This window comes from Salvelinus fontinalis, chromosome 16 (assembly GCF_029448725.1).
Source record: "Salvelinus fontinalis isolate EN_2023a chromosome 16, ASM2944872v1, whole genome shotgun sequence".
Lineage (NCBI taxonomy): Eukaryota > Metazoa > Chordata > Actinopteri > Salmoniformes > Salmonidae > Salvelinus > Salvelinus fontinalis.
Window position 1 is genome coordinate 23,032,547 of NC_074680.1, and position 72,089 is coordinate 23,104,635.

The following is a 72,089-nucleotide window of genomic DNA, read 5'->3' on the forward strand; positions in this document are numbered from 1 at the left end:
GGTGTGTGTTCTCTACTCTACTGGGTGTGTGTTCTCTACTGTACTGGGTGTATGTTCTGTCCTCTACTGGGTGTGTGTTCTGTACTCTACTGGGTGTATGTTCTCTACTCTACTGGGTGTGTGTTCTGTACTCTACTGGATGTGTGTTCTCTACTCTACTGGATGTGTGTTCTCTGCTCTACTGGATGTGTGTTCTGTACTCTACTGGGTGTGTGATCTGTACTCTACTGGAAGTGTGTTCTCTACTCTACTGGGTGTGTGTTCTGTACTCTACTGGGTGTATGTTCTCTACTCTACTGGGTGTATGTTCTCTACTCTACTGGGTGTGTATGTTCTGTACTCTACTGGGTGTATGTTCTCTACTCTACTGGGTGTGTATGTTCTCTACTCTACTGGGTGTGTGATCTGTACTCTACTGGGTGTATGTTCTCTACTCTACTGGGGGTGTGATCTGTACTCTACTGGGTGTGTTCTCTACTCTACTGGGTGTATGTTCTCTACTCTACTGGGTGTGTATGTTCTCTACTCTACTGGGTGTGTGTTCTCTACTCTACTGGGTGTTTGTTCTCTACTGGGTGTATGTTCTCTACTCTACTGGGTGTGTGTTCTCTACTGTGCTGGGTGTATGTTCTCTACTCTACTGGGTGTGTGTTCTCTACTGTACTGGGTGTGTGTTCTCTACTGTACTGGGTGTATGTTCTGTCCTCTACTGGGTGTGTGTTCTGTGCTCTACTGGGTGTGTGTTCTGTGCTCTACTGGGTGTGTATGTTCTCTTCTCTACTGGGTGTTTGTTCTCTACTCTACTGGGTGTTTGTTCTCTACTCTACTGGGTGTGTGTTCTGTACTCTACTGGGTGTGTGATCTGTACTCTACTGGATGTGTGTTCTCTACTCTACTGGGTGTTTGTTCTGTACTTTACTGGATGTGTGTTCTGTACTCTACTGGGTGTGTGTTCTGTACTCTACTGGGTGTGTCTTCTGTACTCTACTGGGTGTGTATGTTCTCTACTCTACTGGGTGTGTGTTCTCTACTCTACTGGGTGTGTATGTTCTCTACTCTACTGGGTGTGTGTTCTCTACTCTACTGGGTGTTTGTTCTCTACTGGGTGTATGTTCTCTACTCTACTGGGTGTGTGTTCTCTACTGTACTGGGTGTGTGTTCTCTACTGTACTGGGTGTATGTTCTGTCCTCTACTGGGTGTGTGTTCTGTGCTCTACTGGGTGTGTGTTCTGTGCTCTACTGGGTGTGTATGTTCTCTTCTCTACTGGGTGTTTGTTCTCTACTCTACTGGGTGTTTTTTCTCTACTCTACTGGGTGTGTGTTCTCTACTCTACTGGGTGTATGTTCTCTACTCTACTGGGTGTGTGTTCTCTGCTCTACTGGGTGTGTGTTCTGTACTCTACTGGGTGTGTGTTCTGTACTCTACTGGGTGTTTGTTCTCTACTGGGTGTATGTTCTGTACTCTACTGGGTGTATGTTCTCTACTCTACTGGGTGTTTGTTCTCTACTGGGTGTGTGTTCTCTACTCTACTGGGTGTGTGTGTTCTCTACTCTACTGGGTGTGTGTTCTCTACTCTACTGGGTGTATGTTCTCTACTCTACTGGGTGTATGTTCTCTACTCTACTGGGTGTGTGTTCTGTACTCTACTGGGTGTGTATGTTCTCTACTCTACTGGGTGTGTGTTCTCTACTCTACTGGGTGTTTGCTCTCTACTCTACTGGGTGTACGTTCTCTACTCTACTGGTTGTGTGTTCTCTACTCTACTGGGTGTTTGCTCTCTACTCTACTGGATGTATGTTCTCTACTCTACTGGGTGTGTGTTCTCTACTCTACTGGGTGTCTGTTCTCTACTCTACTGGGTGTCTGTTCTCTACTCTACTGGGTGTGTGTTCTCTACTCTACTGGGTGTGTATGTTCTCTACTCTACTGGGTGTTTGCTCTCTACTCTACTGGGTGTGTGTTCTCTACTCTACTGGGTGTTTGTTCTCTACTCTACTGGGTGTGTGTTCTCTACTCTACTGGGTGTATGTTCTCTACTCTACTGGGTGTGTGTTCTCTACTCTACTGGGTGTATGTTCTCTACTCTACTGGATATGTGTTCTCTACTCTACTGGGTGTTTGCTCTCTACTCTACTGGGTGTTTGCTCTCTACTCTACTGGGTGTTTGTTCTCTACTCTACTGGGTGTGTGTTCTCTACTCTACTGGGTGTGTGTTCTCTACTCTACTGGGTGTATGTTCTCTACTCTACTGGGTGTGTGTTCTCTACTCTACTGGGTGTGTGTTCTCTACTCTACTGGGTGTGTATGTTGTCTTCTCTACTGGGTATATGTTCTCTACTCTACTGGGTGTGTATGTTGTCTTCTCTACTGGGTGTATGTTCTCTACTCTACTGGTTGTGTGTTCTCTACTCTACTGGGTGTGTATGTTGTCTTCTCTACTGGGTGTATGTTCTCTACTCTACTGGGTGTATGTTCTCTACTCTACTGGTTGTATGTTCTCTACTCTATTGGATGTGTGTTCTTTGCTGTACTGGGTGTGTGTGTACCCTGTGGATGCATGTACATGGCCAAAAGTATGCTCGTTGAACATCTCATTCCAAAATCTCGGCCATTAAAATGGAGTTAGACCCCTTTTGCTGCTATAACAACCTCCACTCTTTTGGGAAGGCTTTCCACTAGATGTTGGAACATTGCTACGAAGACTTGCTTCCATTTAACTACAACAGCATTAGTGAGGTCAGGCACTGATTTTGAGGCTCTGTGCAGTCAGTCAAGTTCTTCCACACCGATCTTGACAAACCATTTCTGTATGGATCTCGCTTTGTGCACAGGGGTATTGTCATGGAAAGGGCCTTCTCCATCGTCTAGAATGATAAGTCTTCCCTTCAGTGGAACTAAGGGGCCTAGCCCGAACCATGAAAAATAGCCCCAGACCATTATTCCTCATCCACCAAACTTTACAGTTGACACTATGTATTGGGGCAGGTAGCATTCTTTTGGCATCCGCCAAACCCAGATTCGTCCGTCGGACTGCCAGATGGTGAAGCGTGATTCATCACTCCAGAGAACGTGTTTCCACTGCTACAGAGTCCAATGGCGGCGAGCTTTACACCACTTCAACTTACGCTTGGCATTGATCATGATGATCTTAGGCTCGTGTGTGGCTGCTCGGGCATGGTAAGCCACTTCATGAAGCTCCCGACAAACAGTTCTTGTGCTGATGTTGCTTCCAGAGGCAGTTTGTAACTCGATAGTGAGTGTTGCAACCGAGGACAAACAATTTTTAAACGATATGTGCTTCAGCAGTCAGGGGTCTCGTTCTGTGAGCTTGTGTGGCCTACCACTTTGCCGTTGTTGCTTCTAGACGCTTCCACTTCACAATAACAGCATTTACAGTTGCCCGGGACAACTCGAGCAGGGCATACATTTGAAATGGACACTATAGCAGGGCCTGCATACTGACTTGTTAGAAGGGTGGCATCCTATGACGGTGTCACATTGAAAGTCAATTTTATACACCTGTCAGCAACGGGTGTGGCTGAAATAGCAGAATCCATACATTTGAAGGGTCTGGATACTACAGCAGAGCCTGGATACTACAACAGAGCCTGTAAACTACAAAAGAGCCTGGATACTACAGCAGGTTCTGGATACTACAGCAGGTTCTAGATACTACAGCAGAGCATGGATACTACAGCAGGTTCTAGATACTACAGCAGAGCCTGGATACTACAGCAGGTTCTAGATACTACAGCAGAGCCTGGATACTACAGCAGAGCCTGGATACTACAGCAGGTTCTGGATACTACAGCAGAGCGTGGATACTACAGCAGGTTCTAGATACTACAGCAGAGCATGGATACTACAGCAGGTTCTAGATACTACAGCAGAGCCTGGATACTACAGCAGGTTCTGGAAACTACATCAGAGCCTGGATACTACAGCACGGCATGGATACCACAGCAGAGCCTGGATACTACAGCAGGTTCTGGATACTACAGCAGGTTCTGGATACTACAGCAGGTCCTGGATACTACAGCAGAGCCTGGATATTACAGCAGAGCCTGGATACTACAGCAGAGCCTGGAAAGTACAGCAGAGCCTGGATACTACAGCAGGTTCTGGATACTACAGCAGGTTCTGGATACTACAGCAGGTTCTGGATACTACAGCATAGCCTGGATTCTACAGCAGGTTCTGGATACTACAGCAGAGCGTGGATACTACAGCAGGTTCTAGATACTACAGCAGAGCCTGGATACTAGAGCAGAGCCTGGATACTACAGCAGGTTCTGGATACTACAGCAGATCCTGGACACCACCGCAGAGCCTGGATACTACAGCAGAGCCTGGATACTACAGCAGAGCCTGGATACTACAGCAGAGCCTGGATACTACAGCAGGTTCTGGATACTACAGCAGAGCATGGATACTACTGCAGAGCCTGGATACTACAGCAGGTTCTGGATATTAAAGCAGAGCCTGGATACTACTGCAGAGCCTGGATACTACAGCAGGTTCTGGATACTACAGCAGAGGATGGATACTACTGCAGAGCCTGGATACTACAGGAGTTTCTGGAGACTACAGCATGGCATGGATACTACAGCAGGGCCTGGATACTACAGCAGGGCCTGAATACTACAGCAGGGCCTGGATACTACAGCAGGTTCTGGAAACTACAGCAGAGCCTGGCTACTACAGCAGGTTCTGGATACTACCGCAGAGCCTGGATACTACAGCAGGGATTGGATAATACAGCAGAGCCTGGATACTACAGAAGGTTCAGGATACTACAGCAGAGCCTGGATACTACAGCAGAGCCTGGATACTACAGCAGAGCCTGGATACTATAGAAGGTTCTGTATACTACAGCAAGGTCTGTATACTACAGCAGAGCCTGGATACTACAGCAAGGCCTGGATACTATAGAAGGTTCTGGATACTACAGCAGAGTCTGGATACTATAGAAGGTTCTGTATACTACAGCAGAGCCTGGATACTACAGCAGAGCCTGGATACTATAGAAGGTTCTGTATACTACAGCAGAGCCTGGATACTACAGCAGAGTCTGGATACTATAGAAGGTTCTGTATACTACAGCAGAGCCTGGATACTACAGCAGAGCCTGGATACTATAGAAGGTTCTGTATACTACAGCAGAGTCTGGATACTACAGCAAGGTCTGTATACTACAGCAAGGTCTGTATACTACAGCAAGGTCTGTATACTACAGCAGCGTCTGGATACTACAGCAAGTTCTGGATAGTACAGCAGGGCCTGGATACTACAGCAAGTTTTGGAAACTACAGCAAGTTCTGGATACTGCAGCAGGGCCTGGATACTACAGCAGAACCTGGATACTACAGCAGAGCCTGGACACTACAGCAGAGCCTGGATACTACAGCAGGTTCTGGATACTACAGCAGAACCTGGATACTACAGCAGAGCATGGATACTACAGCAGAACCTGGATACTACAGCAGAGCCTGGACACTACAGCAGAGCCTGGATACTACAGCAGGTTCTGGATACTACAGCAGAACCTGGATACTACAGCAGAGCATGGATACTACAGCAGAGCCTGGATACTACAGCAGAGCCTGGATACTACAGCAGAGCCTGGCTACTACTGCAGAGCCTGGAGATTACAGCAGGTTCTGGATAGTACAGCAGGTTCTGGATAGTACAGCAGGGCCTGGATAGTACAGCAGGGCCTGGATAGTACAGCAGGTTCTGGATACTACATCAGGTCCTGGATACTACAGCATGGCATGGATACTACAGCAGGTTCTGGATACTACAGCAGGGCCTTGCCTGGATACTACAGCAGAGCTCGGCATGGATACTACACCAGGTTCTGGAAACTACAGCAGAGCCTGGATACTACAGCATAGCTTGGATTCTACAGCAGGGCTTTGATACTACAGCATAGCTTGGATTCTACAGCAGGGCTTTGATACTACAGCAAAGCCTGGCAAATACAGCAGGTTCTGGATACTACCGCAGAGTCTGGATACTACAGCAGGGCCTGGATAGTACAGCAGGGCCTGGATACTACAGCAGGGATTGGATACTACAGCAGGTTCTGGATACTACAGCAGAGCCTGGATACTACAGAAGGTTCTGGATACTACAGCAAGGTCTGGATACTACAGCAGAGCATGGATACTACAGAAGGTTCTGGATACTACAGCTTGGCCTGGATACTACAGCAGGTTCTGGATACTACAGCAGAGCCTGGCCTGGATACTGCAGCAGGGCCTGGCCTGGATACTACAGCAGAGCCTGAACAGGATACTACAGCAGAGCCGGGCCTGGATTCTACAGCAGAGTCTGGCCTGGATACTACAGCAGAGCCTGGCCTGTATACTACAGCAGAGCTTGGCCTGGATACTACAGCAGGTTCTAGATACTACAGCAGGTTCTGGATACTACAGCAAGTTTTGGAAACTACAGCAAGTTCTGGATACTGCAGCAGGGCCTGGATATTACAGCAGAGCCTGGATACTACAGCAGAACCTGGATACTACAGCAGAGCCTGGACACTACAGCAGAGCCTGGATACTACAGCAGGTTCTGGATACTACAGCAGAACCTGGATACTATAGCAGAGCATGGATACTACAGCAGAGCCTGGATACTACAGCAGGTTCTGGATACTACAGCAGAGCATGGATACTACAGCAGGTTCTGGATACTACAGCAGAGCATGGATACTACAGCAGGTTCTAGATACTACAGCAGAGCATGGATACTACAGCAGGTTCTAGATACTACAGCAGAGCCTGGATACTACAGCAGGTTCTGGAAACTACATCAGAGCCTGGATACTACAGCACGGCATGGATACCACAACAGAGCCTGGATACTACAGCAGGTTCTGGATACTACAGCAGGTTCTGGATACTACAGCAGAGCCTGGAAAGTACAGCAGAGCCTGGATACTACAGCAGGTTCTGGATACTACAGCAGGTTCTGGATACTACAGCAGGTTCTGGATACTACAGCATAGCCTGGATTCTACAGCAGGTTCTGGATACTACAGCAGAGCGTGGATACTACAGCAGGTTCTAGATACTACAGCAGAGCCTGGATACTACAGCAGAGCCTGGATACTACAGCAGGTTCTGGATACTACAGCAGAGCCTGGACACTACAGCAGAGCCTGGATACTACAGCAGAGCCTGGATACTACAGCAGAGCCTGGATACTACAGCAGAGCCTGGATACTACAGCAGAGCATGGATACTACTGCAGAGCCTGGATACTACAGCAGGTTCTGGATATTAAAGCAGAGCCTGGATACTACTGCAGAGCCTGGATACTACAGCAGGTTCTGGATACTACAGCAGAGGATGGATACTACTGCAGAGCCTGGATACTACAGGAGTTTCTGGAGACTACAGCATGGCATGGATACTACAGCAGGGCCTGGATACTACAGCAGGGCCTGGATACTACAGCAGGGCCTGGATACTACAGCAGGTTCTGGAAACTACAGCAGAGCCTGGCTACTACAGCAGGTTCTGGATACTACCGCAGAGCCTGGATACTACAGCAGGGATTGGATAATACAGCAGAGCCTGGATACTACAGAAGGTTCAGGATACTACAGCAGAGCCTGGATACTACAGCAGAGCCTGGATACTACAGCAGAGCCTGGATACTATAGAAGGTTCTGTATACTACAGCAAGGTCTGTATACTACAGCAGAGGCTGGATACTACAGCAAGGCCTGGATACTATAGAAGGTTCTGGATACTACAGCAGAGTCTGGATACTATAGAAGGTTCTGTATACTACAGCAGAGCCTGGATACTACAGCAGAGCCTGGATACTATAGAAGGTTCTGTATACTACAGCAGCGTCTGGATACTACAGCAAGGTCTGGATACTACAGCAAGGTCTGGATACTACAGCAAGTTTTGGAAACTACAGCAAGTTCTGGATACTGCAGCAGGGCCTGGATATTACAGCAGAGCCTGGATAATACAGCAGAGCCTGGACACTACAGCAGAGCCTGGATACTACAGCAGGTTCTGGATACTACAGCAGAACCTGGATACTACAGCAGAGCATGGATACTACAGCAGAGCCTGGATACTACAGCAGAGCCTGGATACTACAGCAGAGCCTGGCTACTACTGCAGAGCCTGGAGATTACAGCAGGTTCTGGATAGTACAGCAGGTTCTGGATAGTACAGCAGGGCCTGGATAGTACAGCAGGGCCTGGATAGTACAGCAGGTTCTGGATACTACATCAGGGCCTGGATACTACAGCAGGTTCTGGATACTACAGCAGAGCCTGGCCTGGAAACTACAGCAGGGCCTTGCCTGGATACTACAGCAGAGCTCGGCATGGATACTACACCAGGTTCTGGAAACTACAGCAGAGCCTGGATACTACAGCATAGCTTGGATTCTACAGCAGGGCTTTGATACTACAGCATAGCTTGGATTCTACAGCAGGGCTTTGATACTACAGCAAAGCCTGGCAAATACAGCAGGTTCTGGATACTACCGCAGAGTCTGGATAGTACAGCAGGGCCTGGATACTACAGCAGGGATTGGATACTACAGCAGGTTCTGGATACTACAGCAGAGCCTGGATACTACAGAAGGTTCTGGATACTACAGCAAGGTCTGGATACTACAGAAGGTTCTGGATACTACAGCTTGGCCTGGATACTACAGCAGGTTCTGGATACTACAGCAGAGCCTGGCCTGGATACTGCAGCAGGGCCTGGCCTGGATACTACAGCAGAGCCTGGATACTACAGAAGGTTCTGGATACTACAGCAAGGTCTGGATACTACAGCAGAGGTTGGATACTACAGGAGGTTCTGGAAACTACAGCAGAGCCTGGATACTACAGCAGAGTCTGGCCTGGATACTACAGCAGAGCCTGGATATTACAGCAGGGCTTGGATACTAGAGCAGAGCCTGGATATTACGGCCGGTTCTGGATACTACAGCAGGGCCTGGATACTACAGCAGAGTCTGGATACTACAGGAGGTTCTGGATACTACGGCAGAGCCTGGAAACTACAGCAGAGCCTGGATACTACAGCAGAGCCTGGCCTGGATACTACAGCAGAGCCGGGCCTGGATTCTACAGCAGAGTCTGGCCTGGATACTACAGCAGAGCCTGGCCTGTATACTACAGCAGAGCCTGGCCTGGATACTACAGCAGAGCCTGGATACTACAGCAGAGCCTGGATACTACAGCAGAGTCTGGCCTGGATACTACAGCAGGGCCTGGATAATACAACAGAGTCTGGCCTGGATACTACAGCAGAGCCTGGATACTACAGCAGAGCCTGAACAGGATACTACAGCAGAGCCGGGCCTGGATTCTACAGCAGAGTCTGGCCTGGATACTACAGCAGAGCCTGGCCTGTATACTACAGCAGAGCTTGGCCTGGATAATACAGCAGGGCCTGGATAATACAACAGGGCCTGGATACTACAGCAGAGCCACGTTGCACACATCCAGCCTCACCAGACACACACTCTTCAGAGAGACAGACACACAGATCTCATCAGAGATAGGGGTAGAGAGAGTGAGAGAAAGAGAGAGAGAGTTAGAGGGGGAAAGGAGAGAGAGATAGAGGGCGGAGGGGAGAGAAAGAGCAAGAGATGGACAATTGATAGAGGGATAGAAAGCCAGATAAACTTGGAGGGGATTAGAGAACAGAGATGAACGGAAGGACAGGGTATGACAGCGGCAGAGAGAGAGAGGGGCGAAGATGCTGCTTTCGACTGGCCTTGGTACCTCACTTCTGATCAAACACTTCCAGAACCTGTCAGAAAAAGGAGAGATGGAGAGATGAGGAAGGGAGGGAGGGAGGGAGAGAGAGAGGCCTCGCTCACCTTCAAACACAAGAGGAGTAAGAGAGGAGAAATGCCAATAAGGCAAAACAACACTGACTGACAGAAACAGAGAGGTGGAGACAGATGGAGGGAGAGAGAGATGGATGGAGAGAGAGAGATGGAGGGAGAGAGGGATGGAGGGAGAGAGAGATGGAGGGAGAGAGAGATGGAGGGAGAGAGAGGGGGATGGAAAGAGAGATGAGGGTGAGAGAAGGCGATGGAGAGTGAGATGGAGGGAGAGAGAGAGATGGAGGGAGAGGGGGGGTGTAGAGAGAGATGGAGGGAGAGAGAGAGATGAATGGAGAGAGAGGGGTGGAATAGAGATGGATGAGAGAGAGATGAGGAGGAGATAGGGGGATGGAGAGAGATGGGTGGAGAGAGAGGGGGGTGGAGAGAGGGGGATGGAGAGAGAGATGGAGGGTGAGAGAGGGGGATGGAGAGAGATGGATGGATGAAGAGAGAGGGGGATGAAGAGAGAGATGGATGAGAGAGAGATGGATGAGAGAGAGGGGGATGGAGAGAGAGGGGGATGAAGAGAGAGATGGATGAGAGAGAGATGGATGGATGGAGAGACGGATGGATGGAGAGAGAGATGGATGAGAGAGAGATGGATGGATGGAGAGAGAGATGGAGGGTGAGAGAGGGGGATGGAGAGAGATGGATGGATGGAGAGAGAGGGGGATGAAGAGAGAGATGGATGAGAGAGAGATGGATGGAGAGAGAGGGGGATGGAGAGAGAGGGGGATGAAGAGAGAGATGGATGAGAGAGAGATGGATGGATGGAGAGACGGATGGATGGAGAGAGAGATGGATGAGAGAGAGATGGATGGATGGAGAGAGAGATGGGTGAGAGAGAGATGGATGGATGGAGAGAGAGATGGATGAAAGAAGGATGGAGAGAGAGATGGATGGATAGAGAGAGGGGGATGAAGAGAGAGATGGATGGATGGAGAGACGGATGGAAAGAGAGACGGATGGAGAGAGAGAGATGGATGGATGGAGAGAGAGAGAGATGGATGGAGAGAGAGAGTGGAGTGTGAAAGGAAGAGAGGAAAGCATTCCTGAGAGATGCAAGGAGAGTGGCAGGTCTGGGGGCCATTGTTAGTCTCCTTCCCTTCCTCCATCCCTCCCTCTGTCCGGTCGTCACATCAATGGTGTCCAGATGTTTTCTCTGCTGCCTTCTCCATCTCTCGCTCTAAACCGAGGTGATTTGGATTGATCTTGTGTAATACTGCATAAGAGCTGACTTTTGGTCTCACCCTTGAAGTCCATTTCACCATGAGGTAAAACCTCACTTCTCTTTCATCTTCTCTTTCATCTAAGAACGACCGCTAATTGAACAAACGTTGGAGTGAATTCACACTCTATCCAGATCTAGCACTCTGAAACTAAGGAAAGGTGAACTAAGGAAAGGTGATCTGGGCTTATTTTGTCCATTAGACCCAGTCTGTCAGCTATCCCCTCTCCTCAACCTCAGCCCTGGTAGGTAGGTAAGATGCCCGGGAAGGTTTTCCCAGCCTACCATGCACCCTGCTTGGGCCCTGAGAGGTTCTCACCCAAAAGGACCAAGCAGGCAGGCAGGCATGCATTGCGACAGGCAGACAGTCTGGGAGACAGATAGAAATGACATCTGGGATCTGCAGGATCATTTCTCCTGGCAAATCAGAGGCCCATGGTAATGAAGTCTGAGGCATTATGGACTTTATTTTGACCGCAACACTCACTGGTCTTACTCATTATTTCTAGAATACACACCTCTCTTCCTGAGACCAGCCTATTGTATATTTGTTCACTCTCTCACCCCTGGCCTAAATCCACACAGATTATACTGAACCACATGTACCAGCTTTATGAAATGATAGAGGGGCTTCCAACCAGATATCCCCATGCTGGTGTTGTCAGTGATGTCACATTCTTATCCACACATTCTTATCCAGCAATGAGGATGCTCCCTGGAAGAAATGAGGATGTTCCCTGGAAGAAATGAGGATGCTCCCTGGAAGAAATGAGGATGTTCCCTGGAAGAAATGAGGACGTTCCCTGGAAGAAATGAGGACGCTCCCTGGAAGAAATGAGGACGCTCCCTGGAAGAAATGAGGACGCTCCCTGGAAGAAATGAGGACGTTCCCTGGAAGAAATGAGGACGTTCCCTGGAAGAAATGAGGATGCTCCCTGGAAGAAATGAGGACGCTCCCTGGAAGAAATGAGGATGCTCCCTGGAAGAAATGAAGACGCTCCCTGGAAGAAATGAGGACGCTCCCTGGAAGAAATGAGGATGCTCCCTGGAAGAAATGAGGACGCTCCCTGGAAGAAATGAGGATGTTCCCTGGAAGAAAGAAAGATGAGAGGGAGCAAGGTTTACATTCAACAGAAACATAATAATGGAGTTTCCAGTTCCTCTGATGAGAGTAAAATCCAACACACAGGGACAGCTGAATACAAAACCCAAATGGAAAGTAAAAACGAAAACATTTTTGCACATACAACTATTTTTCCTGTAGCTCTGTAGTCGGAAGATTAATGAAATCAAAGCTCAGTGCTTTCAGTACGACTTCCAGAGCCTCACAGGAGCTGTGGTCTAATTGCTCACCTAAGTAGAGAAAGCAATCAAACAGAAGATAATTGGGACTGTTTGCTAACAGTCAGATTGCCATGTTCCCAGTTCCCATTCAGGAATCAATGTTATTTTGTGATTGGAAATGCAGGAAACTAGAAGCTAGAGCATACGAAACAACGTTCCCTTACCCCTACCCCTCTTTAGAAAAAGTACATCTCTTTATCCTTGCAATTTTTTAGTTTCTGAAATAAAGTTCTTAGTTCTGAGAGGAATAAAAAATATGATGTGACTGGTAGTTAGTGTGCACACAGTGTGATGTGACAACAGAGTTAAAAGGCGAAAGACATTCTCAAAGGGTGTCTGATTATTCACGATCAGATTACTTTTAAATAAAGTCTAGAGAAACACTTTGATGGCCACAGCATCAGTCTTTCTCTATTAGAGGCCCTAGTTCCTCCCCTTCTTCATTCCCCTTATAAACTGTTATCTCCATGACCGCGGAGGGGGAGCAAACAGCACATCACTGTCTCACAGCCACACACATCCTCATTTACTCCACATTAGCATAATCATTTTTCTTTTCTTTTTTTTTTAACAATAATCACTTAACTGTACCACAGGAACAAGGGGAACCGAAGGAAGGGGGAATTAAAATCTCTTCTATATTGGGGAAGATAACTAAAGCAGGGTGTTATCATGTTATCAGTGTGTGACAACAAAGCGATGGGAGAGAGATAGAGAGATGACCCTATGTTGGAACCACATAGCTGTCCTGTTTCACTTGTGGAAGGGGGCAGGGGTTCAACCCAAACGGAAGCTTCTCTGGGTTCACCCCAAACGGAAGCTTCTCGGGGTTCACCCCAAACGGAAGCTTCTCTGGGTTCAACCCAAACGGAAGCTTCTCGGGGTTCACCCCAAACGGAAGCTTCTCTGGGTTCACCCCAAACGGAAGCTTCTCTGGGTTCACCCTAAACGGAAGCTTCCGGGGTTCACCCCAAACGGAAGCTTCTCGGGGTTCACCCCAAACGGAAGCTTCTCTGGGTTCACCCCAAACGGAAGCTTCTCGGGGTTCAACCCAAACGGAAGCTTCTCGGGGTTCACCCTAAACGGAAGCTTCTCGGGGTTCACCCCAAACGGAAGCTTCTCGGGGTTCAACCCAAACGGAAGCTTCTCGGGGTTCACCCCAAACGGAAGCTTCTCGGGGTTCACCCCAAACGGAAGCTTCTCTGGGTTCAACCCAAACGGAAGCTTCTCGGGGTTCACCCCAAACGGAAGCTTCTCTGGGTTCACCCCAAACGGAAGCTTCTCTGGGTTCACCCTAAACGGAAGCTTCTCGGGGTTCACCCCAAACGGAAGCTTCTCTGGGTTCACCCCAAACGGAAGCTTCTCGGGGTTCAACCCAAACGGAAGCTTCTCGGGGTTCACCCTAAACGGAAGCTTCTCGGGGTTCACCCCAAACGGAAGCTTCTCGGGGTTCAACCCAAACGGAAGCTTCTCGGGGTTCACCCCAAACGGAAGCTTCTCGGGGTTCACCCCAAACGGAAGCTTCTCGGGATTCACCCCAAATGGAAGCTTCTCGGGGTTCAACCCAAACGGAAGCTTCTCGGGGTTCAACCCAAACGGAAGCTTCTCGGGGTTCAACCCAAACGGAAGCTTCTCTGGGTTCACCCCAAACTTCTCTGGGTTCACCCCAAACGGAAGCTTCTCGGGGTTCAACCCAAACGGAAGCTTCTCGGGGTTCAACCCAAACGGAAGCTTCTCGGGGTTCACCCCAAACTTCTCTGGGTTCACCCCAAACGGAAGCTTCTCGGGGTTCACCCCAAACTTCTCTGGGTTCACCCCAAACGGAAGCTTCTCGGGGTTCACCCCAAACGGAAGCTTCTCACATCAGAGTTGAACTCTCAATTTTAAATTCAGTTCACCTGCTGTTGTAGATTAATGTAATAGTAAACCAATGGCCACTTAGAAATTATATTGATCACTTACTGCAATATGATGTCTGTAGGGATACTAACTCTAGTGTTGTAATATTGTAATATTGCACTGTTGTCACGTAGTTTACGAAAGTTCAATCAGTAAGCCTGAATAGCTCGTCACTTTTACATTTATCTAGTAAGCACAATATAATTCTCATCGCGTCGTATCTCACAGGCATAGCAGGTATTCATATGGTAGCGTTTATAATTATATCTCATTACCATAGCAGGTATTTATAGGGTAGCGTTTATAATTCAACCTCATTAGAATAGCAGGTATTTATAGGGTTGTGTTTATAATTCTACCTCATTAGAATAGCAGGTATTTATAGGGTTGTGTTTATAATTCTACCTCATTAGAATAGCAGATATTCATATGGTACTGTTAGCAAGCGTGCGGAATGTCATTCAACTATTAACTTGAGCCTATGAGCATGGCACACTAAGGTAATTCCACCATGCTTCCTGAATAACCTATCGGTTCATTCGTGTAATAATCACTTTCCAATCTTTCAACCAATTGGCATAGATCTAGGGGATCCTTTTTTTGTTGTAATTATCTTTTTATTAGAATGTTATTGTCTTTTAACAGAGGTTACATAGACAACCAAACAAAATGAACCACACAGACGAAGTACAATACAAATAATAAGGATAAAGCAAAACTTTACACAAAATGGAGAGAAAAAAATATATATAAATGTCGCAATTATAACATGGGCATTTATGGGAGGTTTTCTACATAACACCACAATGGAGACCAGATTTTCCTAAATGTATCAGATGTCTGGTGTAAATCAAAGGTAAGTTTCTCTCGGGGTAGAATAGCAGAAGCTTGAGAAAGCCACATTCTTGTAGATGGTACATCAGGTGTGGATCAAAATGACAATATGCATTTTGTGTCTAAGTATACACGGGTACATCTCTCCATGGCTCTCTGCCTTGTTTATTCAAAGTTATAAGCTCCAGCTTCCGTCACCACCACCATGACATGACAGCAACATGAGAGTATGAATTATGGATTTCACACAGTTTACTGTTGATGGCAACACCACGTCCTAATTAACCAGTGTATATTAATTAGTAACAGCTGGTCATCTGTTGAGGCGTTCATTTGCTAAGCCACTGTTCCACATATATCTAATTTGAATACATCAATCTCCAAAGGTGACAAAATTGCGTGGTTAGTCGAAACGGTCATATTTTCTTCTCCTGACAACCAGAACAGAACATTCAAGGAATGAATGAACGAGAATCCCTTCTTCCATGCAAATAAAAAAAGCAATACCATACATCTCTTGCTCTCTCAATCTCTCACACTTTCTCTCTCTGTCTGTGTTGGGGACTCTCTTTCTCTGTCTGTCTGTGTTGGGGACTCTCGCTCTCTCTCTCTCTGTCTGTGTCGGGGACTCTCGCTCTCTGTCTGTCTGTGTTGGGGACTCTCGCTCTCTGTCTGTCTGTGTTGGGGACTCTCGCTCTCTCTCTGTCTGTGTTGGGGACTCTCGCTCTCTGTCTGTCTGTGTTGGGGACTCTCGCTCTCTGTCTGTCTGTGTTGGGGACTCTCGCTCTCTGTCTGTCTGTGTTGGGGACTCTCGCTCTCTCTCTGTCTGTGTTGGGGACTCTCGCTCTCTGTCTGTCTGTGTTGGGGACTCTCGCTCTCTGTCTGTCTGTGTTGGGGACTCTCGCTCTCTGTCTGTCTGTGTTGGGGACTCTCGCTCTCTGTCTGTCTGTGTTGGGGACTCTCGCTCTCTGTCTGTCTGTGTTGGGGACTCTCGCTCTCTGTCTGTCTGTGTCGGGGAATGAAGGAATGCAATCATGTCAACTGTTTCTCCCTCACATCAAGTGGAGCAACCAAACGCACGTCGTCTTCGTTTTGCCAAATCCCACTGTGGGAGGATGCCACCGGCTTATTTTACATACTGCCCGTTGTCTTTCATCCTTAAAAATGATTCATTGTTCAAAGGACATGAGAGTACAAAAGGACTTATCCTGTCTAGGAGTTGAAGAACAGACAATAGACCCACAAAAATGTTTTCAGTCAGAACATAAATTACACATTCTGTAAATACAAAATATCCTGGCGTGTAACTATTGAATTTCATTGGTAATTATCTGTGTACAGAGACACACCAAAACAAATCACATCATGACTGACTCCCTTATGCTATGAAGAAATGACATGGAACATTGTGCCAAAGACAACATTTGGGTTAGAGAAAGCTATGATAATAGACCGCATGTACGCACGCTCGCACCCACCCGCTCGCACGCACCCACACACACACACACACATTGTGTAGTCTAATAGGTTAGTGCATGGCATTAACATAATCAACATTATAGCAGTATGAGTTATGACATTGTTCTACTTTATAATATCTCTTCTGAGCACTTGGCAGAGTAACCTGGAAGGTAGGATTTTATTATATTAATTAGTATGAGACAAATACTATTCTACGGTGGTGGTTGGTTAATATATCCATTCTGTTTGGGTATAGTATAGTACAGAGATGTGGCACCTCTCTGTACAAACATTCTGTTTGGGTATAGTATAGTACAGCGATGTGGCAACTCTCTGTACAAACATTTTGAGGCAGTGCAACCCCAGCCCACCCCACCGATTACACACACAAGCAGACAAGTGCACACACACCGATCCCCCCTCACACACACACACACACACACAAATCCAGTAGTTGCTGTTTTTCATCTTAATGAATTTCTGAACTTGTGAGCCTCCTTCCTTTTCCCAGTGCTGTGCTGCTGAGATGGGCTGCGTAGCGTAGAGGAGAAGACGAAGGGACCGGCTGCCAAATCTTTTGATGTGTCAGGAGGGAGAGGGACAAAATGGAGGGATAAAAAGAAAAGCTTTCCCTCTCTAGGCAGTGAGGGATATGGTTTATAAACTTGACTTCTACAGAAGTTATCTCTGGTGCATTTGCCAATCTTCACTCCGTCTTGATCCAGGACTCCCAGTCCCAATCTCTGCCACTGTTCTCTCTCTCTGGGTGGCTTGGTATTATTTTTCTTTTTTTGTATTAACTCTGAATGTTTCACTGCATGTTTTTTCCCCTTACTCATTTAATTATAATTTAAAAAAATGTTTTTGCACTTTTCTACAGTTAAAGCCCTTAATGGTTAAAATCACCCACACATTTTCCTTTCAGCATATTTTCCGCAATAAATGATAAATGATTTAAAATAACACAACCTTTTATCTCACACCCTTTGAAGGCAGCAAATTAAAAATGTAAATTGGGAGCTAATTAATATGCAAATGTATTCATTCCCAGTTAACAATTAGCAATTAAACCTGCAGTGTCTAGAAAGAGCATAGAAAAGATGTGTAACTTAACTTATTATAAAAATTACGCACACAAAATTCTAATTGACTTCATAAATATTTCCCACTGTCTTTCTTTGTTTATGTGTAATGATTTTGAAATAATGATGCATTTTATCTGTGTAAAATACATTTTATCCCTAAATGCTAGATGTCAAATATAATGTTTATTTTCACCCCTGCATCTGAATGCTTCTTCCGCATGTGGACTGTGTGTGTGTCCAGAGCTGATGCACATTAACATTTAAAAGTCTGCATGGGAAGTTATTTAGACTGGATGGTGTTTAGATATGAATACGTCTGTATGGTATCGCTGGGCAGACAGACAGTTATTGCACATCAGAGACACTGGTTTTCTGATGGATGTTGAGGTACAGGAATCAGAGAGAGAGAGAGAGATGAAGAAAGGAGACGGAGGGGAGAGATGCCTGATCTGTCAGAGATTATCAAGATGGCACTGCTGCAACAGCAATACTACAACTACAATTACTAATAATACTGCTACTGCTGTTATTATACAAAAAAGGACTTATACCACATGCAAAACATTTTGTGTTACTCATACATTTTTATTCAACCTAAACCAACATGAACAATAGTAGGTCTCCTCTCAAAATAACATGTATATTAAGAGGTATATTAAGAGATCGTTTCACTTCTAAATAAAGGGTGTTTAGTGACCGTTTGTCTGCGTATTTACCAAATGACAATCTAGAGTGTGAGCATGTGTGTGTGTTCCCAATGGCCTCCAACTAAGCTAAGGAAAGGAAGCCCACTTCTCTTCAGGCTCTCACACTCCTCTATTCAGATAGCTGTGGTTATGGCATTTCAAATGCCCCAGTAATCATCCCCTGTTATCGCTGTCTGTGTTGTAACGAGCGAGGAGACATATGTCCGATTCCCCTGCTGTTTTTTTTATAAGCCTGCATTCAGTCCCAAACATTCAAATCTCTCTCCTCTCTCAGCTTGTATTTGCATCTGAAGCACTAACAGCCTAGGAAATAGTGCAGCACTTACTTAGTGCCATTTCTCTCTCGTCCGCCTATTCCGTACGCCCAGGGAGACACAATAACAATCAGCATGCATTTAATTTAAAAAATGTGTTCCCTTTAGAATTCCAACAGGGCGAAAAAGAGAGAGAGACATCTCAGTGTGCTGTGAAAGGCAGCCGAGTATCATGATGTAACACTACCGTACTGTAGGTAGGTAGGCTACCACTACAGCAGTGCAATATTTTTTTTTTTTTTTTTTTTTTTTTTTTTTTTTTTTTTTTTTAGGGGAGGATCAGCTTAGTATTGCGGAAAGAATGTTGCTTCCAATGTAATTGTCTGCATCATTTCCAATCCCCCATATTTTTTGGGGTAAATATATGTATCCATACACGTATGCATACATATACACATATATACATACACATACCTATATAGACATACATACTTTTTTAAAGAATATGCCTTTATTATTATTCCCCGCGACCCTACCACCAATCCCCCAATTGGAGTAAACTTATAAACACTTCTGCTTTTACCTTCAATTTCTACATCTTATACCTATCTTACAGACACAGTCCACTTTACAACAGTTCTCTCTTATTTGTTCTTAGTCCTTCCTCTATTTCTGTTGTCCATCCAATTTTATTTCCACTTGTAACTGTGCTATTTCACAAAAGCTCCGCACCTATACACATTTCACAGATCCCGTATGCCCTATATTGTTTATCTTGTTATTAGTCCCACCCTTCAGCTCCACCCAACCCCTCCCATCTATCTTCCAACATCATCCATTTCGGATTTCTATTTGCCATACATTTCTCAACTGTGCTGTGATGCTTCACAAAAGACCTGAACCTTCCTATTCTCATAGCTTCTACAGATTGTAAATTAAAAATAAACATCTTTGCCAAAATAATTATTATATTATTGATTGATTGACTATGGCTTTTCAAATCCCCCAGTATTGCTATCTGTAGCGTTAGTTTTAGGCAAATGTTGCAATTCTTCAGCCATTCCTGGACCTGTGACCAAAAACGAGCTACATATGGACAATACCAAAATAAATGATCTAATGACTCTGCCTCCTCACAACAGAATCTGCAGAGCTGGGAAGATTGTATACCCCATATATATAACATTCTATTAGTTGCAAGAATTTTGTATAATAATTTATATTGAAAAATTCGAAGTTTTGAATCCGGCGTTGTTTTGCGTATCAATTCATAAACCATGTGCCATGGAATGGGTACATCGAAAATCTCTTCCCAACTATTTTGCAATTTGTATGGCACAGCTGTTAGTTTTTTGGTCCTTAAATGAAATTGGTATATGTTTTTATTTATCACACTTTTCTTTAACCATTTTTGTTCTTTAATACAGGGCCGACATACAAGTTCCTTACTTTTTTCCCCTTCTACTTGCCTCTTCCATTTTTGTGGTAATGCTGCAATTAATTGGTTGTAATTTTGGGTAGAGCAGACATTTCCATATGTCTGTGTTAGCTGCATGTGTGACATAACTCCACCAGTCCTATTTATGATATCATTCACAAAAATTATACCTTTTTTAAACATTTCTTCGATAAATACAGTTTTTTTATCAATTATTATATTTGAATTTAACCACAATATTTGTTGTACTATTTGTTCCGTCCTTTCAGGTGGATTAAACTGAAATTGCAACCAACTTTCTAAGGCTTTGTAACAGTCCTGACCTATTTATGTTAGTTTTTATGTGTTTATGGTCAGGGCATGTGTTTTGGGTGGGCAGTCTATGTTACCTGTTTCTATGTTGGTTTCGGTTTGCCTGGTATGGCTCTTGATTAGAGGCAGGTGGTTTGCATTTTCCTCTAATCAAGAGTCATATTTAGGTAGGGCATGATCACTGTGTGTTTGTGGGTGATTGTCTCCTGTGTCTGTGTTATGTCTTACACCATACGGGATTGTTTCGGTTGTTCGTTTCGTTTTCGGTTTATGTAGTCTGTTCCTGTGTCAGCGTGCTTCGTGTATATGTAAGTTCGGTTGTTCAGGTCTGTCTACATCGTTTTGTTATTTTGTTAGTTATATCCAGTATAGTTCGTTTTCGTCTTTGTCTATTTTGTTTATTTAATAAATCATTATGTGTTCAAACTTCGCTGCGCCTTGGTTCCCTCAATACTCCTCCTTTTCCGAAAATGGAGAGGAGGAGGAACGCCTTAACAGAATCACCCACCAACCCAGAGCCAAGCAGCGGAGTCAAAGGAGAAAGGGACAGGAAAAGAAGGAGCAATGGACATGGGACGATGTTTTGGACGGAAAGGGTTGCTACACTTGGGAGGAGATCCTGGCTGGGAGGGATCGCCTCCCATGGGAACAGCTGGAGGCACTGAGGAGAGCGGAGGCTACCGGAGAGAGGAACCGGAGCTATGAGGGAACGCGTCTGGCACGGAAGCCGAAAAAGCCCGTGAGTAACTCCCAAAAATTTCTTGGGGGGGGGCTAAAGGGTAGTGGGCCAAGGGCAGGTAGGAGACCTGCGCCCACTTCCCAGGCTTACCGTGGAGAGCGGGAGTACGGGCAGGCGCCGTGTTACGCAGTAGAGCGCACGGTGTCTCCTGTACGAGTGCATAGCCCGGTGCGGGTTATTCCACCACCCCGCTCTGGGAGGGCTAGATTGGGTATTGAGCCAGGTGTCATGAGGCCGGCTCAACGTGTCTGGTCTCCAGTGCGTCTCCTCGGGCCGGCATACATGGCACCTGCCTTACGCATGGTTTCCCGGTTCGCCTACATAGGCCGGTGCGGGTTATTCCACCTCCCCGCACTGGTCGGGCAACCGGGAGTATTCAACCAGGTAAGGTTGGGCAAGCTCAATGCTCAAGAGTGCCAGTACGCCTGCACGGTCCGGTATTTCCGGCGCCACCTCCCCGCCCCAGCCTAGTACCTACAGTGTCTACACTACGCACTAGGCTACCGGTGCGTATCCTGAGCCCTGTTCCTCCTCCACGCACTCTCCCTGTAGTGCGTGCATCTAGCCCGGTGCCTCCAGTTCCGGCCCCACGCACTAAGCTACCAGTGCGTCTCCAGAGCCCTGTACACACTATATATTCTCCCCCTACTAATCCTGATGTGCTTGTCCTCAGCCCGGCGTCACCAGTGCCGGTACCACGCATCAGGGGTAGAGTAGGCTTTGAGGATACAGTGTGCCCTGTCCCTGCTCCCCGCACTAGTAGGAAGGTGCTTGTCATTAGCACGGTGCCTCCAGTTCCGGCACCACGCACCAGGTCTACAGTGCGCCATATCCGGCCAGAGCCATCCGTCTCCCCAGCGCCATCTGAGCCATCCGTCTCCCCAGCGCCATCTGAGCCATCCGTCTCTCCAGCGCCATCTGAGCCATCCGTCTCCCCAGCGCCATCTGAGCCATCCGTCTCCCCAGCGCCATCTGAGCCATCCGTCTCCCCAGCGCCATCTGAGCCATCCGTCTGCCAGGAGCCTGCAAAGCCGCCCGTCTGCCATGAGCCTGCAAAGCCGCCCGTCTGCCATGAGCCTACAGAGCCGTCAGCCAGACAGGAGCCGCTAGAGCCATCAGCCAGACAGGAGCCGCTAGAGCCGTCAGCCAGACAGGATCTGCCAGAGCCGCCAACCAGACAGGATCTGCCAGAGCCGCCAACCAGACAGGATCTGCCAGAGCCGCCAACCAGACAGGATCTGCCAGAGCCGCCAACCAGACAGGATCTGCCAGAGCCGCCAACCAGACAGGATCTGCCAGAGCCGCCAACCAGACAGGATCTGCCAGAGCCGCCAACCAGACAGGATCTGCCAGAGCCGCCAGCGAGCCATGAGCAGCCAGAGCCGCCAGCGAGCCATGAGCAGCCAGAGCCGTCAGAGAGCCATGAGCAGCCAGAGCCGTCAGAGAGCCATGAGCAGCCAGAGCCGTCAGAGAGCCATGAGCAGCCAGAGCCGTCAGTGAGCCATGAGCAGCCAGAGCCGTCAGAGAGCCATGAGCAGCCAGAGCCGTCAGAGCGCCATGAGCGTCGAGAGCCGTCAGCCTGCCATGAGCGTCGAGAGCCGTCAGCCTGCCATGAGCGTCGAGAGCCGTCAGCCTGCCATGAGCGTCGAGAGCCGTCAGCCTGCCATGAGCGTCGAGAGCCGTCAGCCTGCCATGAGCGTCGAGAGCCGTCAGCCTGCCATGAGCGTCGAGAGCCGTCAGCCTGCCATGAGCGTCGAGAGCCGTCAGCCTGCCATGAGCGTAGAGAGCCGTCAGTCTGCCATGAGCGTCGAGAGCCGTCAGCCAGCATGGACCTGCCAGAGCCGTCCAAACAGGACCTGCCAGAGTCCTTCAGCCGGGATCTGCCCCTTGTCCCGGTGCTGCCCCTTGTCCCGGTGCTGCCCCTTGTCCCGGTGCTGCCCCTTGTCCCGGTGCTGCCCCTTGTCCCGGTGCTGCCCCTTGTCCCGGTGCTGCCCCTTGTCCCGGTGCTGCCCCTTGTCCCGGTGCTGCCCCTTGTCCCGGTGCTGCCCCTTGTCCCGGTGCTGCCCCTTGTCCCGGTGCTGCCCCTTGTCCCGGTGCTGCCCCTTATTCCGGTGATGGTCCTTGTTCTGGTGCTGCCCCTTGTCCCGGTGCTACCCCTTGTCCCGGTGCTGCCCCTTGTCCTGGTGCTAGCTGTTTATTTAGGGGAAGGTAGTGTTAGGGTGGGCATTAGAAGGGGTAGAAAGAAGAGGGGAGTGACTATGGTGGTACGGGGACAGCGTCCTGAACCGGAACCACCACCGTGGTCAACTGCCCACCCGGACCCCCTCCTGGACTTTGTGCTGGTGCGCCCGGCGTTCGCACCTTGGGGGGGGGGTACTGTAACAGTCCTGACCTATTTATGTTAGTTTTTATGTGTTTATGGTCAGGGCATGTGTTTTGGGTGGGCAGTCTATGTTACCTGTTTCTATGTTGGTTTCGGTTTGCCTGGTATGGCTCTTGATTAGAGGCAGGTGGTTTGCATTTTCCTCTAATCAAGAGTCATATTTAGGTAGGGCATGATCACTGTGTGTTTGTGGGTGATTGTCTCCTGTGTCTGTGTTATGTCTTACACCATACGGGATTGTTTCGGTTGTTCGTTTCGTTTTCGGTTTATGTAGTCTGTTCCTGTGTCAGCGTGCTTCGTGTATATGTAAGTTCGGTTGTTCAGGTCTGTCTACATCGTTTTGTTATTTTGTTAGTTAATAAATCCAGTATAGTTCGTTTTCGTCTTTGTCTATTTTGTTTATTTAATAAATCATTATGTGTTCAAACTTCGCTGCGCCTTGGTTCCCTCAATACTCCTCCTTTTCCGAAAATGGAGAGGAGGAGGAACGCCTTAACAGGCTTGTTTAAAGAATAAGGATATTTTGGAGATCATTTCCTTTTCAAGCAACCGAAAGTGAGCAGGTGTAATCTGAATAAAGGGAAAAAGGCCCTTCTTGAACATAGGATGAGACATTCGTACCAGTTTACTAGAGAACCAGTTTGGATTTAAGTATAACTTTTGTATGACCGATGCCTTTAGTGAGAGGTCTAATGCTTTAATATTTAATAATTTCTGCCCTCCGAATTCATATTCGTTATATAAATAGGCCCTTTTAATTTTATCTGGCTTGCCGTTCCAAATAAAATTGAATATTTTTTGTTCATATAATTTAAAAAACAGGTCACTAGGTGTAGGCAAAACCATAAGCAAATAGGTAAACTGTGATATGACTAAAGAGTTAATTAGGGTGATTTTTCCACAAATAGACAGGTATTTTCCTTTCCATGGTAGCAAGATCTTATCTATTTTTGCTAACTTTCTATAAAAATTTATTGGAGTGAGATCATTTCTTTCTTTTGGGATTTTTATACCGAGTATGTCCACATCTCCGTCAGACCATTTAATTGGTAAACTACATGGCAATATAAAATGTGTATTTTTTAGTGATCCAATACGTAATATGGTACATTTATCATAATTTGGTTTTAATCCAGAGAGGATAGCAAAGGTATCTAGATCCTCTATGAGGCCCTGGAGAGACTCTAGTTGTGGTTTTAAAAGAAAACATGAATCATCAGCGTACAATGACACCTTAGTTTTTAAGCCATGGATTTCTAATCCTTTAATATTAATGTTTGATCTAATTTTAACAGCTAACATTTCGATGGCAATAATAAATAGATATGCCGATAGTGGACAACCTTGTTTTACTCCTCTAGATAGTTTAAAACTTTCTGAGATGTAGCCATTATTTACTATTTTACACCTAGGGTTACTATACATAATTTTAACCCATTTTTTGGTGCAGTGCAATATTAATGCTAATCAAAAGACAGTGAAACCAGCAGGGTTAGCATATAAAACACAAATATTTTCTTCTGTCTTAATTTCTTGGCAGGGATTTTTTCTTGGAGGGGATTTAGCCACACACACAAACACATTTCTGTGAATTTAATTGAACGAACCTTCTGAATTTAAGAACAGTAAAATGTCACGTTGGCAGCTTTGCACTGCGAGGGATAATTCACCCTTCAATAAATAGGGAAGTTGTCAAGGTAATTGATTTCTACTCAGTCCACTCAACTGAAAAATCTGCAAGAGGAATAACCAATATCTATTCATTAAACGATTCAACAACAAGCAACTAATTCCTAGCTTAGGCTACTCCACCTGGTGCCTACAACCCACAGAGAATACTAACTCCTATTTAGGTCAATGTGATTAGAGTCTTACAGTACTTTGTAATCATAAAACATTTCTGAATTTCACCCTTGTCAGTGAGAGCTCCAAAATGAATGCAGAGCACTTAAATCAAATTGGAAGTGCTTTTGAAATGAATGAATTTAAAAAGTAAACAAATTGTCTAAAAAAACAACACATACTTAGTAGCACATACTTTAAATGACAATAGTCATTCAAATAACCCTCCAAAATATGCCAACTGTGCTTCATGTCAAAGTCAAGTGTCTCAATTTGAATCTGAATGATTGCAGCATTTTGAGAAGTTAAAGGTCCAGTGCAGCCGTTTTTATCTGAATATCAAATCATTTCTGGGGAACAATTAAGTTCCTCACTGGGATTGTTTTCATTTTAAAATGGTCAAAAATAAACATAATAGCTTCTTAACAAAGAGCAATTTCTCAAGCAAGAATTTTTCTTGGAATGTCTGGGATTGGTCCGAGTGACGAGAGTAAAACTGAAAGCTAGTTGCTATTGGCCTAGAGGTTTGGAACTCTCTTATTGGTCTATTAACTAATTTACCACCCGGTGATGTCACCAAGCAGGCCAAAACTCCATCCCACCAAAGCTCTTAAACTAAAAGGACATTATCATAATTTTCACAATTTCACAATATTATTCCAACCTCATAGTGGCGAAATACAGTATATATAAAATACAGGAAATCTAATTTTTGACTGCACTGGGCCTTTAACCTCTCCCGTTTCCTATCTGGGCCTAATTATTTTGAAAGGACTTATTAGAATTATGTACCTAAGCACGGGATCTAACCCAGAAAATAAAGCTTCATGAAATTACAGACTTCAGAGGGAAATTAAATGAAGGAATAAGAGAATATGGCAACCCTGGGCCCTGAGCTGAAACTCATTATTGTTTACCTCTCTTATGAAGACATAACCAAAAGCAATGTTTTATCCACTTTAAACATTTCAAAGAAACAGCGAAAGCCTGTGGGTACAATAACAGCTTTAAATAGTCTTCAACGCCCATCCCCAGGGGATTACCCTGCCTGAAAATACTTAATTTAATAAATATGCTCTTTAACCTCACACTCTCATTTCGCATAGTGTTATTATGAATTCATACGGTCTCTTTCTCTCTCTCTGCTAAATATTTATCCTGTTAGCTACTCCTTAACCATACATATTTTACTATTTTAGGAGGGCCACCTACATTCGTTTTCGAATGCAATTGGGTTCATTAGTACCTCCAAGATAATACAGTGTGTGTGTGTTTATTGTAAGCACTGCTAAGTCTCTAATCTTTCACAAATAATTCTCCTTGATCTAATCATACATTTATGCAGGAGAGAAACTGATGTTCTTAACATGGCTGGTCCAAGTAAAATAAGTTAGTACATCAAATAAATGATACATGGCAGAATGTGTATAGTTTGTGCATGTGTGGTGTGTGTGCGTGTGTATGTACACACCCTCACTAGCCCATGTTTATTTGTTTTTGTTTACAGCTGTGTTATTATTTACGAAGTCACTAACTTAAATCCAATGTAGTAGTTAACCTGCTCTTAGCCTCTTGTTTGCACTAGAGATGCTGTTCTCATTTTCTTGTGCAGTAAGCCTGATGGAGGCTGATTAAACGAACTGATTAAAATTACCCTTGGAATTTTTATATGTGCGGTCTCACAGCGTGAGCCTACCGTTGTGGGTGTCTGCTATAAAGCTGAGGAACCACAGTATTTCTGCCTATCTGTAGTAAAATCTTGTTGGATTAAGGTAAAAAATGTCTCCTGTCACCACAAATAAGTATAGTCAGAGATGATTCATATCACTGGGTAGAGAACTGATATGAACTGATGAGATGTGTCTTTCTTCGTGAGCTGTGAGCCGTCTGATCAAACCTCCACTCATGTACCGCAGTGCAACATGTACTGCAGACCTGGGCAGAAAATAGTTGCATGTTGTAGTTTATTTGAAAATAACAACTTTTCAAATACTTGAGGTAGTTGAATAAAATTTATATAGAGTTTCAACTAAAAGGCAACTATTTTCTTTGATATTCAAAAACGGGTCCCAGAAAAAACAAATAATATTTGAAAGAATTGTGAACACCTCTCAGAAAACCAAATAATATCTGAAGGTATTTGAATATATACATGTTATTTGAAAACATAAAAATATGTATTTGATGGCGGCGAAATATCTGACGAAGAACAAAAAATGTTAATTGAATTAGTGTAAATATATTATCATAAGCACATGGTATGAATCTTAAAATATAGCCTATACCAGGGGTAGTCAACCCCGCGAGGTCCAAAGCCTGCTGGTTTCCTGTTCTATCTGATTATTAATTTCACACACTTGGTGTTCCAGGTCTAATTCAGTCCCTGATTAGAAAAATGCAGTGGAACTGGCTTCAAGGTCCATCGTTGAGTTTGAGGGGCCTATAGCCTAGAATGAAATACATGAGGGACATGGAAGCCCCTAAAAATTAGACTGGAACACTTTGCAGATTCAAAATGACTAACAAAGATATTTTCATAATGAGTGACATAAGGTAATACAGTAACACTTGACATCAAGTTCATATACATGTCTAGTAACTTTGTGATTATTACAATAGCAACGTTGTTACATAGGACTTTGGAAATTGCTTTATAACAGCATAATAATGGAGTTATTACATAAGTGGAATAAGGAACAGTCACTATTCCTCATGTACAGTAGTTAACTCTCAGCTCATTACAATGCAATTAAAATGCAATTACCAAAGTATTATGAAACATGCTAATAAAATGTTGCTCAAAAAGTAATTCCAATTTTATTACACAGGCACAATAACCATTTCATTTCAAGTGTTACTGAGAATGCTAATAGTAACAAAATATGGCTGTTAAGTGTCAAAGGGAAACTACATATACCAAACCTGCTTTCAGTGGAAAAATCATGTTAGTTTGTATTCTGAGTAAACTACTCATTGATCGATGGTATTGTGTGTGTTTGAAACAAGAACACTTACCCTCAGATGGTCAAAGATATTCAAAGTTGTTTTTGCTAAGAATCCAACTTGGTGTTTGCAATGTTTGCAAATGGTTTTGATTTACTCTGCAGTATTTTCAGATATCATAACATGAATTGCAGCTTTCAACTTTTTCAGTGGCATGTTGAAAGCACAGGAGGGCTGTGGCACCTTAATTGGAGAGTACAGGCTCGTAGAACAAGTGGAATGGTATCAAATACATCAAACACATGGGGTTCCATTTGGAACGCAGTCTGTACCCATCTGATTGACTGACTGTGGGGAAGGGAGAAGATGGAAGTCGTTCGGGAGTGGGACGGGTAACGAGGATAAGTGTCTGCCTTATAAATCAAACAATCAAGTGATCAAATTCATCACAGATGCCTTTCTTATGGAGTGAGTCAAACAGATGTAGCTAGGCCTATAGGACTTGCAGATGGGAACACTTGACTCACTGACTGTCTCAAACTTGATACAACTTTAGTGTGACACAAATGATGTAGTGCATATAAACAATGTCTTTCACAGCATTCATCACAACAACAAAAAACATAACATGACAATGGCCCCCATAGTCATTTCAATGGTTATGTAAACATACTAAAGGTCGGTCTATCCAGAGAACGACAGCTCCCTCTAAACCAATAACAACACTTATCTTGAATGTGATAAGAAAGGTGTGTGTGCCTCAGGGTGTGTCAATCCTGGCCATTAATTAAAAGTAATCTACAGTAATTAATTTACTTCAAAACATGTAGGTAACTAGGAGATACTGCTGTGATTCTGTGTTGGTTACAATGTTTATGCAAATCACTGATAAATAAATGAAGGAGGGGAAAACAGGGAGGGAAAGCTAGAAGCGCAAGAATACAAATCATGAGTCAGATGAATGAAAATAATGTAAAATGTCCAACTTTTCAATGAGCAGTGTGAAACTTTTCAGTGCTAGGCCTACCTGTCACCAGCCTTCCACAGAACAACAATATGCCCATAGGCCTATACAACAACTAGTCTAATAGGCTAGTCAATTTGGAAACAATACCCTATGAGGGAGCCTATATTACTCCCTAAAAGTTCTCTCAAAAATGCATTCCTTCCTCAGAGCCATCAAGGATGAGAAGACAGAGGACATCAGCTCTCCCATTGCTCAAGTCCTTTTGCTCAGCCAAGCCTCACTCTATCTCCTCATCCGGGAAGGACACACGCATGCTTTTCACCTTTACATTTCTTCAGGAGCCGGGACGGAGACAGGGACGAAGTATCTCCTTCATTATTGCCGTCACTGTGTCAAGTGATCGTTCGTTCCGTGTCTCAACGTGCACCATGAATCTCCCGTTTGGGGAGGATATTTTTGGGGACAGAAGTGCACATCGAGTAGAGTCGCCAGAGCACTCCGTGTTTTATCCGTTGGACATCTCAAGGGCCACTCTTGTTTTACACAGGCATAACTCACATTTTTATCAAACTCTCCCATAGTTTAGGTCCCAGTGCAACATCTCTGGAGGGAGGCTCAGGCTAGAAACAAGATAGGGCTACTCAATCAATCAATCAATCAATTTTATTTTATATAGCCCTTCGTACATCAGATAATATCTCGAAGTGCTGTACAGAAACCCAGCCTAAAACCCCAAACAGCTAGAATGCAGGTGTAGAAGCACGGTGGCTAGGAAAAACTCCCTAGAAAGGCCAAAACCTAGGAAGAAACCTAGAGAGGAACCAGGCTATGAGGGGTGGCCAGTCCTCTTCTGGCTGTGCCGGGTGGAGATTATAACAGAACTATGCCAAGATGTTCAAAAATGTTCATAAGTGACAAGCATGGTCAAATAATAATCATGAATAATTTTCAGTTGGCTTTTCATAGCTGATCATTAAGAGTTGAAAAACAACAGGTCTGGGACAGGTGGCGGTTCCATAACCGCAGGCAGAACAGCTGAAACTGGAATAGCAGCAAGGCCAGGCGGACTGGGGACAGCAAGGAGTCACCACGGGCGGCAGTCCCGACGCATGGTCCAGGGCCCAGGTCCTCCGAGAGAAAGAAAGAGAGAAGGAGAAAATTAGAGAGAGCCAAGATTTTCAAAATGTTCATAAATGACAAGCATGGTCAAATAATAATCAGGAATAAATCTCAGTTGGCTTTTCATAGCCGATCATTAAGAGTTGAAAACAGCAGGTCTGGGACAGGTAGGGGTTCCATAACCGCAGGCAGAAGAGTTGAAACTGGAATAGCAGCAAGGCCAGGCGGACTGGGGGCAGCAAGGAGTCACCACGGCCGGTAGTCCCGACGTATGGTCCTAGGGCTCAGGTCCTCCGAGAGAAAGAGAGAAGGAGAAAATTAGAGAGAGCCAAGATTTTCAAAATGTTCATAAATGACAAGCATGGTCAAATAATAATCAGGAATAAATCTCAGTTGGCTTTTCTTAGCCGATCATTAAGAGTTGAAAACAGCAGGTCTGGGACAGGTAGGGGTTTCGTAACCGCAGGCAGAAACAGTTGAAACTGGAATAGCAGCAAGGCCGGGCGGACTGGGGACAGCAAGGTGTCAGCATGCCCGGTAGTCCTGACGTATGGTCCTAGGGCTCAGGTTCTCAGAGAGAAAGAGAGAACGAGAGAATTAGAGAGAGCATACTTAAATTCACACAGGACACTGGATAAGACAGGAGAAGTATTCCAGGTATAACCAACTGACCCTAGCCCCCCGACACATAAACTACTGCAGCATAAATACTGGAGGCTGAGACAGGAGCGGTCAGGAGACACTGTGGCCCCATCCGAAGAAACCCCCGGACAGGGCCAAACAGGAAGGATATAACCCCACCCACTCTGCCAAAGCACAGCCCCCACACCACTAGGGGATATCCTCAACCACCAACTTACAATCCCTCAGGGACTCATATCTTATTCATGAGCCACGTGTCCGGTGATGCAAGTGAACCCCAATAGTTTCCAAGGCTATCAAATTGCCAGCAACAAGTACAATAATAATTAGGTTAAATGTGTATTAAATAGGCTACAAAATAACAGATGGGTTGGATCATTAATAATGGCAACTTCTTATATAATAATCAAGTTCTTATATGTATCTTCCAACTGCCTGCATCCATAGACCTATCTGATTACATATCACATGTTTGTTCAAAAAAATCTTACTTTGAAACATTTGCATAGAGGTCTATGCTGCTCTTCCACCTCTCCTTCCTCAGCACAAGCAGCACATTCGATTTAGAACTCAGCACCCCTGAAAATATGCAAATGACCCTGAAAATAGGCAAATGAGAAAAACGTGTTCCTGACCAATAGGGTTAGGCAGTGTTGCAGTATGTGCGAATCTATTTCCGGTTGGCGTTAGTGCGGGAATTTTTGAGGCGCATCGAGGATAACTTGGAAATAACAACAAAGACAACGAGGTTTGCATTAGACATTAAAAACCTGCGAAATTCAATGTCTTTGTTTAGATGTATTGACATAACGTGTTTAAGAACAAGATTATCCCGGAAACGCGGTGTTTTGCTTATCATCCAAGGCTTCATCAGAATGAAGGCCATTTCTAGCATGCCGTCAGCTAACACGTTAGTTAGTAATGTTGTTAGCTAACTAGTTAGAGTATCTCGTTGGAGAAATTGTTTAGCTACCAGTCCGCTGGCTTTTGCAATTGTCTGCAAATCGTGGATGCACGCGTGTTACCTATTGGCATTAAGTTCGCTTAAATTAGCTAGCAACTAACAAGTAGTAGCCGTTAACTAGCTAGGTAACGTTAGCTAGCTAAATATAGGAAATGCCTTACTAGATTCGATGCAGTTTACATTGTGCTGGACTAGCACAATGTAAAAACTATATTGGTTGCATCGAAGTTATGAAAATCTCTCCCGCCCCAATTTGTTGTAAAAGTCTAACTCTGGCTAGATTGGTGATTGTAAACTCTGTAGCTAGCTAGTTCGTCGAGCCAGCGTGAACCTGACAAGAATCGAAACAGCTATCTACCGTAGTGGTTACCAGATCGATTTGAAAACTCACGTGATCCTATCATGTGATATGGTGTTTACACGTCATATTCAAACTTAACTGAGACGTTAAGAAACAGCTTTTGCAGATATATTGTTATTAACGGTCAAATAAAGGCATTGCTATGATATATGATCTAAGTATGCAGGATAACGTATTGGCTGGTAGTCATAAGATAGTTGTGCTGAATTAACTAAAATGTGGTAGATGTATAGATTATATAGATCATGTATACGGTCCCTCCAGATGCCCCCAAAAGCCCAGGCAGCAGGGAAGGGCAGAGGACCAGCCAAGAGGAAGCTTGCTGAGGAGTTTCCCCCTGAAGAAGTACTGACTGATACCAGCAAGAAGTCCTGGAAACTGGGAGCCCCTATCGGACAGGGCGGCTTTGGACTGCTCTATCTGGGTAAGAGAAGCATGGCTAAATGGGTGATAAAACACATATTCTAGTCATTGATTGTTCATTCATTTATTATTGATCAGGAATATTACTGTATGTCTTGCATATGTTATTTTAATATATATATATTTTTAACAGCCAATGAGAATTCATCTAAAACAGTTGGAGCTGATGCCCCATATGTCATCAAAGTGGTAAGACAACTCTGGCTTGATAGCACATGCCTTTGTATATGAATGCACGATTCGCCTCTGTTCCATCTCATGCCTATACAAGAAAGACAAAGGAGACATTTAACGTCCTTAGAATGCCTGTACAGTTAATGACAATATACTCAACATGTTCAGTTCAATCTGATAGCCCTGCATGACTCCAGGCCTACCTATGCTGCATGTATAGTGTTTCCAGAGTATAACTGTTCTCTTTATAATGTAATCTAAACTGACCGTAATGGGATGAATGAAGCTGTACTGTTTGGTCAACTGTCCTCCACTGTCCTCTTTTTTTTTCTTAATCTAGGAGCCCAGTGACAATGGCCCACTGTTCTCAGAGCTCAAGTTCTACATGCGAGCTGCCAAGCCAGATCTAAGTATGCATACCAGACACCACTCCCTCCCTCATGAACACACACACAGTCTCAACACTGGAACAAACAAATACACATTAAGAAATGAGCAACTTTCTTAATTGAGGAAGTGTAGTTGTAGCCCTATTTAGTGAGGGCCTCTGTTTCCAACATGGTGCCTTTGGTGGCTCCTGTGTTTGCCCCAAGGCTGCAACTTTGCATTTTATATCATAACAATCCAAATGTCAATCTCCCCTGACAATTAACTGTTATATTGCTAAGGAATGAACACTCATATTTTATTCATTGGAATATGGCGTTGTCTGTTGGTAAATATTTGTCCCAGTAGGAGATTACGTTACGGCCGGCACTGGCTTGGCCCGCACGGAATTACGCTGCTCTTATTACTTTGAACACCACTACCACCAAGTTTTATTAAGTGTGTTTGGAATCATTTCAATAATTTGCCTTGTTTTTACTTTTTAAATGGATGTTATCTCAGTTTAAACCTTTAAAAGTGACCTGCCTTTTAGCGTGTTGTATTGTGAATGATGTTTAGGCAAGTATTAGGATTTTTTTTCATATCTAGTATTGTTTAAATAATTGTGCTACTCATGATTCCATAAAGATTATTGTTTTATATTGATACAACTGTTGCCATTTTTTTGTATTTTAGTTCAGAGTTGGATGACGTCTCACAAGATGAAGTATTTGGGAGTTCCGAAGTACTGGGGGTCTGGACTACATGAGAAAGGAGGAAAAAGGTATTGGGTAGTTAAGAAATAATACATGAGAGGCTATGAGATTTTTATCATGGATTATCGTAGACCACCACAGCCATTAGAAAAATGTCATAACCCATAGCCTCTCATGTATTGTTGTTTTTATACAACGCTTACCAGCATTAAATAGCAAGATTACTTCCCAAATCATCCATTTTTGGAACTCTATCACTTGTTTCTCCACAAAAGATGTTGGTATCTGGTTGCTAAGCAAACATTTTTTGTTTGTCCAGACGAAACCAGTTTATCAAAAGTTGCTGGCTAATGACCAAATTATCAAACAAAACGCATACTGCAATTGCAATTCGCATACTGCAATTGGCAACTCCTCAACGCCAAATTTCATTACAAAGCTAGCTAGCAACGAAATAACCAAGCTAGCGACGACTTAAGCTAGCTAGCACAGGGAAAGGTTCACTTTGAAAATGAAATTTCTTGACTGCCAAACAATGTCCATAACCATCTCTCGTTCTGCTGTCTCTTTTTCCAGCCTTGATCACTGGTTACACAGCACTGACACCTGTATTATTGACATGACAACTGGGTCAGAATGGATTATGTGACAAAGTATTCGTTTTGATTGTGCGACTAGTGTCAAGCTACAGCAAAAAATGAAAAGTTACAACTGGATGCAACCAAGTTTCAGATGAGTTGCTTATTAGTTGCAGGGGGGGTGTTACACGAAGCAATCAAGAAACAACTCGGTTGCATGCAACCAAAGTTTGTAAAATTTGATTTGTCTAACTCCGGCCTAACAATGTGAGTTCCAAACCACCCGTTGTGTAATGCCTCTTTTAAATCTGGTTCTTCCAGTACCGTGGCAGCAATCTGTTATGATATGTCAGCCATATAAATACCCGTGGACCAGTTTGGTATATTTGACACACCCATGAAGTTAAGCGGTTGTGCATGTCAAACCAACGCCTTACTCCTCCAGCTACAAGCAATTTTGATTGATTAACATAGACAGTATGTTATCGGGGTGTGTCAAATGGCACCCTATTCCCTATATAGTGCACTACTGTTGACTGGATGCCATATGGCTCTGGTAAAAAGTCTATAGGAAATAGGGTGTCATTTGGTATGCACCCTGACTCTCTGCTTCCCTCTGGTTCCTTCCTTCCAGGTACAGGTTCATGGTGATGGACCGGTTTGGGACGGATCTTCAGAAGAAATTTGAGGAGACTGGAAGGAGGTTCCCCCGGAAACTGGTCCTGCAGCTCGGGCTGAGACTCGTGAGTTTTGTCGTCATAAAGGTGCCGATAGTAGAGCCAAGAAAAACAACTAACTAAAGCATTGATATATTTCATTCACTCTATGAAACATCTAGGCTGTTTATTTAATTGACTAAATCTTTACATTTGTCATTTATCCAGAGTGGATTAGTTCATTCATCTGAAGATAGCTAGGTGGGACTAGGGCGGTTACGGTGACTGTATTACCGCCACACCGGCGGTTACGAGTCATGTCAGCAGTCAAATTCCACGTGACCGTTTAGTCACTGTAATTGGGCTTCTCCAAGCTCTTATGCTGCCGCTGGTCATTAGTAGCCTACCAATCTTGCTAACTGCCTGCTACTCAGCACTCTATTGTCCCTCTAATCACTCTGACATCAATGCAAATGTCTAGTGATAATGATCAATTCTAAATCAAAACAAATGTAACACTTATGATTTAGTATATGTAAAGACAAGATTAAATCAAGAATAGTGTCATGACAATATTAGCCTATCACTTGTGAATGATGGCCAGCTTTTTTTGCGCTTTTTCAAATCATTGTCGCACACCTCGTGTAGCCTAGCTCATGGGCCTATATGTTTTGATTCGTTTTTTGTATCACAACTAAAGTTGCCGAATAACTTCTTAAAATGAAGCACATTAATCTGCTTTACAACAGCTGTAGAGCCCAACTGGCAAACATACGCAGCGTGTGAGTTTCAAGTTTGGGGAAGATCATTTTCACCATAAAAATGCACCTTAATAATAACAGCATTACATGCCTAATTGCATTTGTGGCCACTTTTGATCATGGTGTTTTCCGCTAATGGAACATTTGCACTACTGCCGTGTGCGCATTGCTGCGCTTATATTGTGAATAAATAGCCTAATAGTTTATCAACATTTTAAGCTAAACGTTCTCACTTGTGTCAGGCTCATTGCTTAAAACTGTTTTTTTTATGCTAGTGGTTATATTAATTTGGGATCTATTGCATCCCACAACAGTCCCAGACTATGGAATATTTATTTCTCGCACAGATTAGAGTTTGTCAACTTTTGTACTATGGGGATAGTAGATTTACATGGGCTAGTGCTTTTGCTGTTCGTTAGGCCTACTCATCTTGTTGGCTGATGAAAAGTAAATGTGGACAGTTCTTCCAATATCTTCAATATCTCCAATACCTTTCATACAACATTTTTCAAATCATCATTAGTCACATGCAGCCTTACAACATGCAAAACCGGAAACGCGAGTGCGCCATCGTGTGCAAATTGAATTTTGTCCCCCCCACACCAAACGCGATCACGACACGCAGGTTGAAATATCAAAACTAACTCTGAACCAATTATATTAATTTGGTGACAGGTCGAAAAGCATTAAACATTTATGGCAATTTAGCTAGCTTGCAGTTGCTAGCTAATTTGTCCTATTTAGCTAGCTTGCTGTTGCTAGCTAATTTGTCCTGGGATATAAACGTTGAGTTATTTTACCTGAAATGCACAAGGTCCTCTACTCTGACAATTAATCCACACACAAAACGGTCAACCAAATCGTTTCTAGTCATCTCTCCTCCTTTCGGGCTTTTTCTTCTTTGGACTTTAGATGGCGATTAGCATATAACTTTCATAAAGGTATATTACCACGACCAACCGACCTCAGTTCATCTTTCATTCACCGACGTGGGTATAACCAATGAGGAGAGGGCACGTGGTATCTGCTTCTATAAACCAATGGGATGGGAGAGGCAGGATTTGCACCACGTTCAGCGTCACAAATAGAACTGACTTCTATTTTAGCACCTGGCAACGCAGACGCTCGTTGGCGCGTGTGAGCAGTGTGGGTGCAATGATTGAATAACATGTATGTGTAAATTTATTTTGCAACGCAAGCGGTGTGGTCAGCATGTTAGACTGTATTAAAAATCCAAAAATATAGCCCAACATTTGTATCACAACTAAAGTTACATAAATAACTCTAAATTAAGCATATAGGAGTACCTGTTTCTTTCTCATCTGCTCAACACATAATAGTGTGTTCTCCCTCAAATCGTCAGCTATGTTCAATTGTATTCTTCATAATATAAAATAACGCCATGGAATTCTAAGCAAATCTCATCTGCTAAATGAACTAGTGTAGCCCACAGCCATATGGCATAGCCCCATCAGGGCCTAACATAAGGACAGCTCAGAGTATGTTATTCTGTTTTTCTGAAATGGACTACATTTTCTTCATATCCTGTTTCTTTAGACCTGTCTAAAATAAATAATGGATTCATTGTAATGGTGTAGGCTATTTTACATGGATTTATTATACTTTTTTAAAATGTAGATGGCTTGTAGGCTACTGATGTGGAAGCCTGGAGATGCTACATTTGTTTATATTAATTACCAGTCAATTAACGTGAGACCGGCAGCTATTTGCTTGACAATCACCGGCTGACAACCTTTCATGACCTACACAGCCCTCGGTGGGACAACCACATAGCTCAGTCATAGTAAGTTTTTCCTTAATAAAGTGGCTATCTGCAAAGTCAGTGCTAGTAAGGGGGAAAAGTCAAGTGTTAGCTCACGAAAGGCAATATGCATCGCCAGAGGGGATATGACAAGTGCCTGGATTAGGACCTGCGCCACTTCCTGTGTGAGGAAAGATCATACTCTACAGATGTTGTAGAGCATGAACCTGCAGGAGCGAGTCACTGCTTTGATGTTTGCAGAGAACGACCGGGGGGGCTGTCCAAGTTCACGCCAAGTTTATTTACACTCTGGGAGGGGGACACTTTGGAGTTGTCAACCATGATGGAGAGGTCTTGGAAGGTGCAGGCATTCCCCGGGAGGAATAGAGCAGCTCCCTCTTGTTGAGCTTGAGGTGGTGGGCCGACATCCAAGCTGAGATATCTGCCAGGCACGCAGATATCTTTTGTGTTCAAAATGTTGTTTGCCTATGTATTATCTCTATAAATAATGTTTGATATTTGTGTTGCCTCTTCTTCTCCCCTCACTTGTGTAGCTTGACATTCTGGAGTACATCCATGAGCATGAGTATGTCCACGCTGACATCAAAGCCTCCAACCTCCTCCTCAGCCACAACAACCCCAATCAGGTCAGTGGCTGTCTTTTCCAAAGTTATTGGCCTTGAGCTGTTGTATTTTCTTGGGTCCTACCTGTCTTTCATTCACGCTAGTCCAGCACTTACACACCCGATTCAGCTAATTCTTACGCCAAGGCTTGATAAGTTTAGTTGAGCCTGTTGAGTTACAACCCAAGGAATGGATTGACAAACACGTATGTAGTGGAGCTTTTTGTCCTGATATGGCTAGCGTCAATGCTATGCTAATCCTGTTAGATCTAACCATGTCAGGGCTGTATAGCTTGCTAGAAATGTGCCTTGTGTGTAGCAGTGGAGGTTGCTGAGGGGAGAACGGCTCATAATGATGGCCAGAATGGAGCGAATGGAATAGTATCAAACACATAGTTTTCATTTGTTTGATACAATTTCATTCACTCCATTCCAGCCATCACATTACACCCCAGCCATTATTATGAGCCATCCTCCCCTCAGCAGCCTCCACTGGTGTGGAGTGACTAGCAATGTTACCGTACCTGTAGACTTCCAGTCAATGCTAATTAGAATTGGCTTGCAAAACTACAGCTAAGTTCCTTTATACTGCACGCAGAGACATGCCAGACTCTAGCAGTAACCCTTTAAAATGGAGAGGCCTATTTCTCAGTCTGAGTAGGATTTCAAATGGTTGTCTCTACTTCTTGAAGTGAAGTAATGCCTTTGACCTGATATGTAAATTGAACAAACACTGGATATATTTATTTATTTGATTATGCTGCTGCCGCTGGTTCATTGGATTCAATTCGACATTAGAGACATAAGAGGGGAGGGCGGGGTGTTCTTTATTCTTCTCTAAACAGGGGAGAGATTAGATGGTGGCTAAGAGCTCTTTCAAGCAAACAAGGTGGGGGCAGGGGCAAATATGTAATTTAGAGATTAATAATGTTTCTGCGGTGTGTTATTAAAGTGCTATTTTTAAATTACAATTTAGAAAGCAACCCCTTGGGAGTGTCAGGGTTAGCCTGCTCCCTGCCTGCAGTTATTGGAAACATTTGTTTGACTTTCTGGGAGCTGAGGATTTGAGCAGGGAGGGAGGGAGCTGTGGTTTACTGTAACTATGCTTTGTAATGTATGCGTTATTGTTATAGTCCAGGCGATATGTGGAAAAACATGTTTTCATAAAAGCATGAAACTTAGTACACATGTACAGTGTTATTAGTAGTAATTTAGTTACAAGCCACATCATGTTAAGTATACTCACTCATTTGGTTGGCTGTGTGTCAGTGTGTGCATGCATGAATTTGTCTGTTTTGTTTGCAAACCTCTAGGTTTACTTAGTAGATTATGGACTGGCCTATAGGTACGCTCCAGAAGGAGTGCTGAAGGAGTACAAGGAAGACCCTAAGAGGTGCCATGACGGAACCATCGAGTTCACCTCCATCGACGCACACAAAGGAGTCTGTAAGTACAGTACACCTCACTGAGCCAAGCCAGGGGTAGGTACGTTCAGTTGGGTGTAAATGGAAGAAATCATTGTTTTTCAAAATAAAAAGATAACCTGATTAGGGCGTTCACCCACGGTGCTCAGAATGACAGAAATCACATTTACATCATGGTAATTGTTCTTAACAGAGCATGGAAGTCGAGGATGCAATGATGTGTATCCTTGCAATGATGCGATGACGCGTGTCCTTACAATGCCGCGTGTCCTTACAATGCCGCGTGTCCTTACAATGACGCGTGTCCTTACAATGACGCGTGTCCTTACAATGCCGCGTGTCCTTACAATGCCGCGTGTCCTTACAATGACGCGTGTCCTTACAATGCCGCGTGTCCTTACAATGACGCGTGTCCTTACAATGACGCGTGTCCTTACAATGACGCGTGTCCTTACAATGACGCGTGTCCTTACAATGACACGTATTTGTACCACACACTTTGAAGATGTTAGAATAACTGTCTACATTTACTTTTCCTCAACCAAGACGAGTAACGAACAGCAAAATCATAGCATAGACAGAGCGTGATTTTGAAGTCTGGGAAAGAAAATCTTCACCATAAAAATGCACCTTTATAATAAGGCATTCCATGCATCATCACATTTGAGGACTTATGTAAGAGAGCCTACTAATCCTAATGTGATGAGTAGATTGAATAGTCATGATTTAGGCTAATAATATAACTCAATCACTGTTTGCAAAAAAGACAGTTCAATGCATGGCTGAGCGTATAGTGTAGAGGCCTGGGCTATATTAGATATGTTTCTTCTTTCTTTGCACGGGGAAAACACATGTCATACTATTCTACTGCACTTTATATGATTGTAGACATTAGTACAATAATGTTTTAATACGACAATTTACAGGGTAGCCTACTCTGCTGACACTGATAAACAGATCAATGAAAACCATGTGGTCCATATAATAGACCTACGAGAACGAGAGACATCTAAACTGGAGGAGGAAATGATGATAAATAATGAATATGAACAGTGTGCACTCACCGGGGATATGGCCGGTGCTCTCCGCTGGAGCCATTAAGATAGGCTATAGGCCTGCTGTGGTTCGCTCAGTTAGGTTGAGAATTTTTAAAGACCGGTTAAAAAGACAGTTTTTTCATTGTCTTCTCTTTACAGCATTAGCCATTTGCTTTCCAAACTTGTCCCGAGATTTGAATTTTGATATATAGTGGGGAGAACAAGTATTTGATACACTGCCGATTTTGCAGGTTTTCCTACTTACAAAGCATGTAGAGGTCTGTAATTTTTATCATAGGTACACTTCAACTGTGAGAGACGGAATCTAAAACAAAAATCCAGAAAATCACGTTGTATGATTTTTAAGTAATTAATTTGCATTTTATTGCATGTTAATAAAATTAACATGTTAACAAGTTTAAATGTATTTGGCTAAGGTGTATGTAAACTTCCGACTTCAACATTATATGTAAAAGCATTGAATCAATAGATCAGAACGTTTAGCTTAAAGTGTTGATAAACTGTTTCTTAACATTAGGCTATTAGCACAGCAATGAGCACAAGGTAGTAGGCTGCGCGCAAATGTGCGTTTGGCTATCGGACAATGAAAAAGTTGAAAACCAAAAGAATATGAGAGAAATAAGCTACTGGTTTCAATGGGGTATGGAAGTCTTTATAAAATAATTGCCTTCACAGATATGGTTGGATTTTGCTTGGGCTACTTTGAAGCAAGACAACATGCCTCATAATATGTAGTAAAACATTCGGGTTTCAAACAATTAAGTAGCTATGTGTTTTCAAAATGCATACGGCCTCCAGCTCTTTGCAAAGTGGTGTGTGACGTGCTGATGAAGCCTGCCTTCCGTTGCCTGTGCATTTGAATGGCGAATGGGAAGCATGCTCCAATTACCAGTTGAGAAATACAAATATTAGCTTTTAGAATTGCATCTAGAATTGTTGTGCAAAGATTGGGCTTATAAAAGCTCTGTCTGACAGATTTCCTGCTAAAAGGCTCTCTGTCTGTATGCTGTGCATGTGAGTATAAATAAGATTACATAAAGAATATACACGCACCAATTTAATTCCACAAAATTATGCAAATTAACCCATATATTGATAAGCATGACCAGTCAAATGTATTTACATCAATGAATAGGCTAAAAAGCATTTTCGCAATGGGATTTTTTTTGTTCTCCTGGACAATTGGCCAGAGACGATTTTATTTATTTATCAGCAAATAAAATTACAGCCAAAAGCCAGCTATTATCAGCTAACAGATACCCTGCCACCACTGTATCAGTAGGACCTCTAAAGGTATCTGTTGATCAGTTCAGTTGTGATAATAATGGTATGAAAAAGGAAAATATAAGAACAAAACTCACCGTGGCAACGAACTGTTAAAAGCAGCGTGTAGCCATCTTATCGCTTCTGACCACAACATTTGCTGTCATTTTAATTTCCTGACGATTCTACATGTTTATTGGCCACTGTTGGTCGACACCCAGCAGGCGAGCGCTGCTTTAAACCCTTCAGACTGACGTAGTGGTGTTGTATGTCTGCAGCTCCCTGTAGAAGGAGTGATCTGGAGATCCTGGGGTACTGTATGGTCCAGTGGCTCTGCAGTAAACTGCCCTGGGAAGACAAGCTGCAGGACCCCCTCTATGTCAGAGATGTAAAACTACAGTAAGATGTCACACACACACACACACACACACACACACACACACACACACACACACACACACACACACACACACACACACACACACACACACACACACACACAGACACAGACAGGTTGGTAAGTTGAGATCCTAACTCGTTTTTGTCGTTCACAGATGCAGGGATAACGTGTCAGAGTTCATGTCCAAATGTTTCTCCTCACAAGACAAGCCAGGTGAGAAAGAGACAACTGCTACAATTCTAAGAACTAAGTTTTCTACTTTGTATGTTGAGCACACATCTGTTGGTCTTTGTGTGGATGAAGATGTCAATATTGTAGTTGAGATTAGTTATCAAACTTTAACATGAGTAGCCGTTAGGCCAGTGGAGATATAGTTACACCATTATCACTAGCTGCTGCTTCACGAACAGGATCTCCTCATAATGAGTGCTAATTCATTAGCCCCACCGCTAATTCTCTGACCACAACAAAACTTTCCACTTTAACTTTCTTGTGAATTTCAGTGTGTTGAGTGCATTTGTGTGAAGCATAGGTTGGAGGCAATACCAAGGAGGGCAAGAGTGTTGCCTGAAGTTTGCCTTTTGGAGTGACATCACTTCAGATATGTTGTAGACATACAGTACCAGTCAAAAGTTGAGACACACCTACTCCTTCCAGGCTTTTCCATTTATTTGTACTATTCTGCATTGTAGAATAATAGTGAAGACATCAAAACTACGAAATACCACATGAAATCATGTAGTAACCACATAAATTATATAGTAATATATTTGAGATTCTTCAAAGTAGCCACCTTTTGCCTTGATGACAGCTTTGCACACTCTTGGTATTCTCTAAACCAGCTTCATGATGTAGTCACCTGGTGTGCATTTCAATTAACGGGTGTGCCTTGTTAAAAGTTCATTTGTGGAATTTCTTCTTAATGCGTTTGAGCTAATCAGTTGTGTTGTGACAAGGTAGGGATGGTATACAGAAGGTAGCCCTATTTGGTAACAGATCAAGTCCATATTATGGCAAGAACAGCTCAAATGAGCAATGAGAAACGACAGTCCATCATTACTTTAAGACATGGTCAGTCAATCCAAAAAATGTCAAACTTTGAAAGTTGCTGTCACAAAACCCATCAAGCGCTATGATAAAACTGGCTCTCATGAGGACCGCCACAGGAAAGGAAGACCCAGAGTTACCTCTGCTGCAGAAGATGAGTTTATTAGAGTAAACTGCACCTCCAGTTTGCAACCCAAATAAAAGTTTCACGGAGTTCAAGTAACCGACACATCTCAACATCAACTGTTCAGAGGAGACTGCGTGAATCAGGCCTTCATAGTCGAATTGCTGCAAAGAAACCACTACCGGGTACTTAAGGATACCAATAAGAAGAGGAGACTTGCTTTGGCCAAGAAACACAAGCAATGCACATTAGACCGGTGGAAATCTGTCCTGTGAGAATTTTGGTTCAAACCACCATGTCTTTGTGAGATGTACAGTTGTGGCCAAAAGTTTTGAGAATGACACAAATATTAATTTTCACAAAGTCTGCTGCTGCAGTTTGTATGATGGCAATTTGCATATACTCCAGGATGTTATGAAGCGTGATCAGATGAATTGCAATTAATTGCAAAGTCCCTCTTTGCCATGCAAATTAACTGAATATCAACAAAAACATTTCCACTGCATTTCAGCCCTGCCACAAAAGGACCAGCTGACATCATGTCAGTGATTCTCTCGTTAACACAGGTTTGAGTGTTGACAAGGACAAGGCTGGAGATCACTCTGTCATGCTGATTGAGTTCGAATAACAGACTGAAAGCTTCAAAAGGAGGGTGGTGCTTGGAATCATTGTTCTTCCTCTGTCAAACATGGTTACCTGCAAGGAAACACATTTGCCATCATCATTGCTTTGCACAAAAAGGGCTTCACAGGCAAGGATATTGCTGCCAGTAAGATTGCACCTAAATCAACCATTTATCGGATCATTAAGAACTTCAAGGAGAGCGGTTCAATTGTTGTGAAGAAAGCTTCAGCGCGCCCAAGAAAGTCCAGCAAGTGCCAGGACTGTCTCGTAAATCTGATTCAGCTGTGGGATCGGGGCACCACCAGTACAGAGCTTGCTCAGGAATGGCAGCAGGCAGGTGTGAGTGCATCTGCACGCACAGTGAGGCGAAGACTTTTGGAGGATGGCCTAGTGTCAAGAAGGGCAGCAAAGAAGCCACTTCTCTCCAGGAAAAACATCAAGGACAGACTGATATTCTGCAAAAGGTACAGTGATTGGACTGCTGAGGACTGGGGTAAAGTCATTTTCTCTGATGAATCCCCTTTCCGATTGTTTGGGGCATCTGGAAAAAAGCTTGTCCAGAGAAGACAAGGTGAGCGCTACCATCAGTCCTGTGTCATGCCAACTGTAAAACATGCTGAGACCATTCATGTGTCGGGTTGGTTCTCAGCCAAGGGAGTGGGCTCACTCACAATTTTGCCTAAGAACACAACCATGAATAAAGAATGGTACCAACACATCCTCCGAGAGCAACTTCTCCCAACCATCCAGGAACAGTTTGGTGATGAACCATGCCTTTTCCAGCATTGACTCTTTGCATCAACTTCACGTAATTGTCAATAAAAGCCTTTGACACTTATGAAATGCTTGTAATTCTACTTCAGTATTCCATAGTAACATCTGACAAAAATATCTAAAGACACCGAATCAGCAAACTTTGTGGAAATTAATATTTGTGTCATTCTCAACTTTTGGCCACGACTGTAGAGTAAGTGAACGGATGATTTCCGCATGTGTGGTTCCCACCGTGAAGCTTGGAGGATGAGGTGTGATTGTGTGGGGGTGCTTTGCTGGTGACACTGTCTGTGATTTATTTAGAATTCAATGTGCACTTAACCAGCATGGCTACCACAGCATTCTGCAGCGATAAGCCATCCTACTGGTTTGCGCTGATGGATTCTGGGTTCTAACTCCTAAATTTGGGATAGGGTTAATTATCAGCTATCCTATTGAAATATTGAGTGCTTAGGTTTAGAGGGTCTCCACCAGAAGTTAATGGTTATCTGTAGGAGGAAGGTATATGGTGGGTGCGATTTAAACTTGGAATGTGCTGAGTGCAGGGAAAACAATCATATGTGGCAGCACTAAGGGGAGAGAGCTGTGGATTAGTGATGAACGGGGTCCCGGTCAGATCACTTTAAGGGAGAAGGAACAGTTTATTGCCCGCGTCACTTCATTTCCTGCCTAGCAACATAGATGTAGTGTTTGGAGAGAAGGAGATTCCACCCCAAATTGGGGTACATATACCACCACTATTGTAAACATGTTTTTGTCAGTTTAGTTCGATCTTTTGGGAAGAATAAACTTTGTTTGAGTATTCATAGTGTCCGTCGAGTTCTTACTCTGATAATTAGAACCTAACAGCGCTTAGAGGGACTGTCCAGTTGAAAAACAAATGATTATGACCCAAAACACACCTCTAGGCTGTGTAAGGGCTATTTGACCAAGGAGGGGGATGGAGTGATGCATCAGATGACCTGGCCTCCACAATCACCCAACCTCAAACCAATTGAGATGGTTTGGGATGAGTTAGACTTCAGAGTGAAGGAAAAGCAGCCAACAAGTGCTCAGCATATGTGGGAACTCCTTCAAGACTGTTGGAAAAGCATTCCAGGTGAAGCCTAGTTGAGAGATTGCCAAGAGTGTGCAAAGCTGCCATCGTTGCAAAGGGTGGCTACTTAGAGTAATCTAAAATGTGAAATATATTTGGATTTGTTTAACACTTTTTTGGTTATTACATTATTCCATATGTGTTATTTCGTAGTTTTGATGTCTTCACTATTATTCTACAATGTATAAAATAGTACAAATAAAAACCCTTGAATGAGTAGGTGTGTCCAAACGTTTGACTGGTATATGAACTCTTAGTTTTTTGTTGTTGATAGATTTGTGGGCGATTCATTTGGTATAGAGGCCTGCAGATTTGACTTCACTCAACATAACATTAACTTTACAATATGGACTAGGGGGCGTTCAATCTGAAGGAGGAACAGTAAAAAAAAAAAGAGTTGACTTTTAACAACGTTTAACAAGCCATTTAATTCAGAGCCTGAACCCAGGGCCTTCCTATCCTCCCCTTCTCGACCTCCGCTCATTCTCCTCTCCGTCTCCTCTCCATTGATCCCTCTGTGGCAGCACCCGCTCTGTGGCCGCCGTGTGACAGAAGGAGAGATTTCTCTGTGGGCTGTTGTGTTGTGTGCGGCTGTACCACAACACATCTCAACAGCCCAGACATAGCGGTGATGGGAGTGGAGCCGCCGTGGTTCTGTTGTGTCCGTCATCACTAATTATGTTTGTTGTGACTAGGGTTCCACATTTTGGGGAATATTCAGAGGTGGAAACTTTCCCGTGGGAATTAATGGGAATATATTGGAATTAACGGAAATATATTCAAATTAATTTTTTTATACCATTTAAATGTAATATTTTTTTGCATTGGATATATTTACCTTATCATATGGAGACAAAACATAATCCTTTTACCTGATCATAAGTAGACATAATTGCAAATGCTTGAATCCTTCCAATATAATAAATTAACAATTATTTAGTTACGAATTGAACTTTTTAATTAAATGAGTTGACTCTTCACATGATGATGATTTCACTGAACAACAAAAGAAAGGGAATATTGAATGATCCTCAACGATCCATCGCATCTCCCAAAAACGTTTTCAACATACAGCTAGCTGTAAAATGATAGTCTAGAATCTAAAGCTTTGGTAGTCTTCCTCTCAGGCTTCCATGTCTTCTCCCTGGACCTCCTCAATGTCCACCTCTTGAACATCAGACTCTGAGGCCTCATCTTCACTGTCACTTTCCAACCTTGTTGAGGATGGCTCGTTGTCAGGCTCAAAAAGCTTCAAATTTGCCTGGATGGCCACCAATTTTTCAACCCTTGTATTGGTCAGCCAGTTGTGTGCTTTGGTGTGTGTGTTCCCAAACAAGGACCAGTTGCGCTCTGAGGCGGGTGATGTTGGTGGGATTTGGAGGATGATGGAGGCAACAGGGGAAAGCGCCTCGGATCCACTAAGTCCCTTCCACCAGGTGGCTGATGAGATATGTTGACACGACTGCCATATTGCATCTCCATCCCAAAGCCCTTACTTGGAAGTGTACTTCGCCAGACTGCCAAAAACCTTGCCCTCATTCAGGCTAAGATGGCGAGACACGGTAGTGATGACACCATAGGCCGTGTTGATCTCTGCACCAGACAGGATGCTTTTGCCAGCATACTTGGGGTCCAACATGTATGCTCTGACGTGTATGTGCTTCAGGCAGAAGTATTCACGCTTTTTGATTCATTTCAGAACTGCAGTTTCCTCTTCTTGTAGCAACAGTGGGCAGGGCAGTACGGATCTCTTCTCTTACATCTGCAAGCAGAGTCTGAGCATCAGACAGAATGGCATTGTCTCACTCAATCCATGCAATTGCTACTACTGCTATAGGTTTCAGGCTGCTTTACCACTCTCCCAAAATACATCATCCAGTAGGATCCTCCTAATGGGGCTGTCCATATTGGCAGGCTGTGAAATGGCCATTTCTTGGAGAGACACCTTCCCCTCCAGGAGACTGTCAAACATGATGACAACACCACCCCAACGGGTGTTGCTAGGCAGCTTCAATGTGGTGCTCTTATTCTTCTCACTTTGCTTGGTGAGGTAGATTGCTGCTATAACGTGATGACCCTTCACATACCTAACCATTTCCTTGGCTCTCTTGTAGAGTGTATCCATTGTTTTCAATGCCATGATGTCCTTGAGGAGCAGATTCAATGCATGAGCAGCACAGCCAATGGGTGTCATGTGAGGGTAGGTCTCCTCCACTTTAGACCAAGCAGACTTCATGTTCGCAGCATTGTCTGTCACCAGTGCAAATACCTTCTGTGGTCCAAGGTCATAGATGACTGCCTTCAGCTCATCTGCAATGTAGCGACCGGTGTGTGTGTTTCTTGTGTCTGTGAATAATGATTGAGGGGTTCGACATCAGCTAGATAACAAACGTTCTAATCCTTGTTGTAGTTTATGGTCAGTGACGGTTGGGAATCGTCAAGTTGAATTGGTTAAGTTTCTCTCTTTTTTGTATTGGATGTTTGTTTTTATCACAATGTTGTTGGAGCAGATGGGGGAACAGGTTGAACACTTTTTTAAAAACTTATATTTATGTATTATGATGCTGGGTGTCAAGTAAAGTGTTACCTTTTTTGTGTAAGCACTGCAGCTCATATACAACTTGCTGGGACTCATTTTAAAATATAAATCCACTCTTTTATTTTATTTCTTTGTCATATTTTAGATGAACTTCAGAAGTTCATGGAGGAGGTGAAGACTCTAAGCTACACAGACAAACCGGCCTATCAGAAGTTACGGTCCATTCTGGAGGCGGGGCTTAAGTCAATTGGCGCCAAAGATGACGATACACTGGAGTTCTCCTCAGTCGTCAGCAGCAACGGAGCTGGGCCATCGTCCTCTGCCAAGGTCGGTGCACAGACACACTTTGCACGCAAAGACAGACATACACACACATACAAATATGTTGCTGTGAGATCATAGTAGCCTTGGCGTTTAAAACCTGGCACGCTCCAGACCTTTTTGAAGCCCAGCCTTTCAAACGGAGCCCATTTCAACCACCCCTAATGTGTTTACCCGTTGAAAGCCATTTCATTTGAAATGTAAAAATGCCCAAGCACGATCCGAGACTAATTGAGCAGGGTCGTGTGAATGGCTGCCAAGTGCATTGATTTTCAAATACAATTAAGGTGTGATGCTTTTAAAAGATATGCCTTGACCGCTGCTTATTGACGTTTTTACCCCCAAAACACAGTCACACACACTGGTCAAAGCGTTGTCTATGTCACGCTGGCTAGCACCCAGGGTTTTCTCCAACAACAGCAAAAGCCTTTTTCCTTTCCTCTTCTCTCTCAATTTCCTCCCCTCTCCTGTCCTCTCTTCTCCATCTTACCTATCTCCTTCTTCCTCTCCCCTTTTCCCCTCTTCTCATTGTCCTCCCTTTTCTCCACTCTTCCCTCTCCTCCTTATCCTCTTTACCGTCCTCCTCACTCTCCTCTCCGACAGGTCTCAGTACCTGTGTTTATCCCACAGTAATGTATCACAAATTTGATGACACGGTAACCTTGGAGTTGGTGCTACCTGGCAATCAGTGGGCCACTCTCACTGCAGAGGGAAGGGTCTCCCCTTCCCCTTCCTTCCCCCTCCTCACACTACCCACAATATGTTTGCATAAGGACGGTGCCACTGGAGAGCTGGCTCATGCCAGTTGAGGGTTACCTGCCCACTGCCGTTATTGTATGTAATTATCCAGCCAATCTGTTCAGCTCAGCAGGGTCTGCTGGTAATCATAAGGTAGCAATTGGCAAAAAGAAAGGCAAGACGAGAGAGGGAAGAAAGGAGGGAGGGGCGCGCGTTCATTATACAGTTTAAGAGAGAATGAGGAAAAGGAGGGACGGCAGAAGGAAGAAGAGATGGAAGAGTTGATTGCTGTCGGTAAGTGCATCTTTCTCATCAACGTGTTCTGGGCTGGTATGATTTCATGGACACAATTATTTGCTAGTTTTAGTCTTGAATGTGTAGAACAGGGAGAAAAAGTTAAGTCATAGTTGATGAAAATTGTACCAAATGGCTCACCTCAAATCTCAACTTTGACACTGAAGACAGTTCCAGATGTCTTAAACGATTACCCCAGAAACAAAATTAGCCCTGTCCGTTGTTGTTATTTAGATAGGTCAAGAAAGCAGAATTCATTGTGTACTTTGAGTGGATTATTCCTGTAGAAGGTTTTCTTCCTCTGTGAGAGTCATAATTGCATTTGCTCAGATGTCACACAGACGTTCACAAGGCTCCGGGCAGATATAAGCATTCGGTTGTCGTGTGCCAATGCAGAGTTCCTAATTTCATGTTTGATTTCTGTCCCCTCCAAGGTTGCTGCAGGCGGACTGTGAGATTTGACCACATTTCTCTCTCTTTTTTTCTCTCCTCACAGAAGACTTCCAAAAGAAAGAAAGTGGTAGATTATAAAGAGGAGTCTGATGATGAGGTCGATGGCTCTCCCGCCAAGAAAAAAAGATCTCTAAAGAAGAAGGGTAAGAATCCTCTTTTCCTCCTCTCCTACGCTCCTGTCCTCTTCTCAGGTTAAACCATACAGAATACGTTTTGATCTTTTCCCGACAGCGGTGAAGGAAATGAAAACTGCCAGCCCTAAAAAAACGGCTACCACGCCTAAAAATACTGCTGCCAGACCCAAGAAGGCACTGGTGGAGATGGGTACTCAGACCACACCTGGCCTGAAGAGAGGCAGAGGTAGACCCAAGAAAACGCAGAACCACTAGATTCAGAATGAGTTCAACTTCTATTCCAGCCAGCCTTCCTCTCCGCTCACCTTCCTCTCACTGTCTGCTTTTAAGAGATACTCCGTTTTAACAGGTTGTAGAGTATGTCTGTTCTGCACTGTGCATATTTTTTATGTTTCATTTTGTTAACACGCAAGGCCTTCTGTAAGTCCGATAATAAAATAATAATGTTGATGTGAGTTTCAGTGGTATACTTTTTGTACACTATAAGTCATTGAAAACTTGTATCATGCTTATGTACTTAAAAATAAAGCCAGTCTTCACATTTTCAAACAGTACATTTATTTTTTCCAACGGGGCTATACATTTGGGTGAGGTTTTTTCTCTCTCGTCTGAGTAGCCTCGTTTCACTGCCAAAAATAAAGTTAAACCATCTAGTGTTCAGTGAAATAACAACACAATGTCAAATACAGGTAGCCTAGTCAAATAATTAACATCCAATCACATTAACCGTTACTGTCTCACAGTAAACCTTCACTCTTGCGCAGACATTTAGAAACGAAACATGACAATTTAAAAAATAAGCTACGGGAGTTTTTTGAGTAAGAATAAAGATTACTTTTGAGTAATAAGACATATTAAAGCAAAATATACCATTTAATAAGAAGGGTCTAGAAGTGTCCTATATGAGCTACCGAGTGGCTAGGACAGGCAAGCCCCATACTATTGTGAAGGACTTAATTCTTCCTGCTGCCGTGGATATGGCTGGGGGAAAGAAGGCCAAAAAACTATACAGACAATACCTTCATCAAACAACACTGTTTCATGACACATCAGTGACATGGCAGGAGATGTTTTGAAACAATTGCTGCTTCGCATACAAGCCAGTTAATTATATGTGTTGCAGCTGGATGAGTCAATAGACGTGGTGGGCCTGGCACAGCTCCTGGTATATATCCGTTACGTTTATGGGGGGTCAATTAAGAAAGACATCCTCTTCTGCAAACCACTGGAAACCAGGACAACTGGAGAGGATATTTTTAAAGTACTGGACAGTTTTGTGACATAAATGGACTTTGGTCAAGATGTGTTTATCTGTACTGATGGCGCAAAAGCCATGACAGGGAGACAGTGGAGTGGTAACGCGTGCAAACAGTTGCTCCCGACGCCACTTGGGGACACTGCAGCATCCGCCGAGAGGCTCTTGCTGCCAAGGGAATGCCTGACAGCTTGAAAGACGTTTTGGACACCACATTGAAAATGGTTAACTTTGTTAAAGCAAGGCCCCTGAACTCTTGTGTATTTTCTGCATTATGCAATGATATGGGCAGCGACCATGTAACGATTTTACAACATACAGAAGTGCGCTGGTTATCAAGGGGCAAAGTATTGACACGTTTTTTTTATTGAGAGACTAGCTTACAGTTGTCTTTACTGACCATAATTTTCACTTTTCTGACCGCTTGCATGATGATGAGTTTCTCACACGACTGGCCTATCTGGGTGATGTTTTTTTTCGCCTGAATGATCTAAATCTAGGATTACAGGGACTCTCCGCAACTACATTCAATGTCCGGGTCAAAATTGAGGCTATGATTAAGAAGTTCAAGCTTTTTCTGTCTGCATTAACAAAGATAACACACAGGTCTTACCATTATTGTATGATTTTTTTGTGTGTGCAAATGAGCTCAAGCTTACGGACAATGTCAAATGTGATATAGTGAAGCACCTGAGTGAGCTGGGTGAGCAATTATGCAGGTACTTTCCCGAAAACGGACGACACAAACAACTTGATTCGTTATCCCTTTCATGCCTTGCCTCCAGTCCACTTACCAATATCTGAACATGAGAGCCTCATCGAAATTGCTGTGAAAATTACATTTAATCAGAAGCCACTGCCAGATTTCTGAATAGGGCTGCGCTCAGAGTATCCTACCTTGGCACATCGTGCTGTTGAAACACTGCTGCCCTTTGCAACCACGTACCTATGTGAGAGTGGATTCTCTTCCCTCACTGGCATGGGAACTAAATACAGGCCCAGACTGTGTGTGGGAAATGATTTAAGACTGAGACTCTCTCCAATACAACCCAACATTGCAGAGTTATGTGCATCCTTTCAAGCACACCCTTCTCATTAACCTGTGGTGAGTTAGTCACAATTTTTGATTAAGAAATAAGGTTTTATGTATAAGATGGTTAAGTAAAGAGCAAAATGATTGATTATTATTATATTACTCTTTGTGCCCTGGTCCTATAAGAGCTCTTTTTCACTTCCCACTAGCCGGGTTATGATGACAACTCACACTCATTCTTATGTTTAATAAATATATCGTATAGTGTGTGTGTGGCAGGCTTACAATGATAGACAAAATTAACATTTGAAAGTGCGCTGACCCTGGTGCTAGAGGGGAAACGCAGCTGGAGGTTGAATGTTTGAAGGGGTACAGGACTATAACAAGTTTGGGAACCACTGCACTAGGGGAAAAGTTAATCTATGCCACTGTCATCCCACACATACAGTACACTTGGTTTCCTAAATAGTTTGCCTTGCATAGTTTCCATATTCAACACAAGAATAAATGAAAACTGGTCGTCTTCCTCCTCTGCCCTATAATGGAGAAGAATCTGTTATGTCATCCAGCTGTTAAGGCTGATGTGAATGTGAAGCATCGGTCTCCAGTTTGGCCGTGTGTCTGACATGGTCATGTACAAGGGGCTGACGGCTCGTACCCCATCCCTCCTCTCCTCACATCCCTCCTCTCTCCTCCCATCCCTCCTCTCTCTCCTCCTCCCATCTCACCTCTCCTCCCATCCCTCTCTCCTCCTCCCATCCCTCCCCCTCACTCTCCTCTTCCCTCCTAGCTTCACCCATTCCCTCCCGTAGTCTCCCCCTTTTGCTTATCCACTCCTCTTCCTCCTCCCCTTTCTCCCCCTCTCCTCCCCCGGTGGGTCGGATTCCAGGCCAGGTGGCCACAGCTTCATACGGAACTAATTATGGCTGATGTGCAGGATTGCAAATTAAGTGACATGATTTGCGGAAACCATCCCAAATTAGGCCAACTGTGTCTAACTTTTGTGACTAGAAACTGGAGCGAACAGTACTCTGGGTCAAGAGACTAATGTGGATTAATGTGAGGAGATTAGAGATTAACGGTCATTCTGTTCACATTTGGTGAAAAGAGATGGTCAGACATGGATTAGTCATTCGTGCCTCTGTATTACTGATAAAGTTAACTATTTTACCGTTGTATTTTCTGTGTTTTCCAAAGGCTACTTTTCTGCCCAATGTTTCAAAAGACGAGTCCGTGTGGAATAGTACCTGTATTACTGATCAAGAATACCCTCTTCTTTTTTGGTTTGACGTGGTCACACTTTGGACAAAACATTAGGAACACCTGCTCTTTCCATGACAGACTGACCAGGTGAATCCAGCTGAACGCTAAGATCCCTTATTGATGTCACTTAAATCCACTTCAATCAGTGTAGATGAAGGGGAAGAGACCGGTTAAAGAAGGATTTTTAAGCCTTGAAACGATTGAGAAATGGATTTTGTTTGCCATTCAGAGGGTGAATAGGCAAGACAAAAGATTGAAGTGCCTTTGAACAGGGTATGGTAGTAGGTGCCAGGTGCACAGGTTTGATTGTCGAGAACTGCAACGCTGCTGAGGTTTTCACACTCAACAGTTTCCTGTGTGTATCAAGAATGGTCCACCACTCAAAGGACATCCTGCCAACTGCATGCCAGTGGTCGAAAATGGTTAATTGATGAATGGGGACAAAGGAGGCTGACATGAATTGTGCGGAGCAACAGACGGGCTGCACTTAGTCAACTGACAGTTCAGTACAACATTGGTGCCCAACGACCCATGATAGAATGGGGTATGGCAATCAACGACCTTAGAGTTGAACTTCTTTCAGCAGAAAAACAAGAAACTGCGGTTGCATTGGGCTAAGGAACAATACTGGAGAATTGGAAAAACATTGCCTGGTCTGATGAATACCACTTAGTGCTGTTCGATGCTGATGAGAGGACTAGGGTATGGAGTACATACAGCCATCATGCTGCGTGTCAACATTGCAGGCTGGTTGTGGTGTAGGTTGTGTTTTCATGGCACACATTGGGCCCCTTGATAAAAGTTGAGCAACGTTTGAATGCCACAGGATATCTGAACATCGTTTCCAATCAGGTGCAGCCCTTTATTGCAGCAGTCTATGCATCTGGAAATACACTTTTTTTCAGCAAGATAATGCCCCATGGCACAAGGCTAGGATTGGCCAGGAATGAATCCACAAACATGCCATTGAATTAAATGTACCGCAGTGGCTTGCCCAGTCACCAGATCTCAATCCAATTGAGCATCTGTGGGATGAGATGGAACGAGCTATTCAGAGTAGAGATACACTACCAGCCAACTTGACACAACTGTGGGAAGCATTCGAGTCAACATGGGCCAGAATCCCTGTGAAACGCTTTCGACACCTTGTAGAGTCCATGCCCCAACATTGAGGCTGTTCTGTGGGCAAAAGTGGGTGCAATGCAATATTAGGTGTTCTTAATGTTTAGTTCACTTGGCGTATGATTTAATATTGATTAAAAAAATACATCCACCTCACCTGATAATAATAGTTCAGTGTACTACCATCTTCTTACTTTGAAAGTGCAACCTCTGCTTGTTTCCAAAAACGTCAAAACTTTTGTCACCTGAACTGTATTTGTTTATATAGATTGTCCACCTCACCATGTCTCCTCCGCTTAGCCCGTACAGACCTCACCATGTCTCCTCCGCTCAGCCCGTACAGACCTCACCATGTCTCCTCCGCTCAGCCCGTACAGACCTCACAATGTCTCCTCCGCTCAGCCCGTACATACCTCTCATGCCCTCTCCCTCCTCCGCACAGCCCGTACAGACCTCTCCTCACCCTCCTCCGTACAGACCTCTCCTCTCCCTCCTCCGTACAGACCTCTCCTCACCCTCCTCCGTACAGACCTCTCCCTCCTCCGTACAGACCCCTCCTCACCCTCCTCCGTACAGACCTCTCCTCTCCCTCCTCCGCACAGCCCGTACAGACCTCTCCCTCTGTACAGACCTCTCCTTACCCTCCTCCGTACAGACCTCTCCCCACCCTCCTCCGTACAGACCTCTCCTCTCCCTCCTCCGTACAGACCTCTCCTCTCCCTCCTCCGCACAGCCCGTACAGACCTCTCCCTCCGTACAGACCTCTCCTCACCCTCCTCCACACAGCCCATACAGACCTCTCATCTCCTCTCCCTCCTCCACACAGCCTGTACAGACCTCTCCCTCTGTACAGACCTCTCCTTACCCTCCTCCGTACAGACCTCTCCCCACCCTCCTCCGTACAGACCTCTCCTCTCCCTCCTCCGTACAGACCTCTCCTCTCCCTCCTCCGCACAGCCCGTACAGACCTCTCCCTCCGTACAGACCTCTCCTCACCCTCCTCCACACAGCCCATACAGACCTCTCATCTCCTCTCCCTCCTCCACACAGCCTGTACAGACCTCTCATCTCCTCTCCCTCCGCACAGCCTGTACATTATTTTGTAGCAGACACTCTTATCCAGAGCAACCTACAATAAGTGCATTCATCTTAAGATAGCTGGGTGAGACAACCACACATCAGTCATAAAGTAAGTACATGTTTCCTCAGAGTTGTCATCAGTAAAGTCAGTGCTAGTAGGAGTTTTATACACACATACACAACTCAGCACCAGGTGTTTCTGTTGAGGGGAAACTGCAGTCCTTCTCTATTTATCTCCCGTTAACTTTCCTTAGATCCCTGCTTTCCTCTCTCCGTCCATCAAACACACACACACACACACACATACAAACTTGGACACACACACCGAGGAAGATGTCTCTGTTTGTTTTGTGGGCCTGCGGGGGCTCATGGTTACATGGTGGTGGGATCGATCCTCTCAACCCAGTCCGGGCGTTCTGAGGGAGGGAGTAAGTGCTCCCCTGCCTACCTTCTCCCTTCCCAGAACCTGGGTGTGCCCCAATAAGCTCTCCTTCCTCCTGAAGTGTGCACTTGTTTACTACTCCCCACAAATGTAAAAGCATTGGATTGGTGTAGGTATAGTCTAGAGGGAGTTTCCATATATCAGTAATGTCCTTACAAATCCATGAAGGGAAGTGAACAAGTGCACACTTTGGGAGAAAGGAAGGATATATGATTGCGACACAACCGTGTGGTGCGCACAGCCATCGCTCCTCAGTAGGGGGCAGTAGCACATAATGATGGCACATAGAGGGGGCCTGGAGAGCAGGGGGAGGGGTGGAGGGGACGACACTTAACCATAACACAACCACCTGTTCCCTCCCTAACGCTCACGGCCAGGCCAGGCACAGGGCACATCCCAATGTTTTGCTGTGCTGACTGCGGACATTGATTGACTCTGTTTTTATCCAGTGCCTGACTGCAGGTGGGTGACTACCTGCTCTCTGGGCTGAGGCTGAGGACACAAACGATGGATACATGTTGAAGCATGACTAGCTCCCAGCAGTAGTATAACCACCTCTTGTCCCTCCTGAAGCACCAGACCATGATCTGGATGTAATACAGGTTTAGACAGAGTCTTATAAAACTCAATAACACTTTATCTCTCTAGGATCCCAGCTTTCAGACAATTTACACTATTTTTAAAAATATAAAACCAAAGGGTTGTAACTTTGAGGCAATGTCAGGTTGCATTTTATAAGATGAAAGAAACAATTCCACCCTACTAGGAGAAGACCTGGGTGAATTAGAATATTTTTCATAAGAGTGAAGGGTTTTATTATTTCAACGGAACAGAGCCTGACTTAACATAGTAAACGTAGATCCGGGGCATTCCAATTAGTATGAAATATTAGGTTAGTTATGGTTACATAAGACAGAAGGTTACTTAATAAAGTGAAAACCCTTTAACCTAACTCCTAACCGTAACCCCTAGCCTAACTAACGTTAGCCACATAGCTAATGTTAGCAACAACAAATTGGAATTCGTAACATATACATTTTGCAAATTCGTAACATATAGTACGAATTGCAATTCCTAACGTATCTATCATACGATATGGATGATGGACATCCACAAATTAATACATACCACACGAAACGTAACAAACTACCTTACCAAAAGTATGTGGACACCTGGGCGTCGAACAACTAATTCCAAAATCATGGGCATTTTTGTTGCTATAACACCCTCCACACTTCTCGGAAGGCTTTCCACTAAATGTTGGAACGATGCTGCGGGGACATGCATTCATCCAGCCATGAGCATTCGTAAGGTCGGGCACTGATGTTGGGCATTCCACAATTCATCCTAAAGGTGTTCTTTGGGGTTCAGGTTAGGGCTCTGTGCAGCCCAGTAAAGTTCTTTCACACCGATCTCAACAAACCCTTTCTGTATGGACCTCGCTTTGTGCATGGGGGCATTGTTATTCTGAAACAGGAAAGGGCGTTCCCCAAACTGTTGCCACAAAGTTGGAAGCAAAGAATTGTCAAGATTGTCATTGTATGCTATAGCATTAAGATTTCTCTTTACTGGAACTAAGGGGCCAAGCCGGAACCATGAAAAACATCCCCAGACCATTATTCCTCCTCCACCAAACTTTACAGTTGGCATTATGCATTCGGGCAGGTAGGGTTCTAGCATCCTCCAAACACAGATTTGTCTGTCGGACTGCCAGATGGTGAAGCATGATTCATCACTCCAGAGAACGCGTTTCCACTGCTCAATGGCAGCGAGCTTTACACCACTCGAGCCGATGCTTGGCATTGTGCATGTTGATCTTAGGCTTGTGTGAGGCTGCTTGGCCATGGAAACTCGTTGCTTCCAGAGGCAGTTTGGAACTCGGTAGTGAGTGTTGCAACTGAGGACAGAAATGTTTTACATGCTACACGCTTCAGCACTCGGTGGTCCAGTTCTGTGTCCTTGTGTGGCCTACCACCTCGCGTCCAAGCCGCTGTTGCTCCTAGATGTTTCCACTTCATAATAACAGCACTTACAGTTTACCGGGCAGTTCTAGCAGGGCAGAAATGTGACGAAGTGACTTGTTGGAAAGTGACTTGTGGCATCCTATTATGGTGCCACATTGAAAGTCACTGAGCTCATCAGTAAGGCCATTTTACTGCCAATGTTTGTCTGGAGATTGCATGGCTGTGTGCTCCATTTTATACACCTGTCAGCAATTAGTTTGGTTGATATCGCCGAATCCGCTAATTTCAAGGGGCGTCTCTTTCTGTCTCTGTCTCTCTCCATCTCTCTCTCTGTCTTTCTGTACTGAACATGTATAGTAGATACTGTATGTATACATTTGGGCAAAAGTTAAGTTTATGTTTGTTGTAGATATCAAAGCTGATTTGATTGTGTGTGTCAAGGGCTCTGGTGAGCTCAACACCTATTCAGCAACTCATACAGCCGAATCTCTACAGCAGGGGTAGGCAACTATATTGAACAAAAATATAAACGCAACATGTAAAGTGTTGGTCCCATGTTTCATGAGCTGAAATTAAATATCCCACAAATTAAAAGCTTATTTCTCTCAAATGTTGTGCACAAATTTGTTTACATCCCTTTAAGTGAGCATTTCTCCTTTGCCAAGATAATCCATCCACCTGACAGGTGTGGCATATCAAGAAGCTTATTAAACAGCATGATCATTGCACAGGTGCACCTTATGCTGGGGACAATGAAAAGGCATTTGTCACACAACAGAATGCCACAAATGTCTCAAGTTTTGAGGGAGCGTGTAACTGGCATGCTGACTGCAGGAATATCCACCAGAGCTGTTGCCAGATAGCCAGCCCAGGACCTCCACATCCAGCTTATTTCCCTGCAGGATCGTCTGAGACCAGCCACCCGGACAGCCTCCTGAGTGGCGCAGCAGCCTAAGGCACTGCATCCGGGTTAAGCAGTGTGTCAAGAAGCAGTGCAGTTTGGCAGGGTTGTGTTTCGGATGGACGCATGGCTCTCGACCTTCACCTCTCCCGAGTCCGTAGGGAAGTTGCAGCAATGGGACAAGACTGTAACTGCCATTTGGATACCACAAAAAAGGATACCACGAAAAAAAGTTTTGCGCAACCAAAGAATTTCTGCGCTGTCAGAAACTTTTTCAGGGAAGCTCATCTGCGTGCTTGTCGTCCCTGCCAGGGTCTTGTCCGGACTGCAGTTTGCTTTGTAACTGACTTCACTGGGCAAACGCTCACCTCCGATGGCCACTGGCACGCTGGAGAAGTGTGCTCTTCACAGATGAATCCCGATTTCAACTGTACCAGGCAGATGGCACGTAGTGTGGGCAAGTGGTTTGCTGATGTCAGCGTTGTGAACAGAGCGCCCAATGGTGGCGGTAGGGTTATGGTATGGCCAGGAATAAGCTACAAATAACAAACACAGTTGCATTTTTATATTCATGGGAATACATGGGAACAGATTTCCTAAATGTAACACATTTTTAGCTGAATTCCTGGTGATTAGTTGCTGACCCCTGCCCTACGGTCACTATCTGCATGAATTCCTGGTGATTAGTTGCTGACCCCTGCCCTACGGTCACTATCTGCATGAATTCCTGGTGATTAGTTGCTGACCCCTGCCCTACGGTCACTATCTGCATGAATTCCTGGTGATTAGTTGCTGACCCCTGCCCTACGGTCACTATCTGCATGAATTCCTGGTGATTAGTTGCTGACCCCTGCCCTACGGTCACTATCTGCATGAATTCCTGGTGATTAGTTGCTGACCCCTGCCCTACGGTCACTATCTGCATGAATTCCTGGTGATTAGTTGCTGACCCCTGCCCTACGGTCATTATCTGCATGAATTCCTGGTGATTAGTTGCTGACCCCTGCCCTACGGTCATTATCTGCATGAATTCCTGGTGATTAGTTGCTGACCCCTGCCCTACGGTCACTATCTGCATGAATTCCTGGTGATTAGTTGCTGACCCCTGCCCTACGGTCACTATCTGCATGAATTCCTGGTGATTAGTTGCTGACCCCTGCCCTACGGTCACTATCTGTATTGTAACGCTCAAAATAAATACCTAGATTAAAGCTTCACTGCCGCAATTGTCCACACCTATCTCTCTCCACCAGTATTTCTGATGAAAAGAAACAGACATTTCACTATTGATGTGTTCTGATTTACCTTCATCTGTCCCACTACCCCTCCCCTCCCACCCCTCCTTCCCTTCCACAAAAACAAACCATCTCCCAAAAAAGACAAAACACCAAAACTATACCCCTGATTTGAAGTGGGTGGGGTGGCTCTTTCAATGCATGTAAGGTAGATTTGTGATTCTGTGTGTAAATATTCTAAAACATTGGGAGAATCCAGGCTTGGCATTGGGGGCTAAGACATCCACTACAGCATCCTCCTGCTGTTCCTAATCTGCCGCTGCTGCTGTGAGCAAAACTGGACAGGCATTTATTGTCTCAGCAGGGGGACGCTTGACAAGAGAATGTTAAACACTCCACTACCTGCAATTTTCAAAGGCGATACCAGACGATAAAATGTAGATACACGCTTAATTTCTGTTTTGGGTGAAACGGCGGCGGAGAGAAAGCAACCGCAACCGGAAAATAAATATTTCTTTGGAAAGGGGGTGGTATACTTTTTCTTATTTTCTTTATTTTGTTGTCTTTTAGAGCTGCGTTTGTCTGTTTTCTATTTGTTTTGGGTTTCAGCATTGGCTGTAGAAGTTCAGGGGACAGGGCATAAAGAAAAGTGTTGTCTCCTCTGTAGACTGTGATCCCCAAGGGATAAAAAGAATGAGGACTCCAAGAGGAGTGTGCCAAAGTGGAATCTTCCGTCCAAACTGAAAGGCATTAAAGGTAGACTCAGCAATATGTCGTAGGCGCACAAAGTAAACAGCGTAGTGGATCAAATTCTGCAACAACTAAGAGTGTTGAAGCACGAGGCTAAACTCCCCCACTGTTTTGGTTCTGTATCTACCACACTCTAACAGCGTGAAGCAAACCCATACTCATGCGCAGATACTGTGTGTGACTGTGTGGGAGTGAAGTCTTGCATCTCGCTCACAGCAATATCGGCAGTGCTGCTCGTGGCAATGTTATTTAGCTGACTCTACCTTTAATTTGATTTAGCCCTGGCAGCAGCTTTGAGTGGGCTTAGCGTTCATCAAAAAGACATGTTCATCAGCATGTGGCAGGCTGCCTGACTGGAGCTGTCTGTGCTTCAAGTCCCCTCCTTCTTTATTCCTGCCTCCTTCCCTACTTGCTCACCCAACCCCCACACCAGGGTTGGGCTCAATTCAGAATTTAATTGAGAATGCCTCATTAAATTCAACAATTGAATTTGAGTTGAATTAGTAAACAGGATGCAGAATTGTAATTTGAATTAAAATGAAAGGAAATGTAACTGAGTTCGGTGAAATTAAAATGCCTCTTTTATTCTATAATAGGTGTAGTGTATATTTGTATAGATCTTGTACATAAAGCATCAAACATGTTGTTATATACATGTATATAAAATATTGTTAAAACAAATGATTTTCACGACAAACTGTTGAAAAATGAATGATCAAAGAAAGAAAAACCTGTATGCTAATATTCTAAGTTATTATATTTCAATGAAATCACTTAAATGTTGTTAAATATGGGGAAAATACTGAATTGCCCAGAATACATTTAACCCTCAAGTTGACCCAAGTTGACCCTAAAGCCTTCAAAAACAAGCCAAACAAATGAAATGATTGCTGGAAATACCCCCCCCCCCCCCCCCCCCCTCAGAAAAGAGCCTAAATCCGTCGGGGCATGGACTCTACATGGGGTTCAAAGCGTTCCACAGGGATGCTGTCCCATGTTGACTCCAGTGCTTCCCACGGTTGTGTCAAGTTGACTGGATGTCCTTTGGATGGTGGACCATTCTTGATACACACAGGAAACTGTTGAGTGTGAAAAACCCAGCAGCTTTGCAGTTCTTGACACAAACCAGTGCGCCTGGCACATACTACCATTCCTAGTTCAAGGCACTTAAATATTTTGTCTTTCCCATTTCCCATCACCCTCTGAAAAGCACACATACATAAGTGATGTCTCAATTGTCTCAAGGCTTAAAAATCCTTCTTTAACCTGTCTCCTCCCCTTCATCTACACTGATTGAAGTGGATTTAACAAGTGACATCAATAAGAGATCATAGCTTTCACCTGGTCAGTCTATGTCATGGGAAGATGTTTTGTACACTCAGTGTAATTGGCAATTCTAAGCACTAAGTTTTAAACAGTATATGAACATTGTTTCCAGAGAAAAGTTATATATTCTTTGGTATCTGAAAGTGTGACCTGTCAGATTCAATGACACTCTCAGGTTCTATGACTGAGTGGAATATCTTTGAATTGCACTTAATTAAATTCTAGTTCCTGCCACTCAAACTCAAAAGCGACATACTGTGGGGTGTGGCCAATTCAATTTGAAACTTCAACCCTGCACTAAACCCCTCATTGCATACCACCACACTCACCTCCTTTTCCCACCCACCCCTCTCCCTCCCCAACCATCACCTCCTTCCCCACTTCCCTCCCCACTCATAACCTCCCTCCCTCCCCACTCATCCCCTCCCTTCCTCCCCACTCATCACCTCCCTTCCTCCCCACTCATCACCTTCCCACTTCCCTCCCCACTCATCACCTCCCTTCCTCCCCACCCATCACCTCCTTCCCCACTTCCCTCCCCACTCATAACCTCCCTCCCTCCCCACTCATAACCTCCCTCCCTCCCCACTCATCCCCTCCCTTCCTCCCCACTTATCACCTCCTTCCCACTTCCCTCCCCACTCATAACCTCCCTCCCTCCCCACTCATCCCCTCCCTTCCTCCCCACTCATCACCTCCCTTCCTCCCCACTCATCACCTTTCCACTTCCCTCCCCACTCATCACCTCCCTTCTTCCCCACCCATCACCTCCTTCCCCACTTCCCTCCCCACTCATAACCTCCCTCCCTCCCCACTCATCCCCTCCCTTCCTCCCCACTTATCACCTCCTTCCCACTTCCCTCCCCACTCATCACCTCCCTCTCTCCACTCATCACCTCCTTCCCACTTCCCTTCCCACTCATCACCTCCCTTCCTCCCCACCCCTCACCTCCTTCCCACTTCCCTCCCCACTCATCACCTCCCTCTCTCCACTCATCACCTCCTTCCCACTTCCCTCCCCACTCATCACCTCCCTTCCTCCCCACCCCTCACCTCCTTCCCCACTTCCCTCCCCACTCATCACCTCCCTTCATCCCCACCCATCACCTCCTTCCCCTCTTCCCTCCCCACTCATCACCTCCCTTCCTCCCCACTCATCACCTCCTTCCCCACTTCCCTCCCCACTCATTACCTCCCTTTCTCCCCACTCATCCCCTCCCTTCCTCCCCACTCATCACCTCCTTCCCCACTTCCCTCCGCACTCATTACCTCCCTCTCTCCCCACTCATAACCTCCCTCCCTCCCCACTCATCCCCTCCCTTCCTCCCCACTTATCACCTCCTTCCCACTTCCCTCCCCACTCATCACCTCCTTCCCCACTTCCCACTCCACTCATCACCTCCTTCCCCAAGTCCCTCCCCACATCCCTTCCTCCCCACTCATCACCTCCTTGCCCATGTCCCTCTCCACTCACCACCTCCCTTCCTCCCCACCCATCATCTCCTTCCCCACCTTCCTCCCCACTCATCACCTCCGTCAGCACCCACCATCACCTACAGTGGTGTAACAATACTTTAAATTACTACTTAGGTAGTTGTTTGGGGTATCTGTACTTTACTATTCATACTTTTACTTCATTACATTCCTAAAGAAAATAATGTACATTTTACTCCATACAATTTCCCTGACACCCAAAGTACTCGTTACATTTTGAATGCTTAGCAAGACAGGAAAATTGTCCAATTCACACACTTATCAAAATCCAGGCTGTATCACATCCGGCCGTGATTGGGAGTCCCACAGGGTGGCGCACAATTGGCCCAGCGTCGTCTAGGTTTGACCGTGGTAGGCCGTCATTGTAAATAAGAATTTGTTTTTAGCTGACTTGTCTTGTTAAATGAAGGTTAAATATAAAATAAAAAATCAAGAGAACTACCCTGGTCATCCCTACTGCGTCTGATCTGACGGACTCACTAAACACATGCTTCGTTTGTAAATGATGTCTGAGTGTTGGAGTATGAGCCTGGCTATCCGTACATAAAATAAAAACAAGATAATGGTGCCACCTGGTTTGCTTAATACATTTACTTGTCATTTTCTATTTAGGTCTCTTTACTTTTACTCAAGTATGATAATTGGGTACTTTTCCACCACTGATCACATTCCCCCCTCACCATCACCTTTCTCCCTCACCATCACCTTCCTCCCTCACCATCACCTTCCTACTTCCCATCACCTTCCTCCTCACCATCACCTCCCTCCTCACCATCACCTTCCTCCTCACCATCACCTTCCTCCTCACCATCACCTTCCTCACTCACTATAAACTTCCTCCTCACCATCACCTTCCTCCTCACCATCACCTCCCTCCTCACCCTCACCTTCCTCCTCACCATCACCTTCCTCACTCACCATCACCTTCCTCCTCATCATCACCTTCCTCCTCACCATCACCTTCCTCACTCACTATAAACTTCCTCCTCACCATCACCTTCCTCCTCACCATCACCTCCCTCCTCACCCTCACCTTCCTCCTCACCATCACCTTCCTCCTCACCATCACCTTCCTCACTCACTATAAACTTCCTCCTCACCATCACCTTCCTCCTCACCATCACCTCCCTCACCATCACCTCCCTCCTTCCTCCCCACCATCACCTCCCTCCTTCCTTCACCATCACCTTCCTCCTCACCATCACCTCCCTCCCCACCATCACCTTCCTCCCTCACCATCACCTCCCTTCCCACCATCACATCCCTCACCATCACCTCCCTCCCCACCATCACCTCCCTCACCATCACCTCCCTCCTCACATCACCTTCCCCCATCACCATCACCTCCCGTCCCACCATCACCTTCCTCCCTCACCATCACATTCCCCCCTCACCATCACCTTCCTCCCCACCATCACCTTCTTCCCTCACCATCACCCTCACCATCACCTTCCTCCTCACCATCACCTTCCCCCCTCACCATCACCTCCCTCACCATCACCTACCCCCTCACAATCACCTTCCTCCCTCAACATCACCTTCCTCCCTCCCCACCCACATCACTCACCTCCCTCCACACCATCACCTTCCTCCCCACCATCACCTTCCTCCTCACTCACCTCCCTCCTTCCCTCCTCACCATCACCTTCCTCCCCACCCATCACCTCCCCCCTTACCATCACCTTCCTCCCCACCCATCACCTCCGCCCTCACCATCACATTCCTCCTCGCCATACCTTCCTCCCCACCCATCACCTCCCCCCTCACTATCACATTCCTGTTCACCATCACCTTCCTCCCTACATCACCTTCCTCCCCACCCATCACCTCCTCCCTCACCATCACATTCCTCCTCACCATCCCCTTCCTCCCTCACCATCACCTTCCTCCCCACCCATCACCTTCCTCCCCACCATCACCTTCTTCCCCACCCATCACCTTCCCCCCTCACCATCACCTTCCCCCCTCACCATCACCTCCCTCACCATCACCTTCCTCCCCACCCATCACCTTCCTCTCCACCATCACCTTCCTCCCCATCCATCACCTTCCCCCCTCACCATCACCTCCCTCACCATCACCTTCCTCCCCACCATCACCTTCCTCCTCACTCACCTCCCTCCTTCCCTCCTCACCATCACCTTCCTCCCCACCCATCACCTCCCCCCTTACCATCACCTTCCTCCCCACCCATCACCTCCGCCCTCACCATCACATTCCTCCTCGCCATACCTTCCTCCCCACCCATCACCTCCCCCCTCACTATCACATTCCTGTTCACCATCACCTTCCTCCCTACATCACCTTCCTCCCCACCCATCACCTCCTCCCTCACCATCCCCTTCCTCCCTCACCATCCCCTTCCTCCCTCACCATCACCTTCCTCCCGACCCATCACCTTCCTCCCCACCATCACCTTCTTCCCCACCCATCACCTTCCCCCCTCACCATCACCTTCCCCCCTCACCATCACCTCCCTCACCATCACCTTCCTCCCCACCCATCACCTTCCTCTCCACCATCACCTTCCTCCCCACCCATCACCTTCCCCCCTCACCATCACCTCCCTCACCATCACCTTCCTCCCCACCCATCACCTTCCCCCCTCACTCACCTCCCACCTCCCCCCTCACCATCACCTTCCTCCCCACCCATCACCTCCCCATCACTCACCTCCCTCCATCCCCCATCACCTCCCTCCCCACCCATCACCTCCTCCCTCACCATCATATTCCTCCTCACCATAACCTTCCTCCTCACCCCTCACCTCCCTCCCCACCATCACCTTCCTCACTCACTATAAACTTCCTCCTCACCATCACCTTCTTCCCTCACCATCACCTTCCTCCCCACCATCACCTTCTTCCCTCACCATCACCTTCCTCCCCACCCAGCACCTTCCCCCCTCACCATCACTTCCCTCACCATCACCTTCCTCCCCACCCATCACCTTCCTCACCACCATCACCTTCCTCCCCACCCATCACCTTCCCCCCTCACCATCACCTCCCTCACCATCACCTTCCTCCCCACCCATCACCTTCCCCCCTCACTCACCTCCCTCCTCCCCCCCTCACCATCACCTTCTTCCCCACCCATCACCTCCCCCCTCACTCACCTCCCTCCATCCCCCATCACCTCCCTCCCCATCATCACCTCCCTCCTCACTCACCTCCCTCCTTTCCTCCTCACTCACCTGCCTCCATCCCCATCACCTCACTCCCATATCTCCTTCGTCTCCCCCCACCTCCCTCCCTCCCCACCCATCACCTCCCTCCTCACTCACCTCCCTCCTTCCCTCCTCACTCACCTCCCTCCATCCCCATCACCTCCCTCCCATATCTCCTTCCTCTCCCCCACCTCCCTCCCTCCCCACCCATCACCTCCCTCCCATATCTCCTTCCTCTCCCCCACCTCCCTCCCCACCCATCACCTCCCTCCCTCACCATCACCTCCCTCACCATCACTCACCCCCCTCACAATCACCTTCCTCCCTCAACATCACCTTCCTCCCCACCCACATCACTCACCTCCCTCCTCACCATCACCTTCCTCCCCACCATCACCTTCCTCCTCACTCACCTCCCTCCTTCCCTCCTCACCATCACCTTCCTCCCCACCCATCACCTCCCCCCTTACCATCACCTTCCTCCCCACCCATCACCTCCCCCCTCACCATCACATTCCTGTTCACCATCACCTTCCTCCCTACATCACCTTCCTCCCCACCCATCACCTTCCTCCCTCACCATCACATTCCTCCTCACCATACCCTTCCTCCCCACCCATCACCTTCTCCCCTCACTCACCTCCCTCCTCCCCCCTCACCATCACATTCCTCCCCACCCATCACCTCCCCCATCACTCACCTCCCTCCATCCCCCATCACCTCCCTCCCCACCCATCACCTCCTCCCTCACCATCATATTCCTCACCATAACCTTCCTCCTCACCCCTCACCTCCCTCCCCACCATCACCTTCCTCACTCACTATAAACTTCCTCCTCACATCACCTTCTTCCCTCACCATCACCTTCCTCCCCACCATCACCTTCTTCCCTCACCATCACCTTCCTCCCCACCCAGCACCTTCCCCCCTCACCATCACCTCCCTCACAATCACCTTCCTCCCCACCCATCACCTTCCTCACCACCATCACCTTCCTCCCCACCCATCACCTTCCCCCCTCACCATCACCTCCCTCACCATCACCTTCCTCCCCACCCATCACCTTCCCCCCTCACTCACCTCTCCCCCCCCCCCCTCACCATCACCTTCTTCCCCACCCATCACCTCCCCCCTCACTCACCTCCCTCCATCTCCCATCACCTCCCTCCCCACCCATCACCTCCCTCCTCACTCACCTCCCTCCATCCCTCCTCACTCACCTCCCTCCATCCCCATCACCTCCCTCCCATATCTCCTTCCTCTCCCCCACCTCCCTCCCTCCCCACCCATCACCTCCCTCCTCACTCACCTCCCTCCTTCCCTCCTCACTCACCTCCCTCCATCCCCATCACCTCCCTCCCATATCTCCTTCCTCTCCCCCACCTCCCTCCCCACCCATCACCTCCCTCCCTCACCATCACCTCCCTCACCATCACTCACCCCCCTCACAATCACCTTCCTCCCTCAACATCACCTTCCTCCCCACCCACATCACTCACCTCCCTCCTCACCATCACCTTCCTCCCCACCATCACCTTCCTCCTCACTCACCTCCCTCCTTCCCTCCTCACCATCACCTTCCTCCCCACCCATCACCTCCCCCCTTACCATCACCTTCCTCCCCACCCATCACCTCCTCCCTCACCATCACATTCCTCCTCACCATCCCCTTCCTCCCCACCCATCACCTCCCCCTTACCATCACATTCCTCCTCACCATCACCTTCCTCCCCACCCATCACCTCCCCCCTCACCATCACATTCCTCCTCACCATACCTTCCTCCCCACCCATCACCTCCCCCTTACCATCACATTCCTCCTCACCATCACCTTCCTCCCTACATAACCTTCCTCCCCACCCATCACCTCTCCCCTCACCATCACATTCCTCCTCACCATCACCTTCCTCCCCACCCATCACCTCCCCCTTACCATCACATTCCTCCTCACCATCACCTTCCTCCCCACCCATCACCTCCCCCCTACCATCACATTCCTCCTCACCATCACCTTCCTCCTCACCCATCACCTCCCTCCTCACCATCACCTTCCTCCTAACCATCACCTTCCTCCCCACCATCACCTTCCTCCCTCACAATCACCTTCCTCCTCACCCATCACCTCCCTCCATCACCATCACATTCCTCCTCACCATAACCTCCCTCCTCACCATCACCTTCCTCACTCACTATAAACTCCCTCCCCACCATCACCTTCTTCCCTCGCCATCACCTTCCTCCCCACCATCACCTTCCTCCCTCACCATCACCTTCCTCCCCACCCATCACCTTCCTCTCCACCATCACCTTCCTCCCCACCCATCACCTTCCCCCCTCACCATCACCTCCCTCACCATCACCTTCCTCCCCACCCATCACCTTCCCCCCTCACTCACCTCCCTCCTCCCCCCTCACCATCACCTTCCTCCACACCAATCACCTCCCACATCACTCACCTCCCTCCATCCCCCATCACCTCCCTCCTCACCCCTCACCTCCCTCCTTCCCTCCTCACTCACCTCACCCATCACCTCCCTCCTCACCATCACCTTCCTCCTAACCATCACCTTCCTCCTCACCCATCACCTCCCTCCATCACCATCACATTCCTCCTCACCATAACCTTCCTCCTCACCCCTCACCTCCCTCCCCACCATCACCTTCTTCCCTCACCATCACCTTCCTCCCCACCATCACCTTCTTCCCTCACCATCACCTTCCTCCCCACCCAGCACCTTCCCCCCTCACCATCACCTCCCTCACCATCACCTTCCTCCCCAACCATCACCTTCCTCACCACCATCACCTTCCTCCCCACCCATCACCTTCCCCCCTCACCATCACCTCCCTCACCATCACCTTCCTCACCACCAACACCTTCCTCCCCACCATCACCTTCTTCCCCACCCATCACCTTTGCCCCTCACCATCACCTCCCTCACCATCACCTTCCTCCCCACCCATCACCTTCCCCCCTCACTCACCTCTCCCCCCCCCCCTCACCATCACCTTCTTCCCCACCCATCACCTCCCCCCTCACTCACCTCCCTCCCTCCCCACCCATCACCTCCCTCCTCACTCACCTCCCTCCTTCCCTCCTCACTCACCTCCCTCCATCCCCATCACCTCCCTCCCATATCTCCTTCCTCTCCCCCACCTCCCTCCCCACCCATCACCTCCCTCCTCACCATCACCTTCCTCCTAACCATCACCTTCCTCCCCACCATCACCTTCCTCCCTCACAATCACCTTCCTCCTCACCCATCACCTCCCTCCATCACCATCACATTCCTCCTCACCATAACCTTCCTCCTCACCCCTCACCTCCCTCCCCACCATCACCCTCTTCCCTCATCATCACCTTCCTCCCCACCATCACCTTCTTCCCTCACCATCACCTTCCTCCCAACCCAGCACCTTCCCCCCTCACCATCACCTCCCTCACCATCACCTTCCTCCCCACCCATCACCTTCCTCACCACCATCACCTTCTTCCCCACCCATCACCTTCCCCCCTCACATCACCTCCCTCACCATCACCTTCCTCCCCACCCATCACCTTCCCCCCTCACTCACCTGCCTCCATCCCCATCACCTCACTCCCATATCTCCTTCGTCTCCCCCCACCTCCCTCCCTCCCCACCCATCACCTCCCTCCTCACTCACCTCCCTCCTTCCCTCCTCACTCACCTCCCTCCATCCCCATCACCTCCCTCCCATATCTCCTTCCTCTCCCCCACCTCCCTCCCTCCCCACCCATCACCTCCCTCCCATATCTCCTTCCTCTCCCCCACCTCCCTCCCCACCCATCACCTCCCTCCCTCACCATCACCTCCCTCACCATCACTCACCCCCCTCACAATCACCTTCCTCCCTCAACATCACCTTCCTCCCCACCCACATCACTCACCTCCCTCCTCACCATCACCTTCCTCCCCACCATCACCTTCCTCCTCACTCACCTCCCTCCTTCCCTCCTCACCATCACCTTCCTCCCCACCCATCACCTCCCCCCTTACCATCACCTTCCTCCCCACCCATCACCTCCCCCCTCACCATCACATTCCTGTTCACCATCACCTTCCTCCCTACATCACCTTCCTCCCCACCCATCACCTTCCTCCCTCACCATCACATTCCTCCTCACCATACCCTTCCTCCCCACCCATCACCTTCTCCCCTCACTCACCTCCCTCCTCCCCCCTCACCATCACATTCCTCCCCACCCATCACCTCCCCCATCACTCACCTCCCTCCATCCCCCATCACCTCCCTCCCCACCCATCACCTCCTCCCTCA

The 72,089-nt window shown here is 45.9% G+C and overlaps 1 protein-coding gene and 1 long non-coding RNA gene across 5 annotated transcripts; one reads left to right on the forward strand and one right to left on the reverse strand.

The window, feature by feature from the left end:
* Window positions 1-30,739: 30,739 nt before the first annotated feature.
* LOC129812830 (uncharacterized) lies at window positions 30,740-32,617 on the reverse strand. 2 transcript variants are annotated; one of them, XR_008753081.1, is made up of 3 exons: window positions 32,209-32,617; window positions 31,575-31,682; window positions 30,740-31,011 (listed from the first exon to the last, which is right to left on the reverse strand). It is a non-coding gene; the product is annotated as an uncharacterized LOC129812830 (long non-coding RNA). The 2 variants fall into 2 exon arrangements; XR_008753080.1 differs by having other exon boundaries at window positions 31,575-31,662; window positions 32,209-32,597.
* Window positions 31,677-51,206, forward strand: LOC129812828 (serine/threonine-protein kinase VRK1-like). Of its 3 annotated transcripts, none has more exons than XM_055864736.1 (13): window positions 31,677-31,831; window positions 32,673-32,832; window positions 32,965-33,020; window positions 33,346-33,415; window positions 34,068-34,155; window positions 35,300-35,429; window positions 38,399-38,491; window positions 39,781-39,913; window positions 42,491-42,611; window positions 42,767-42,825; window positions 48,962-49,143; window positions 50,666-50,765; window positions 50,854-51,206. In XM_055864736.1, exons 2-13 carry the CDS (start codon window positions 32,673-32,675, stop codon window positions 51,009-51,011), a joined length of 1,350 nt encoding a protein of 449 aa, XP_055720711.1. In that variant the 5' UTR covers window positions 31,677-31,831; the 3' UTR covers window positions 51,012-51,206. The 3 variants fall into 3 exon arrangements, with proteins under 3 accessions (XP_055720711.1, XP_055720712.1, XP_055720713.1); XM_055864737.1 differs by having other exon boundaries at window positions 50,669-50,765; XM_055864738.1 differs by having other exon boundaries at window positions 35,300-35,408.
* Window positions 51,207-72,089: the final 20,883 nt, after the last annotated feature.

Coding starts and splice junctions, on each gene's coding strand:
- LOC129812828 (XM_055864736.1), top strand. CDS start 32,673: ATGCCCCCAAAAGCCCAGGCAGCAGGGAAGGGCAGAGGACCAGCCAAG. Junction 32,833..32,964: donor CTTTGGACTGCTCTATCTGG/GTAAGAGAAGCA, acceptor TATTTTTAACAG/CCAATGAGAATTCATCTAAA. Junction 50,766..50,853: donor AAGATCTCTAAAGAAGAAGG/GTAAGAATCCTC, acceptor TTTTCCCGACAG/CGGTGAAGGAAATGAAAACT.